The sequence below is a fragment of the Pinus tabuliformis genome, chromosome 5_1 (assembly GCF_031772625.1).
Source record: "Pinus tabuliformis cultivar Carrire ecotype Pingquan chromosome 5_1, CPIR1, whole genome shotgun sequence".
Lineage (NCBI taxonomy): Eukaryota > Viridiplantae > Streptophyta > Pinopsida > Pinales > Pinaceae > Pinus > Pinus tabuliformis.
The window spans coordinates 112622744-112694832 of record NC_142305.1 but is presented as its reverse complement, the minus strand read 5'-3'; positions in this window follow the sequence as shown (position 1 = coordinate 112694832).

Sequence of the window (72089 nt, the reverse complement as noted above, 5' to 3'; positions counted from 1 at the left end):
GATGGGGAATTCGGTTCACTAGAGCTCAGTGAATCTTCCGTGGAGGAAGTCCTAGCAATTGTCTATATTGACAATGAGGGCCGGATGTAGCCACGGTGACCGTTAATTTTTATCAATAAATTTTATCATGATATTTGTTAAAGTCTCAAATGATAACACGTGGGTGCCTTGAAAATGTAAAAAATACACTAAGTTGATCAATTAGCAAACATAGGGAAATGACCTTGTCTGATAAGCACCGATCACTGGAGATGAAACCCAGTATCACAATGAATAATAGAGAGGACTGGCCAAATGTATAGTTACGGTCACTCTAGAGCTTCGCCCAAACCTCAAATTGAGGGGCCAAGTACTCTCGTGAAGACAAGAACCCTCCCAAAAACTGAAGATAGAGTAGGTCCATCTGTGTTAGGTACCAAGGCAGCCTGCCCCAGTCACCTTGTGTAAGTCCCTAAAAGCTTGGCCACTAAGGATACCTCAGATCACATACACCACCGGGGGGATATAGTCGCAAACAACATGCTGTGTGGGCAGGATACCTGAGTCCCGACTCAGCTCCGAAATCCCCGAAGGGATCCCCAATACACAGAATACCTAAAGGAGTTGTAAGAGAAGGTGGGCTACCTTCTCTTACAGTCTGATGTTGTCTCTTATTTAGCTCCGCTCTTATTGGAGCAGTCTCGGTAGTATGAGTGCAGAAGGAATTTTCTCTCTTCTAATGACACTAGTTTGGTTTTCAATCTTGGGCAGTTTACTCACATTGCCCATCCCAAGATCCTAGCCTAAACTAATGTACATTTGCTCAATAAAGAGTTACTGGTTGATTTTAGGTAAATTTTATGTGTACTTTCTTATTGTCTTCGGTAGGGATGTTGATGTATGAAATGTGATGAGACTGTGACTCAAAAATCATGCACAAGACAATGCTTTAAAAAAAAAAAATCAATTCGATGAACAAAAGATGTATTCTACAGGTAAGAGTTTTTCACATATTCATATTCTTTCCATGCATCTTAGTTATTTAACACATGCATAACCAATGGAAATCTTTCCAATGTTTTCTTAACAACTACTTGAAACCAAAAATAGAGCAGCTTTTAACCAGCTAAACAGAAGAGTGAATAAAAAATGTGGATCTTTCTTTCATAAAAAATGCTTTTAGGAAAGAAAAACAAAAGATATTTCCCAAAAGTAAACTTTTAGGACACCTATTTTGCTAACAAAATGTAGTAACAGATCCTCTTTCAGTCCATGAGCAGGTTTCCTACCCCTTTTGGTTTGCAGACACATCTGGAAATCAAGTTATTGGGAGACTAATGCTCTGTAACAGTGGCCACAAAGAGTTAACAGGTCTACTAACGTTGTTTGTATGAAGACACAGTGCTTTACAAAGCACTGTGTAGTCTGCTAACCTACGTTAGTGTGGGAAAACAGTCAAAAATAGGGCTTCCCAAATCAGATTCAGTGATGAATACATGTAGGCAAGTTGCAGTAAGGTTTTTCGTGGGTCAGAAAGGGAATGCAGAAGTATAGGGATCTCTTAGAAGGAGGAGAAAATTGAGATCTGTCTGAGTAAACTAGGAACTAGATGTATAGTCCCCAGTGGAGTCGCCAATTCTACTATAGGATAAAATGCATGGTGTATGGAGAATGAAGATACCCTAAAAGGTCTTCCCAGGACCTTTAGCAGACTGTAATATTATCTGCAACCATCACAAAGTTACATGCATGTTGATAAACAATAACTAACTATCAAAGTAGGAGAAGTAGATTACCTCAAGCCTCCATGTAGATTTGCTGGAGAGCGCAATGCAACTAGGTGGAAGTCCCTCAAGCTGGCTCCAAATCAAGTCCTGTAGATAGAAGAGACAAGCGTAATCACAGCATACAACTCTGATAACTAATACGTGAATACATAAAACAACATCTAGTTACACATAACTAAGCTACTCATGCTAAATGGTATTGGACAAACAACTGAATGAATGATAGTACCAACACCACAGAGTAGACAGTACAATTGCAATTTTATATTAATGTTGGAAGAGTGATTACAACCATCTATTGTATTAGCCTTCCCTTACCCCTCCATCTTCTATCTCTCTCTCCCCCTTCTTGCCAACTTCTTATGATTTGAGACAATGCTCAACAGTCAAGTATTCTATCCTTTCAAATGCTTTGACCTCTATCACCATAGCCCTAGCTTTGCTTATGTAGCAATTGAGTCAGGGTTGCCAAGTTCCTCCTTGAGTTCCCTAGGGTAAAAGCAATGAAGCTTCCATGCTTTTCAGCGCTTTCCCATTTGCCTCCTTCATTAGGATTCAGAAATCCTCCAAATAGGTCGAATCTGGATGTTTCCTTGCTTTTCTTGAGTGATTTTAGGAACAAATATCTAGATATTTATGAGTCAATTCATTCCTTTGACCCTTAAAACTTCACTAGGATCCACTAACGTTGTTCTCGAAACAGTAACTTGAGTTAGTTGGGTCACTAATGCACCCTTAGGCTTGCAGAGAAGCTTTATAAAGCAGGTTGTCAGTGAATAACCAGCGTTAGTGTGGAAACAAGGCATGTGATATTGGTCTTTGCTTCAGCTATCATGTCTTTCCCCTCTGAATTGATGAGGAGGTCAATTTTTTGTATAACATTAGCTGAGGCTTTCCCCAAAGTATTTTCATGTGTATTGTGCCATTGATTCTTCTTCTTCTAGTTATATTGTTTAGCTCGATCTTTAAGCTTCCACAAATTAATAGTAGAACTAGGTTATAATATTCTACTTTGATTTATATTGCATTATCGGGTTAACCTACTAGTCTTTGCTTCAGCTATCATGTCTTTCCCCTCTGAATTGATGAGGAGGTCAATTTTTTGTATAACATTAGCTGAGGCTTTCCCCAAAGTATTTTCATGTGTATTGTGCCATTGATTCTTCTTCTTCTAGTTATATTGTTTAGCTCGATCTTTAAGCTTCCACAAATTAATAGTAGAACTAGGTTATAATATTCTACTTTGATTTATATTGCATTATCGGGTTAACCTACACAGGTTTTCTACACTGGAATGATGATTGCATGAAGAGCCTGGATGTACTAAAAGAGAAATTGGCCTCTGCACCGATCATGCTCTTCCCAAAATGGGATGTGGAGTTTCATGTCCATGTTGACACGTCGTGTATAGCACTAGGAGTGGTACTAACACAGGAGGGTGGAGAGGGTTTGGATCACCCTATCGCATTCACGAGTCATAGGTTGTTTAAAGAAGAAAAGAACTATTCCACAACTAGATTTGAGGGATTGGCTATGGTCTATGCACTCCAAAAATATCTGCACTATTTGCTAGGGGGATACTTCAAGATGTATACAAACCATTCCCCGCTAAAATGCTTGGTCAATAAGCCTATGTTGGGGGGGCACATATGCAAGTGGCTCTTATTGTTCCAAGAATATGATTTTTAGGTCGTTGTGAAGCCTGGATGCCTAAATGCGAAACCGGATAACTTGTCGCAAATTGATACGAGAGAGGAACCTACTAGTTTGGAGGAAGGATTATCTGACACACAGCTCTTTACTGTGCACATAGCGGATGGACACTTCGAAGACATAATCCACTTTCTCACGACTGGAACTGCGCCGAAAGAGTACTTCGTCCAGCAGAAGAAGGAACTGGTGGTGCGCGCGGCAAATTTTTCTGTCATCACACAGCACCTATATAAGATGGGTAATGATGAGATACTGCGAAGGTATGTATCTGAATTTGAACGTAGTCATATCCTCATGGACACGCATGGGGGCATTGCAAGAGGACACTATGCAGGAAGAGAAACCACACAGAAGATCCTCTGCGTAGGGTTGTGGTGGCCAACCCTTCATCAAGATTCAAAAGCACACTTCAAGGCCTGTGACATATGTCAAAGAACGGGTATGGTAGAGGGATGAGTTGCCTTTGAATCCACAAATGATGTTGCAACCCTTTGAAAAGTGGGTGATCGAATTTGTAGGCCTTGTCAAACCTCAAGGAAAGATGGGCGCAAGATACATTATCACCGTGACAAAGTACCTGACTCGGTGGGCAGAAGCGTAGCTGGTGAAAGATTGCACGGCCACCACGGCTGTGAAGTTTCTGTTCGAACATGTATTGAATCAATTTAGATGTCCGAAGATCTTGACAAGCGATCATGGTACACCTTTCCTGAACGAAACAATCAACGTGCTAACAGAAGAATTTCATGTGTATCATCAAAAAAGCACACCCTATCACCCACAAGCCAATAGGATAGTAGAAGCATTCAAAAAAATATTGGAGACTGCACTGACCAAAGTCTCCAATGCGTAGCAGAGTGATTGGGACCTACGCGTTCCTGCAGTATTATGGGCTTATAGGACAACGTGTAAGAAATTGACAGGACAGACACCTTTCCAGTTGGTCTATGGTGTGGAAGTTGTCATGCCAATTTGTGCCTAGTCTGCGCATCGCAACACTCACAGGTATGACAGAAAGTAGAGCCCTGGAAGAGAGGCTCACGCAGTTGGAAGAACTAGAAGAGGAACGATTTCTGGCTGGCTTCCATCAACAGGTACAAAAGCAGTGCGAAAATGCCTGGCATGATCGACATATTAGGTTACACACCTTCAAAGTAAATGATTTAGTGTTACTATATGATAGTAAGTTTGATAAATTCCCAAGGAAATTCCATATGCATTGGCTAGGCCCGTACGTTGTTAAGGAAGTCACATACGAAGGCGTGGTGCAGCTGGTTAAGCTAAATGTACAACCTTTCCCAGGCAAAGTGAATGGCAGTCAATTGAAGCCATACACGGGTGGCCTGGTTATCTAACTAACTGACAGAAGCACAATATTCTCACTCCAAGTAGCCAAAAGAAGGCATGAGACTATAAGAAAATGCAGGGGACACAGGAACAGGTCCACGGAAGCAGTTCCGACATCGCGTTCTCGGAACAATGGGTATAGGATATTCAGCAGGCAACTACTCAGTGCGTTGTCAACCTTGCAGCGGTTCAAGCAAAGTTGGAAAGACTCAGTGCGAAGATCTCTGCACCAATAGAGTGACTCGAGGGCGAGTCACGATGATTGTGTTGGGGGCCTGTTGGGTGTGGAATTCCCCCCAAGGCATGTTTTGGGGATTAAAGCCCAAGTTTTGACCAATTCAATTGTAAAGACTCCACAATTTGTGGGTGTGGAGCGTGAAGTCATAATAGAGTCATAAGGTTGTCCACCCCTATTTTTGTAAAGTAATGTCGGCTTAAAAGATCTACCCATGGTCCGTGGACCATGGCATTGTATAAATAGAGCGAGGCTCTAAGTGTAGAAGAAATTTAATTCGATATAAGCATGATGAGTCTAAGGAATTGATTGAGTCGAAGTGTAAGTTGTGTCTTTGGGTTGTAGAGTAGGAAGAGGCTCTATATCTATGTGCACAAAGGCCTAATAGTCCGCACCTGAGTGCGCGAACCCCTGCAATTGAGTATTCGGGGTAGGTCGAGTCTATAACCGTGGGAAGAATTAATAAAGATAATTTTTAATATATTTCTATGTATCTTTTCATGTTTTATGTATTATTGGGTATGAATTGCTAGTTTACTGTTTACGTACTGTGTAAACTCATATGAATGTGCTGAATAAGTAAATATAATACAAGGCATCCATTTACGCGAAGATAACTAACTGGTGTAAGAAGATAAGTAAGATCTTGGGTGTGACTTAAGGAAAAGATGCAGAGCACTACTCCAATAGCGCGGAAGCCCCACAACCCTTATTAGGTTTGCACAAAGGTGAATATATCAAGGCACTAAGGCCAGGGAAGTGCGCAAAGTAACCTACGCGAAGGGACTAAAAGTTGGACTGAATCAACCCCTCAGACATCTCAAGTGTGCAGAAACTTGGTCTCAGCACCCACCCATACTACTTCAGGTGAGACCTTAGTCCGCACTCCACGGACTATTGCTGAAAGGGCCAGTGGTACTGGGATTTGTTTGGCTAATGAACTCTGAACCTGGGTCAGGCCCCAACAAGCCAATATTGTTATCTTTTAAAGTCCCTATGAACACATCAATCCTTTTCTCCTATGGAATATCTTTTACCCTTATATTCAATTTTTGGAAGTCCTCAACGTGCTCCATCATTGAACCCTTTTGTTTGAGATTTATCAATTGGCTAAACAAAATTTTGCTTTTTGTATCCTCATAATGTGCTACCATTTCATCCATAAAAATAGCCCAAGTGACAATTTGTTTACGAGAGCAAAGCCATCGATACCATAAAAACTGATTTGGTTCCAAATATAAAGTTGCAATGCATACCTTTTGTGTGTTTTTCACATTATGGAGATCGAAAAATTGCTCCATCTGTAGTATCCATGTTTCGGGATCCTTGCCATTAAACTTCCTCATATCGATCTTTGGAACATGGTGGTTCTTTGATCCAACGTTAGAGTCTATGAAATCATGAGTTTCCTTTACTACCCTTTCGCCATTAGTAATCATTTCTTGTAGAAACTTTGTCGCATATGTCTTCAAATCTTCCATGCCTTTCTTTAAATCATCCATCTTAGCTTCCACACCGTCCATCTTAGCTTCCACATCATTCACCTTAGCTTCTATGTCTTTCTTTAAACTATCCATCTTAGCTTCCACACCATACATCTTAGCTTCTACGTCTTTCTTTAAACCATCCATCTTAGCTTCTATTACTTTTTGTGCGAGCGAAATTTGTTGCACTTGGTCTCGTAATTTTGATATATCATGTTGCATTTATTCCTCTTCTTCATGTATCATGCTAGATATTTCAGGTTGCTTACTAGGTGTTTCCATTTTCTTTCTTCGAGGCATCAATTACCTATAATAATGCTTCACTATGCCCTTTGAATTCCTTCAAACTAATTTTTCAAACCAATCTTATGCAAAATTTAAAAAACTACACACCCTTTTTTCACTTTGTAAGAGCTCGATATTGAACCTGTTGTATCTCTATATCTGTGGATCTCGAATGTCTAAAATCATGTCTTGCAGTAGCCCTTTGAGTCCTCTTCCTAACCCCGTAAGTATGATCAAGATTGCATTCTCCAAGGAAGAGTTATGCCAATTCTCCCACGATGACTTGATTATAGTCTAGTTCAGTAGAGCTAACTTGTAAGAAGTGCCACGTGTCACTATTTTGACCTTAGTATCTAAAACTAATATACCGAAAACTACAGGTCGTCCTCTTTCTGAAACTTCTTACGAAATTTCAATCTAATGCTCAGAACAAAAGTTATGATGATTTTCCCCAGGTCACCTGTTTGGAATGTAATTCGGGAGTATACAAAAATCCTAACTTCCTCATATCATATATCTGAAAATATAGCGATACAAGCTCTGACATTGGACCCGAAGTTTAGAATGATTTCAGATCAAATGGGTTTTTGTTTTAGATTCTGACATGTCGCAGAATTTAAAAAATAAATAAATTATAGTGAAAATGCCACGATGACCTGTTTAGAGCAATGAAACCCTAGAATCCAAAGCTCTAATACCAAATGTTATGAAACCAGCTCACAAATAGATAGAAAAGATAGATCAACACCTTAGAAATAAGCCTCTTCGAGGGGGAAACCTCCTTTGCATCACACAAATGAACAATTCTTAGATGATTCAAATGACAAAACCTCCTTTATATATATAGGAGTCTAAGGGGTCACAATATAACCAAAGTCGACCTAACAATAATAATATAAAGGCACAAAAATAACAATATTGGAATTCTATGGGGCACAATAATAACAATATGGGGACATGTTAGACTTTAAGCTTCTGTGGTAGACTTTTGGAAAATTATGATCTGGATTATCCAAAAATCTACCACAGAAACTTAAAGTCTAACATAACTTCCCGGTACGGAGGGGATACATGGAATGAGATCTGTTTTCTCAAAATTTCAAGGATAAAGATTGAGAGAAGAACTGTCGACCTGCAATTTCTGAAACAATGTAGAGATGATAAGATCATTCCTCCATTTTCTCACGTAAAACATAGGCTTTTTAATCGTTATAACAATAATTCATTTTTAAAATTAAGTATGGCTCTCATTCATGGTGAGATCAAGAAAACACGGGCTGCATTAGACAGGCTCAATCACTCTGCCCTTTCCACTCACTTAAAACTAGCTATGATAATTAGTTTCGAGCTATGGAGAACGATTGATGCTAAGGCTGCCGTGAAGGCTCAGAGAGAAGGTAGAGTTGCCCAAGAGAGACATTCCAGAAAACCCTCCAAATTAGGAAAAATATTTTTAGCTTCAGCGGTTGAGGCTTTTTTTGAATCTGATGAATCTGGCAGCTTCGAAGATAACAAACAACTGTAGTGAAGGGTGAAGGCACTTGTTGTCAACCAAGAGTTAAGGTTGATAACGCAGTGATTTTTAATCCAGATGTGTGGAATGAAGTTCTTCTAGTATCAAATGTAGAAACAGTTCCAATTAATGTCGAAAGCAGGGTGGATGTTGTGAGCAAAGTGGACACTGCGAGAAAACGCATTAATTGTCTCTGGGGTTGATTCCAGCACTCTCGATGTTGGGAATTACAGTGGTAGGGGAGTTTTTGATAGCGTGGATGGTGAATGTGGTAAGGTAGCAATTGATAACGTGGAGATTGAGCCAGGTACGATGGGTAATAGAATCGTTGATGACATCGTGGTTGATAAAACAAACACTGAAGCAATAGATAATATAACTCGAACAGAAATGGATAAGCACAACGATAGCCAGGTTCCTAAAATTAATATAGGCTGTAGAATTAATTCAATGAATGAGCACATAGGTTCTGACATTAATACCAACAGAATTAATAAAAACAACGCACATGACAACGTTGTTGATATAGCAAACACTGAAGCGATAAATAATATAACTCGCATTGACAATAAGAACACTATAAAACTGATAACAGAAAGGGATAAGGACATCGACGGTCCTGAAATTAATATAGGTTGTAGAATTAGTTCAATGAATGAGCACATGGATTCTGACATTAATAACAACAGTAATCCCAAAAAAATCGATAAAAACAAAATTGATAAAAGCAACGCCGATGTGACATGCATATTTAAAGGAAAACCAAAGGAATATGTGGGCAGTAAAAATTACGGTAATGATAGGTCTGGTTTCAGTAAAGACTCACGTATCCCTAATGTATGTAGTTCAAAAATGTTACCTAAAAAATTTGTTAATCTCTCATCCTTACTGCTCACTCCTGATGAAATTAATACTCTTAGCAAAGGCTTGGGGTTCGCAGTCTCTCCCAAGAACATCCCATTTGAAAGCATTATCCGCAACATTGAGAATGGAACTCAAGGCCTTTCAATGGATGAAAAGGAAGTATTAAGACAGGAGTGTTCACTTATTATGATGAAATCTAAACAGCCAAAGAGTAATTTAAATAAAGAAGGGCAAGTTGCTCTGAGATCACTTCGTAATAATGATAAAATAGTGGTAATTAGGGATGATAAAGGAGGAGCAATGGTTGTTTTAGGTAAGGAGGATTACATTCATAAAATTAATGAACAATTAAATTGTGGTAGTTATAGAAGAATTAACTCCAACCCCATTCCTAAGGTTATAAAACAGGTCAAGAAGGCTATCATGGGATCAAACCTTGATGATAAAATGAAAAAGAAGCTAGTACCATCCTGTGAGGTCATACCTCGAATTTATGGATTACCAAAAAGCCATAAAGAAGGGGTCCATCTTAGACCAATAGTCAACACCATTGGTTCCCCTACCTATGAATTAGCTAAATATGTGGCTAAGATCCTGAAACCTCTGGTTGGTAGCATAGACTCTTTTATAAAGGACTCCAATGATTTTGTGAAACTTATTAAGAATGAGAGGGTTGAAAAAGATGATATTCTGGTAAGTTTTGACGTGGTTTCTTTGTTCACAAAGATTCCTCTAGATGAAGTTGTTCTTGTTATAAAAGACGTCACTGATCCTGAAATAGCAAAACTTACAGAAATTTGTTTGTGCTCCACTTTTTTCAATTTTCAAGACCATTATTATGAACAAATATCCAAAGTCGCCATGGGATCCCCACTATCACCAATTGTTGCAAACTTATATATGGAGTACTTTGAAAAGAAATCCCTTAACTCATACCCTTTGAAATTGACATGGTGGAAAAGATTTATTGATGACACCAACTTAAAATGGACCCATGGCAAGGCTAAGCTGGAAAGGTTTTTTAATCATCTTAACTCTATATCATCCGAAATCAAGTTTACTATGGATCTTGAAGAAAATGGTAAAATTCCTTTTCTAGATGTCCTTATTAGTAGAAAAGAGGATGGTACTCTAGGACACCAGGTCTTCAGGAAGAAAACACATACGGAAAGCTATCTACATGCTGACTCATACCATCATCCATCACAAAAATTGTGTCTTAAACACTCTTGCTATTAGGGCTCTCAGAATCTTTGACCCTGAGCACCTTAATGAAGAAATTAAACACTTAACCTATGTTTTCAAAGATATAGGATACAAGGAGTTTAATATTAAGAAAGCTATAAAAAGAGCTCAAGAAAAGGTCCTCTCTAGGGGTCCCCGAGATAACATGAGAGAAAATTGTGGGAAAGTGTACCTCCCATTCATTCAAGGGGTTACAGATAAAATCGCTAAAATTTTAAGAAAGAAGAACATAAACACTCAATTTACAACATGTGGAACAATTAGACAGAAAATGAGGTCAGTTAAGGATAACATAGATCACCAATAGCTTAAAGGTGTGTATAAGATTGATTGTTCGTGTAGCAAGAGTTATATTGGGGAAACAGGACGTTCTTTGAAAACAAGACTTAAAGAGCACAGAGCTAATATTAAGAATGAGAGATCCCATACATCAGCCCTTGCGTAACACTCATCCAAAACCAAGCATCATGTGTGTTTGGAGGACGCCAGAATTATTGCAAGAGAAGATCATTATCAAAAGAGGAAAATCAGAGAGGCTATCAAAATTATGAAGTATCCTCATAATCTCAACAGGGACAATGGAAATGAGATTAGTGGAAACTGGCTACCCCTGATTAGACATATCCATCCCTCCAGATCTTGCGAGGTGTAGTTTCTTTGGTATCTTCCATCTTCCTTCCTCCCCGTCCTCTTTCCCTTAATTATCAGCCTCTGTCTTAGTGTTAAAATAATTTATTTTTATTTTAATATTGGCATTATATAATATAAAAATTAATTAATACATATATAAATTTATTTATTTCTCTACTAGTAAGGTACTTAGGGTTAATTATATATCAATAAAAATAATATTATTTATAAATAAAATCTAGTAATCCATATTAGGTTAAAATAACAATTAAAATTAAAATTTGAAATTAAAATAAACTAATTATAATTAAGTAGGTTACAAAAAGTAATAAAAATTATACACTAAATTAAAATAAACTTCCTATTTATTAAATTATTACCTCATTAGAATTAATTAATTAGTTATTAGGTAAAATTAATAATTAAAAATAAAAATAATAACAAATTTAATTAAATTAAAATTAAATTAAATCAAGATTAAATCAATAAAAATAATGGAACATTGAATAGTATATGTAGTTTAGTCTTTAAATTAGTCGGCTTCTTAAATTGGTCGGCCTTTACTTGAATATATCATACTTGAGGTTTATTTATCTGTTCTGGTTGGAAGATTCTTCTCTCAATCGATCTATCATTCATAATCTATCATTTTTTGTCCTGATGATGGACCCCCTTTGGGGTTCGAAACGTCGACATATTGAACATAATACTATGGATAGTCCAGATCATAATTTTCCAAATATGGGGACAATAGAGACACAACAATAACAATAAGGGATAAAACGACAATAGTAATGGGGGAATCACTAGTATTATAGGGACCTAACATATTTTCCAATCAACACCCATTATAAGTGTATGTGGTCGTAAGCCAAGGCCTTCCTAAAATCAAAGGATGTTCCCCGGCATCAAATTGGGTATGCAGCACCAGCATATCAACAAGGTACTACCACGAACCTACAAAGATAGTCACGTCTCCTAACGTCCTTACCAATCATACAATGGATCAGTATGAAAGTTCTAAGATTGTAGGAGTTGGTTTAAGGTCGCGTAAGCCCAGAGTAAGTGTATTTGATGATGTTATAACATTAATTGTGGCCCCTAGGTCTACCAACACATTTGGGATATCAATTCCATTAATCTATACTATATGAATCAAGTTCCCTGGATCTCCATATTTAATAGGTGTAGGCTTTCCCAATAATATGTCTGATAATTTCCCCTTGACATGGATAGTGAGTGGTTCCTTTTGTTTTCTTCCAGACTTATTAGAACAAAATTATTTGATCATTTTAGCATAAATCGATACATCCTTTGTAGCCTGAAGTAACGGGATTTTGACAAATAAGTTTTGCAATACTCCCAAAAAGTCAAATTCAGGATAAGGAATTGGTTTTCTCAAGGATAGTCTCTCAAGATAAGGTGGACCAGTCTCACATCCTCGAGTGACAATTGTTTGAGCAAGGGGTTGTTGTTGCATGGGAACTTGCATTGAACCACCCCTAGTTGCTAGAGAATAATTCCTAGGTTCTAGTTCTGAGGCTTCATCATCAGTATATTCAACAATTATCGGTGAAGTCTTAGTATTTACCACCTGACTGGACCAAAGATTTAGTTCATTACATTCTACGGTGGCAATATTGTATGCAAGAAATTTGAGTGTCTCAACCTATTGAGCCCCCCTATTATTTGGGTTTGGTTTGGATTAAACAGGTAGTTCTGGACAAAGAGGAGGATTATTAGTGAAGGCGTTAGCGGGAAGTTGTAAGTTTTGTTTTGGCATAGGCTGGGAGAATTGTCCTTAAGGAAGAGAAGGTCCATGCCTACTCTGGGACCATGAAGGGGTTAGAATAGGTTGGGGAGACCATGATTGGGAGGGTGTTGGATACTGATAGTATTGCAACCATGAAGGTGAAACAGTTAAAGAATAAGGCCCAAAATTCAAATTATTAAAAAACTGAGAAGGGTCATGAGGCATACCTTGATTCATGCCCTGTGGTCATGGTTTACATGGTCTATTTGATCCCATAAAATAAACTTGATCTACGTCTTCATTTTCTCCCTGAAAAACTACCTTCAACCCAAGAAGAGATGGACACGTGCTAGTAGAATGACTTTGCTCACATATTGCACAGGTTTCAATAGTATTGAGTGGACATTCCTTTAGCAGGTTATTCTTTCTACATTGAGGGAAAAAAATGGCCATTGCCTTCTCGGCTTCCATATGTTTCTGTTTTTCCTATAGAACATCTAGCTATGAGGACAATGTGCTTAGAATATTTTTCCTCAAACTATCCAGCAAGTTTTTAATTTCTTCTTTTGTAACCGCACTATTGGATGTCTTGAGAGTTCGTACTCCTTTCTTATGCCTCATAGCTCCACATGAACATTTGATGCACAACTCACATATGGTGTCGAATTCTTCTTTTGATATATCTCCCTTTCCTACTATGTTCAGGCATTCCAAAGATTCCTCCCTTAGTGCCCGGAGAAATATTATCTTTAATATATCCTTATCCATATCACTATGGCCTGATATTTGTAGACTGTATTTGAAGCATTCCACAAAGTCCTCCATGTTCTCATCCATTTTTTGCACAATCTTAAATATTTCCTCCTTAATTCCTCAGGATTTGCAGTTGTCCTTATATTTTTCAAGGAAAATTGTCTTCATGTCATCCCATGTTGTAATAGATTTCCCCCCTAAACCCATGAACCATCTCAGAGGTTGTCCTTTCAGAGTATCCAAGAATATCTTCAATTTGTTAGAATCAGAAATATAATCATATCCTCGACAGAAAACATCGAATTCGAAGTGCAATGTATCCGAATCTTCAGAAGAAATATCATGGAAATTAGGTAATGTTGTCAAATTAATAGGTTTCATAGGTGCATCACCTCTAATATATCCAATTGGGAACTCGGTCGTGGAAGTTATATGAGCCATGAATATCTTCCAATATTCACTTGGAATCTCAATGGGTTTTGGTTTTTCTATAACACGGGGTTGAGGTTGTCTAATAGAACTTTCTCGATCAAATGGTGGAGTTAATTCCCTCAAGTCTCCCTCTTCTTCTTCTGAACTTGCAATGCTAAATTCCTCAGATCCTCTACTTCCTATTTCCTATTCCTTGAATTTTGCTTCTGCTATTGGGGGAGGTTCTGGTTGTGAAACTGACTGTCCTCCAAATTTTGCATGAGATCTAACCCTAACAGCAACTCGGGATGATGCTCCTGACTCAACTCTTGAAATGATTTCTTGGATATACATAAATCTGCCTAGATCTTTCCTTCCTCTTTTTGGGGGTCTTCATATGCCCCTTTTATTCGTGTCTTTGTTCATGTAATCAAAAAGAAAAATAAAAACATTCAAACAAATATGAAGCTCAAGACCTGGAACAAGGTAGAAAATTCCCTTCTTAGGACAAGAGAGTGACCCCTAAAAGGAAGATAAAAGGAAGAGAAACAAACCAACCACAAAATCTATGCTCAGGACCTGAAACGAGGTAAAAACTTCCCTTCTCAGGATGAGAGAATGGTTCCTAAAAGAAACAATAAATTCAAATAACCAAAGCAATCTATGTTGGGTGTGGAGCCTGATTATCTTCTTTATTTAGAGGTATTGCCACATTGGACCCTAGTTCGTAATGTGTTAGCAACACTGTCCATAAAATGTATGCCACCAGGGGGGGTGACAACGATTATTTGGATCCCCCCCCAAGCAGGGGATCAGGGGCAGCGTCCCCGAAGCTAAAAATAGATGTAAAATTGCCTTGTAAAATGTTGTATAGTCAATCTAGGTCGTTCATTAGGCAGAGATCTAATGATAGAAGTTATGTTTAATTTAGGGTTTCTTGCCCTAGAATGCAACCTTTCACTGTATATGAGGAAATTGTATTTCTTCTATGTAAATATGTATTCTGAGTGAGAAAGAGGGAGGATATTGTGTGAGAGCGAAGAGGGAATTATGACAGATCTACTGTAGGTTGTATCTCTTCAATTTGCTAGATAATATAAAAGGAAGGACTGGTTGTTTCTCCATGGACGTTGCCCAAATTGGGTGAACCACATATATCTATGTCACTCTTGTTTTATGTGTTTTCTGTTTTTATATTTCTGCAATATATTTTATGTGTTCCATTGCTCTATAATATATAATTTTCTAACAATCTAATGCTCAGGACCTAGAGCATGGTGAAAACTTCCCTCCCTAGGATGAGAGAGTGGTCCTAAAAAATAAGAAATGAAAACAACCAAAGTGATCTAATGCTCAAGACCTAGAAAAGGGTGAAAACTTCCCTTCCCACGACAAGAGATTGGTCCTATGGTCAATATTGGTTGTACTTTCACGCCTTCCATAGACTCCCTGGAAACAATGCCAAAATGTTGGTGTTCATATATGAATTAAAGAATTCACCCTTTTCCCACATTAATTGTCAACTCGAGGCTCGTCTGGTTGTTTCAAGGCTATTTTTCAAGGTCTATACAGGCCACAATTTCCCTACCCAACAATGAACATTCAATCAACAATATAACAACGTGTAATAGCAAGCAATAACAGTAACAACAATCAAAGTAACAACAAATTAAGATTCACAGCAACACAACATAACAAACCATTAGAGCGATAAATAACTAAGCATAACAGAAATAAATCACCACTAATCCAACAGCACCTGGTCAAGAGAGTGCGCCCAACTCCTTGATCAACGCTTTGGCGAAGGATCGAAGACTAGTTAATACTCAAAAGATCAGGATTGCATTAATAAAAATAAAAATACAGGAGTCTGCTATTACATTCTCTGAACTCTCGTGTCTCTCTCTAGTGATGGCTACTTTTATAGCCCCGTAACCTTATTTATACATTTCAATATTACAAACATAGTATCAACGATTTCCAGAGATTACGGCAGTTTTCTTCCTACAAATACACAACAACCATTAGGGCATAAAGAAAATATGAAGACAACAAATATATTGGTCCAACAGACTCTCTCTGGTGGAATCATCATTATAGCCAACATCCTAAGATTAGAAATGCTAGCTCATCGATAACCATATGCTAAATTGTAGTCTATTGATCATCACCGTTTTGAATCTGTAAAGAAACCTGGGTTAGCAAGTCGCATAAGCAACGCTCCCCTAATACTATGATTCATCGATTAATAATTCACAAAGACATGACAAATAGATATACCTTTGTGTTTGAGATACAAATTAACCTTGCAAGGACATGAAATAGGTGAAGGAGAGGAGAAAAAAGGTAGGTAAAAAGTAGGAAAATTTAGCTACCAACATTCACCTTCACAAATTTTACAAGGGAATTTGATTTTATGATGAAGTTCACTAGTGCCCCCTCCCTAATTCTGAGGTTTGGTTTGTGCTTCCTAGACAATTTGGTTCTTTTGTTTAGTCTTCTTGTTTTTCTTACCACCATATTGTTGGTTGTTCTTCGGTTTAGTGGACTTCACCGTAAGAACGTCGATAGACTTCTCAGGAGATGGTGCTTTAGCAAAGCCAGATGCATTTGATGGGGCTTGATATGTAACAATCAATTGTCCAATTTGGGAAACACATTAACTCATAGAATCGGAAATAGGCCCAATCACACCATCAGCATGTGGGCCAGGAGCAGGTTTAGGAGGGTCAATAGAAGGCCTAGGGGAATTAAGAAACACTTTGTATAGTGTACTTGATTGTGAATAGATAAGATCCAACTATTGGGCAATTAAAATGGCTTAGTTCTTGGTAACGTATCAAAACATGGACACATACTTTCTAATCTAAGGTCGGAGAGAGAGAATGAACCATTTACGTAAGAATTCATTAGATAACTTGGTTCTCACTAGCCTCTTGTGACAATTCCACTCATGAATGTGATTAGAAAATAATGTGGCATCATCATGTTTGAAGTTCGACAAGAGATCAAATTCGATATCATACCGGGTAGGCAATTGGAAGTGTGTTAATAAGGTTTGATCTAAGGAGGCAAAGTCACTGTAGGATGCAGTATCTAACTCGATATACCACTTCGCAAAATCCTTAGTTAACGTACATTGGAACAAGAAAAGTTTAATAGAATCATCCACCAAATAATTAGAAGAACACCATAAGTGATGTCAGACCAGGAGGTAACTCCTCAAATCAATTCATTTATATTCATTCAGGTTTGGTCTTTATTATATACATGAGGGAGAGACTGTTCATTTCATCTACCAGTGACTATTCATATTTTCTATTATTTATTTACATCAATTTAAGTTATTCACCCAATCTTGATGATTAGGTGTCAACATTCCCCCCCCCTCACTCTGAAGGGATGTTCGTGAGTCCAAGCATCGTTCTGAATCTTTCAAGCTTTTCTCTTCCAAGCGCTTTGGTGAAGATGTCTGCAATTTTCTCATAAGTGGAACAATTGCAGAGATGGATTGTTTTGGCCTCAACATGATGTCGAATCAAATGATATTTAGTATTGATGTGCTTCATTCGATCATGGAACTTTTGGTTCTTGGCCAACTTTATTGTCGAGGTATTATCAATCAAGAGTGGAGTCAATTGTACTTGTTTTACCTGTAAATCTTCAAGAATTTTCCTGAGCCACATAATTTCTTTTGTTGCCTCAGCTACTGCCACATATTCTGCCTTTGTTGTGGAATCTGTTGGAACTGATTGTTTGCTTGATCTCCAAGAGACAGCTCCTGATCCAAGACTAATAGCATAACCTAAAGTAGATACCCCAGTTTCTTTGTCTCCATTGAAGTCTGAATCAAAGTATCTAATCAAGCTGAAGTCGTCCACATATGTATACTTGATTCCAAAGTCTTGAGTTCCCTTCAAGTACCTTAGAACTCTTTTTGTAGCAGACCAATGTCCCTCACAAGGCTTTTTCATAAACCTGGAGAGGATTCCAACAATAAATGAAATGTCTGGTCTGGTAGTAGTTAGGTAGTTGAAACTTCCTACAAGCTGTGTATACTTTGTTGCATCCTCAAATTCTTTTCCTTCAATGGATGTGAGCTTTAAGTTTTGTTCCATTGGAGTAGTTAGAGAATTACATTCTATCATGCCAAACCTATTCAACATATATCCAATGTACTTATTTTGAGAAAGGAATATGGACTTCAGATGTTGAGTTACTTCAATACCAAGATAGTAATGAACATAGCCCAAATCAGTCATTTCAAAACCTTTCCTCAATTCCTTCTTTATGGATGTAATGTAGCTTTCAAGGTTCCCTGTCATCAAAAGATCATCTACATATACCACAAGATATACAACTATTTTGCCAACTTTCTTGACAAACAAAGTTGCATCATCAAGATCATAATGTTTGAAATTGAGTTTCAGAAGATGCTCAGTTAGTTTTTCATACCAGGGTCGCGGTGCTTGTTTGAGGCCATACAAGGATTTCACAAGTTTGCATACATTATGTTCATGTCCTTTCACAGCAAATCCTTCAGGATGGGACATAAAAACATTCTCTTCTAGATCTCCATTCAAGAAAGAAGTTTTTACATCCATTTGATGGACTTTCCAACCGTTCTATGCTGCTAGGGAAAAGAGTGTCTGGATGGTAGCCTATTTTTTTGGGGGGGGAAATGTCTCCTCATAATTGACCCCTTCCTTTTGCACAAAACCTTTTGCCACAAACCTGGCTTTGTGCTTATCAAGTGAGCCGTTAGCTTTATACTTGTTCTTGTAGACCCACTTGCAGCCAATTGGTTTGGTTCCTAATGGAGGATCAACCAGCTTCCAAGTGCCATTCTTTATCAGGGCATCATACTCCTTTTGCATCGCTTCTTTCCATTCATCATGAGAAGTAGCTTCTTTCAAGGAAGTTAGTTTGAAATCTGTAGACAAATTCAATTCACAATCATAAGAAACATCCATATCAACAGGTGAATCAGAGTCATCTACATCACCTCCATTTTTCCGGTTTGAATGTCTAGTTCCTATCTTTCCAACCTCATCAGGATGAACACTTTCAAGTGTCTTTATCAGCCACTTTGGGGGACCTTTCTTAGATGGTCCAGGCTACTCCATTGATTGAGTTGGGACTAAATCAAGATTGAGTCTCCCAACTCTATCAATCACATCACTTAAAGTATCATCCATTGTTGGAGTTTCATGCGAGGGAGAGATTGCTTCAGAAGAAAATTCCACAAGTTGATCTAGTATAGGAATCCCCCTTCAAGATGAGGAATCTGATTATCAAATTATTGAAATGATTTTTCATTTGCAAATCTATCCAAGCGATCAAGTTGCCGCTCAACAACATTGTCAATTTTGGATGTTTCAAGAAAGATTATATCTCTAAATACAACGAAATTTTTATTGACTTCATCATAGAGACTGTATTCTTTGGAGGTGTTTGAATACCCCAGGAAGATACACTTATGACTTCTTGCACCAAGTTTGTTTCTATGTACCTTTGGTATCAAGGCATAACACGTGGAACCAAAGACCTTGAGATGCTTTACCTAAGGAATGTGCCCATACCACACCTTATAGGGAGTCTTGTTTCTGATAGAATTAGATGGACATCTATTCTTTATATATACAGCACATAGAACTGCATCAGCCCAAAACATCAATTTTACATTTTTGAAAAACATCATGGAGCGCACCATATTTAAGATTGTCTTATTCATTATTTCAGCTACACCGTTCGGTTAGGGATTATAAGGCACAGTTGTTTGATGTTTGATCCCATGTTGGCGAAGATAGTTTTCAAATTCATTTGAAGTGTATTATTTTCCATTATCAGTGCGAATAGAGCCAACATGAGATTGTTCATCATTTTCAATCCATTTATGAAAGTTCTTGAATGTTTGAAAAGCATCAGATTTGTTCTTCAATAAATAAACCCAACACATTCTAGTGTAGTCATCAATAAATGTCATCATATATTTGTTTCCATTTGTAGAAGGAACAGGCATTGGACCACATAAATCTGAATGAATGAGTTCAATTTTTCTATGTGCTCTTGAATGTGAATCATGAAAATATTGTTTTCTATGCTTTCCTAGAATGCAAGCATCACATTGCTTGAGCTTCCTAGGAATTGTAGGCAAACCAGTAACACCATTTTTCTTCAACAAGCGGAGGTTGTCATAGTTCAAATGTCCAAATCTAGCATGCCATAATAAACTTGATGGAAGTGTACCTTCTTCATAATGAGAGTTGTATGAGAAATGTTGTGCACGAGCAGAGGTACCCTGTAGCTTGAGAAGCCTTTCTTCTTTTATTCCCCTCATGACAAGTGAGTGGTCAGATGCTTTTCTCACCTCAACCTTTCCATCAAACATATAAATGGAGTGACCTTGCTGGTGAATGTGGACCAAGGACAGCAAGCTTCTCTTCAGCTATGGGAGATATAGAACATGATGTAGAAGAAAGTCTGGAAGACCAGGCAATTTAAGCCTGATTGTGCCAAGCCCTGATGGCTTGAGTTTTGATTGGTCTACAAAGTATATTGTTCCATCAACATTGTCAGTAAATTCTTCAAAAAAATATTTTCTATGAGTCATGTGGCAAGTTGCTCCTGAATCAAGCAACCAATCATTTTTCCAAGAAGCAAGTGAAGCATTAAATAAGTCTTCATTTACTCCAATATTACATTGTGCCACAACATAATGAGCGGATTCAGGTGCTTTACCTTTGTCTATGTCATTAGTTTTACCTTTGGGTTGGTTTCTTTGCTGCTCAATTTTGTCCCAAGGTAACTTGCATGTAGAGGCATCATGTGATCCATTTCTTTTGGAGCGTATGCAATGCAAATCTAACTTTTCTCCTTGACAGTGCCTGCCCCCCCTACCTCTGAAATATGTTCCTCTTCCTATTCGACCATCTCTTCCTCTAGAAGAATCTTGGGCAAGATTCTTTTCTTTCTGAGCAAGGCACACAGCCTCTTCAGAAGAAGATATGAATGAATGCATTATAAAATCTGAGTGCTGTAAAAATACTTCTATTGGCAAAAAATGTGCTTTTGTGGAGAAAAAAAAACTTATGTTGCTAAAAAAATGATTATGATAGAGGTATTAGAGCGGATATCAAAGTGTGTTCAGGCCCCACGGTGGTATTTACAAACAATATATTAAACACAGTCAAACGTAGGAGCGTTAACTATGTTATGAAAACAACATTATGGGAGCCCAACAGCGTGTTATATGAAAACAGCATTGCGGTGGATTCAAAGGGGCATTGGTATGACAATACTATATTGAAATATAGTATTATAATGAAATGCAGTGGGTATTCAAACGCAGAGGACTGGTGGTATGTGTAATATTACACCACAGTTATATTAAAAAACACTCGTAGCATGGTAATATTCTGGACCAGCATATATATGAAAACAACATTCAATTTATTACCAAATGAATCCCTTCAAAAATTCCACTACTTCAAGTCAATGCATGGAGTTTAGAGGTGAGAGTCCCACTGTGATCGCCAAGAGTATGTCAACTCAAAGAAACACATAGCGAAGGTATGCAAGCTCAGACCAATGGTGTGAGCTGCACCATTTCGTACCTCTCATTCCAGATTCAACACTATAGGCCATATGCATTCACCTACACATCTGTTGTGAGACCAACAACGTTACATCATTCAACATAAATGTATCATAGGACTGTGTATGGAGGAGGGCCAGCGCATGTATTAAAAATGATGTACTGAAAACCACAGCAATGTATTAAAACCATTCAAAAACCGGAGCAGGCTTACAACAACAAAAGCCACAAACCACGAAATCTTGGGGAAGGTGTGAGTAGCGGCAGCGGGCACAACATTCAAAACGCTCAAGTAGAATGAGAAGAGAGGAATGGCGGGCTTCTGATATGCCTAACCTTCACGTTTAGGGCAATCTCGGGCAAAATGACCGAAGTCACCGCACTGATACCATTCCGTTGTGCAGCATACACCATATCCAATGACCATTCTGTGGCACCATCACCAGAACGACCTTAAAATGACCATCACCAGAATGACCTTGTTGTTCAACACATATATACCATGGCCTTCGAACTTCGTGCAGTTTAACCCAACATATATACCACAGTCTTCGCACAGTTCAATGCAGCATGGGTTGGTTTGCAATGCCTTCACACACCAATCGTCAGTAGTCATCAATGCAGAGAACAAGAAACAAACTTTCAACATAGTACAATAGATACCACGACCTTCTCAGAGGCTCTTCCAGGTAATGGTAAGACGAGAGAGAAAATCTTCAAAATGAAATGTGTGCAATGCCAGAGAGCAGCATTATTAGACTATGTTAGAGAGCGCAATGCCAGAGAGCGCAGAAAGCACCATGAGAATTTTGTATGCAGGTGGAGCAACATAGCAGAGAATAATGCGTTCAGGTCAATGGAAGCATCAGAGCTGCCAGGCTAGCTAGTCTACATAGGATTTAGAATATCATAGGCAGAATAGGGAGTTACAAAGTAGAGGGAAGCCAAAAATGGCACTAGCTCTGATACCATGTCATACCAGGAGGTAACTCCTCAAATCAATTCATTTATATTCATTCAGGTTGGTCTTTATTATATACATGAGGGAGAGACTATTCATTTCATTGCCCAGTGACTATTCATATTTTCTATTATTTATTTACATCAATTTTAGTTATTCACCCAATCCTGATGATTAGGTGTCAACAAGTGATACGTATTAATGTTTGTGGATGTATTTGCCCCAAGATTCCCTTCAAACTCAGGAATATCAGATGGAAAGTTGGAGGGTATGATGGCCACCAGGGATCATGTTGGATGGGGTCATTAGTCAACTTTTCCAAATCTGGTAAATCAAGAGAGGATAAGAACAGATTGTGGAGTTGAATAAATGTATCATAGGTATGAGTAGTTTGTGACCAACCTTCTTGTCCCTCCATATAAGGATTAGAATGACTCACTTGTTGGTGAAGGAAAAGGTTATCCCTAGCATAAGACTACTACAGGCCAGAATGACTAGTAAATGGATGTCTCCACCCCCAGGGTATCTGCTCCCAAAGAGAAAAGGACCCCCAAGAGCATGAATTCTCATGGAATTGTACCCAAGAGTAAAATAAGGACCACTTTGTGCAGTAGGACCAACATAAAGAGGATAACCCATATGGGTGATGGTATTGGTAGCAGGGTTGCCCCGGGTAAACTAGACCCCCCAGGAAAGGTGTTGGTAGGTGGCATCCCTCCAAAGAGTGAACTATACCAAGATTGTGGCATATTATATGCAACATTTCACCCAACTTGACTAGGAACAACTGGTGATCCCCCCCATGGATTTTATGAAGTAACTATACCTAACTAAGGGTCAGGAATAGTGGATTGAGAGAAGGAAGGAGAAATGAATCCTGGCCCTATTGGCTGACTAAGATTAACACCCATGGTCGGTGTAGAAATTTGTGTAGGCATCAACACATGAGGGAAATTCATATGAGTTATAGAGAAAATAGGTGGAATTCCCTAAGAATAAGTGAGGGGTGTGGACAAAGGAGTGTGTGGGTCCATGCTAAGTGGTGGTAAAGATGATATGGAATTTGACACTGTCAATGCTCAACCTGTCACACTAATATCCTAGATTGTGTAGTTTTCTTCCTAAGTCCAACCTGAAATGCGCATTGTGCAGTCTCAAGGCTTAAGCTTCACTCTTGACTTCTTGAGCTATTTAATTATGCAGTTATTGAGCCTCTTTCCCAGCCTATCACCCATTTCCGGACTAGTGAGTAGATCAATATGTACCATCTTAGACTAGGGTTTTATCGGACTGATTTTGTCTTTTCATGAGTGGATTGCAAATGCGGGTACTCTATCATGCTATGGTAGGATTATGAAGAAGGAGATGGAGAAGGAGGACATGTTATAAGACACATATAGAGATGAAGATATAAGATGATCATCAGCTGAGAAGACGAAGGAACACAAGAATATAACAGAAGATTAAGATCAAGATCACATGGAAGACTCCTCATCTTCAAGTCATAAGGAGGATGAAGAATAATAACATGTACCATGTTTTCAATAATACACAAAGAAAGAAGCAGCAATAAGGACAACTTGGCACTATCACATCATTGTACAATACATGCCATTAGTGTCATGTCATGTCCTGTCAAAAGTCATCATATGCCACATCATTATTGTGGATTATGTAATTACCTATTCAAAATGTTTTGTAAAGTGGAAGTCCAAAGGAGACATTCAGAATATGAAGAGTCATGTAAAGTCAAAAATTCATAGGAAGGCAAACAGTCATGAGGGTAGTCAAAGAATCATAAGGAAGGGGAATCGTCACCCATTGGTTATATATACACCCTCATTGTATGAGAAATGGACTTTTCACCTTGGCTCTTCATGCAAGGAATTAGATAGAAAAATAAGTTCTTTTGAGGAGAAAGGAGTGGCTCCAATTCTCCACTATTCAATCTAGTGATGTTCATTGTATACATGTGTCTTGGAAATTTTAATTAATAACAGAATCCTTCAAGGCTAGCATGTTCTTCATACATGGATTATGAATATTTGTAAGACTATTTCTCGGATGTTTTTGTTTCATGTTTGCTACCATCTGTGTTAAAGTAGTTGAACTATTTCATTTATTTTAGTGCTTATCTTATTGAGAATGTGTTGTAATGGTTGTTATTATTGTCCCATCCTTGTGGACTATTCCGCGGGATACTAGACAAATATTTCTCATTGATTGGTTGTAATGATCGTCCTGTCTTTTGTTGACTATTCTAATGGATGTTATATGGTTCCTTCTTAATTATGTGTGTCTCTTCTTTTGTCGACTATTCTAATGGATGTTATATGGTTCCTTATTTATTATGTGTGTCTCTTCCAGGGTGGTACTATTACCTCTCTCTTAGAGTCTCACTTTACTCTTTCCCTCTGCAGTAGAAAAAATTTGACACACATACAACTGAACACTCACCAGACACACCTTCTTGCTTTTCGAAAGTACCATTGCACTCCTCTCTCTTGCTAATAGTCAAACCCAAGGTAAATCTATAATAATACATGGCAATCGGATCGATACTCTGGATGGGGCTCCTATTCCAAATGGTGTGAGGTCTAATTGGTACTTCACATTAGGGAGAGCCCTCAGTTGACGACTTTCCAGCGCCTTCAACAATGGTGCTAGAAGGAGGGCTAGGAAACAGGTTGTACCCATTGAGTCTACTTTGAATCTATTATTCAAAGTGGCTCTTCCCCAAATCATAATTCTGAGATGTTTTTTTAAAGAGCTTAATCTTACCATCCCTACAAAAGCTATTCATAACATGTCCCAATTTAAGTTTGATGGTGAGGTTAAATTAACTCTTCTTGAACATTTTTTTCAACTTGTCCATTTTTTATTTTCTAATGGAATTCATTGGAAGGATGTCATGATTATATTACTTGCCCTCACATTTGAAGGTCGCATTAATCAATGGTGTCATGCATTACCCACTTCTTCTATCCATTCATTCGACTAACTTGCAAAGGATGTTCATAAAGCATTTGATAGGTATGATTACCAGAATGTTCTTAAAAGAATTAATTAACAAATAATGAATCCTAATGAATTAGTTGAGGATTTTTCCAATTGATTCCTTCACCTTTGTTATTAATTTCTGAGAGAATACACAGATTGGTATTTCTTTAAATGAAAGTTTAAGAAGTTGGTTCACATCTCTTTTCACGGTGAATCTGAACCCCCTGATGTTTCTGCTTCCCTAAATTTTGTAAATCATGAAGAACCTCTCATTTCATAGGAGGAACTTGCTACTCATTTTGTTCCTTGTCCTCATTTTCCAGTTCTAATGTGGGTGCCTCCTTGCAGTGATAATAAATTTTGGAAATCTGCAAATCAAATTCCTAATCCATCTCTTCATCCTCCTTCGGCTTATTATGATTCATATCTAATGAAAGAAACCTCGGAATGGTTCAAAAATCCTAGGGTGACCGCTAATACTCTCATTCCTCAAGATGGTATTATCACTCTAAACAGCAATCTTGAATCTGGTTCCATTGAAAGTGTTACTTCTTCAAGGGAAATTTGTCATCCTCTATCAGCTACATGTTATGACTCTATGTATCATGAACTTCTTGATCACTCTTCTCCACCAACTAGCTCTTCATGCTCTCTTGATTTTCGTGTTGATGGTTCAAATTACGATAAGATATAGGGTAGTCACAGTACACTAGTAGATGAGGAGGAAAGTAAAGAAACACTTGATCTCTCTTCCCTTTCTCAAAGTTCCCCATATCAAGATGACACATTTCCATTCTTGGATGACTTTCAATATACTAATCCTGGTAGTGAATCAGATGCAATAAACTCTTTCAATCAATTTGTAGCCTTGGGAAACAACCATTCTAATGATGATGACTTGTTGATGTATGTGATCAGAAATTCTCAGGTACATCAATTGATCTTTTGGTTTCTCGTGAATATTTTACTTTAGATCCAAAATTTGGTTCAGTCAACGAAGATGTGCTTATCGAAACTTCCTCTTCATCTCACTATCATTTTTTCTCTACCGTTTGTGATGCATATACTCGTGACAGAGATACTCCATGCTCTTCAAGTTCTTCATCCGATGTGTTAAACTCTCAATTGGCATAAGGTGGTGATATTATCCATGATGAAAATGAAAAAATCAAATCATTGAGTACGCTTCTCATCCCTTGTCATATCTTCTCTTGCATGAAGAAAACTCTTCAAATTAGATTGCTCACGAAATTTCCCCAACTCATTTATCTTTGGATTTGGATTCAGAAGAATCTTTCAACTTGAGTAATCTCGTTGTTGAAGTTGAAAAATCTGGTCAAAGAAGTGAAAGAGATGGCTGATATCTGGTGAGCAGTGGTCTTATTGAAACCAGTGTTAGAAGTTATCCTCACACAATGAACAATCTGGTTCAGTCTTCAAGATGTGATTTTACAAGCCTTGAAAGTTCTCAAACTTGTCAAGAAGTCAAGGCACTTCAACTTTCGTTGATATTTATCTCAGGATCTCGTGACTTTGATAAGCCCCATGAACTAAGTCAAATCTGGTTTCTTTCTTGCAATCCTTCTCTTTGCATGGTTTCACTCGATGTAAATATATTTCTAAAAGATATTTGGTATTTCGTATGTAATATTTCAAACTTTTCAGATTTTGTTTGTGATGGGATTCAAGAATCTTTTTCAGGTGATTCATCTTCATGCAAATATCTTGCATCAAACTCGAGTTTGGAATATGTATCTCTCTTAAAGTCATGGAATTCTGAATATGATCATTTCAAAGACTATTTTTGGCTAAAATAATCATTCCTATCACATACATCTCTTAATAGCAGTCTTACAAATTTTAGCAGTCTTTGTAGCAGCAGTCTTACAAATTTTAATTAATAACAGAATCCTTCAAGGCTAGCATGTTCTTCATACATGGATTATGAATATTTGTAAGACTATTTCACGGATGTTTTTGTTTCATGTTTGCTTCCATCTGTGTTAAAGTAGTTGAACTATTTCATTTATTTTAGTGCTTATCTTATTGAGAATGTGTTGTAATGGTTGTTATTATTGTCCCATCCTTGTGGACTATTCCGCGGGATACTAGACAAATATTTCTCATTGATTGGTTGTAATGATCATCCTGTCTCAGCCCACGGGGCTTTGGATTGACGGTGAATGAGTGCGCTGTTAAGGCACTCCTTGCGATAGGTCACCGGTTCAAATCCCCCGTGGGTACTTAGGTTAGTCTTAACTAGGAAAAAAAAAAATGATCATCCTGTCTTTTGTTGACTATTCTAATGGATGTTATATGGTTCCTTATTTATTATGTGTGTCTCTTCCAGGGTGGTACTATTACCTCTCTCTTAGAGCCTCACTTTACTCTTTCCCTCTGCAGTAGAAAAAATTTGACACACATACAACCGAACACTCACTAGACACACCTTCTTGCTTTTCTAAAGTACCATTGCACTCCTTTCTCTTACTAATAGTCAAACCCAAGGTAAATCTATAATAATACATGGAAATCAGATCGATACTCTGGATGGGGCTCCTATTCCAAATGGTGTGAGGTCTAATTGGTACTTCACATCAGGGAGACCCCTTGGTTAACGAATTTCCAGCACCTTCAACAATGGTGCTAGAAGGAGGGCTAGGCAACAGGTTGTACCCATTGAGTCTACTTTGAATCTATTATTCAAAATGGCTCTTCCCCAAATCATAATTCTGAGATGTTTTTTTAAAGAGCTTAATCTTACCATCCCTGCAGAAGCTATTCATAACATGTCCCAATTTAAGTTTGATGGTGAGGTTAAATTAACTCTTCGTGAACATTTTTTTGAATTTGTCCATTTTTTATTTTCTAATGGAATTCATTGGAAGGATGTAATGATCATATTACTCACCCTCACATTTGAAGGTCACATTAATTAACGGCTAAAATTTGTAATCTGAAACCCAAGAAGTTCGATGGCAAGAAGAAGAAGAATGTTGCTGCTATTTAGAAAGATTTGGGGTCAGACATAGGTGATGAAACAACAGTCACAACTACAGGTATAAAAGGTAAAAATTTTGAAGTGTCTACTAGTAATTCTGCACAATCTATTGATAATGAAGAAAATGAGAGGAAAAGACATGAGCTTTTTCATATTAGAGTTATTTCCAAGCACCAAAAGATTGATACTTTATTTGATAGTGGTTCACAAGTAAACTTGATTTCTGAAGCAATTGTAAAGAAGTTGGGACTACCAACAACACCTCACAAGAAGCCATATCCATTATGTTGGGTATGTGATAAAGCAAAGCTACAAGTGACTAGACAATGTAAGCTTAGGTTTGCATTTGGGTCAACAGTTGTAGATGAGGTTGAGTTAGATATAGTTCCCTTGGATATATGTGGTATTGTTTAGGAAGTCCTTACTTGTATGATAGAAAAGCCATTTTCTATAGAACTGAAAATAAGTATCAACTCACAAAAGATGGAACAGAATATATTGTAAGAGCTCATCAACTCAAAAATAACTACACTCTCATAAACTCAGGGCAGATGAAAAGAATTGTAAATTCATGCAAGCAATTTTACTAATGGTTGTAAAGGAAAGACCCCTAATAAAACCAATGTATTTGAAGGCTGCGATGCTAAACAGAAAGCTGATTAGAAAAATTTGTTTCAGAATATGATATCCTATTTCAAGAACCTAAAGGTCTGCCACCCAAAAGGGGAATTGTACATGATATTCATTTTCAGCAAGATGCTCCATTGCCTAACACCAGAATGTACAGGTTATCTACTTTAGAGAATGCAAAGATCAAGAAGCGGGTACAGGAGTTTCTTGACAAAGGATTCATAAGACCAAGCACATCACCATGCGGATCTCCAATCGTGTTGGTGAGAAAGAAAGATGGTTCGTGGAGGATGTGCATTGATTACAGAGCACTGAATAAAATAACGATCAAGAATCGTTATCCTCTTCCTCACATAGATGATCTATTATATCAGCTGAAAGAAGTTGTTTGATTTTCCAAGTTGGACTTGCGTAGTGGCTACCATCACGTTAGAGTTGCAAAGCAATATGCATGGAATACTACTTTCAAAACAATGCAAGGGTTGTATGAATTGCTAGTTATGCCTTTTGGCTTAACTAATGCTCCTGCCACTTTCATGAGAGTTATGAATGATGTACTCCGACCTTTTATTGATGATTTTTTAATTGTATATCTAGATGACATTCTTGTTTTCAGTAAAACATGGGAAGAAATTTTGAAGCATGTAAAGCAAACTCTAGATGTTTTGAAAAAAGAAAATCTCTATGTGAAGTTATCAAAATGTGAATTTGGAAAAACATATTTAAATTATTTGGGTCATATTGTAGAGGGTGGTGAATTGAAGATAGATACCTCTAAGGTTGAAGTCATTGTGAACTGGCCTAAACCCAAATCTGCTACAGAAGTTAGAAGCTTCCTAGGAGCAGCACAATATTGGATAAAGTTTATTGCTAACTTTTCCTTGATTGTAGTTCCCTTACATGCTTTAACAGGATTGAACAAGGTGATTTGGTGGGGAGGAAAACAGAAGAAAGCCTTCGACACCTTGAAAGAAAAAATTAGTACAACACCAGTGCTAGCATTGCCAGATCTTCAAAGACCAATTGAGATTGAAACAGATGCCAGCGACTATGCCATGGGAGCAGTGTTTATGCAACATGGTAAACCCATAGGTTATCATTCTGAGACATTTAATTATGTTATAGTTAATTATCCCACATATGATAAAGAATTGTATGCATTAGTGCAGAGTGTGAAAAATTGGAAACATTACCTATTGGGCAAGGAAACAATTATACATACTGACCATCAACCACTTCAATATTTACACTCACAAGCTAAATTACAGCAGTCAAGACACGATAGGTGGATGGGTTTTCTACAGTAGTTTCATCTAGTCATCAGGTATAAGAAGGGCATACACATTAAAGTTGCAGATATGTTGTCCAGACTAATCATAAATGCATCTACTATACTTAAGCATAACTCAGTAATGCATGAAATCTACATTAAACAATATGCTCAAGATGTAGATTTTAAAGATGTATATGCAACTTTAAGTCATGGAAAACAAGTAGAAGAATTGGATTATCATGTTAAGGACCAACTCTTGTATCATTTGGGAAAGTTATGCATTCGTCAAACTGAAAGAGTTAACATAATCCGAGAAGCACATACTTCTCTAATATTAGGTCATTTTGGTGTAAGTAAAACAATTGCACAGTTGCAAAGATTTTGTTATTGGCCAAGAATGCATGAAACAGTTTCTAGATATTAAAGGGTGTACCATGTGTGCTAAAAGCAAGCCCAAAAATAGAAAACTAGGCTTGTACACTCCACTTCCAGTTCCTTCTCATCCTTGGGAAAGTGTTTCCATGGACTTTGTTGGGGGATTGCCAAAATCTAGAAAAGGTCGTGATTATTTATATGTTATTGTGGACAGGTTCAGCAAAATGTGTATTTTAATACCTTGTAATAAGCAGATTATAGTAGAACAAACAGTGAAGTTGTTCTTTCACCATGTCTGGGTGCATTTTGGTTTACCCACTTCCATAGTATCTGATAGAGATTCCTGATTTTTTTGGAAGTTTTGGTCAAGCCTGTGGGAGTTGATGGACACCAGACTGAAGAAGAGCACGACTTTCATCCACAAACAGATGGCCAAACAGAGGTAGTAAATAGGACAGTGATCCAGTTGCTCAGGGGTTATTGCAGCAAGCATCCCAAGCTTTGGGATGAACATTTATGTTATGTGAAACATGCTTGCAACTGTGCTAAACATTCTTCTACACAGAGATCTCCTTTTGAGACTTGTTTTGGTTTTACACCAAGGTCTTCCTTGGATTTTGTCTTTAGTAAAGACATAGCAGTTGATGGACACAGTGATGTGGAAAAAACAACCAAGTTCATTGAACAGATCCAAGAAATTCACCAGGCAGTGCAACAACAGCTATAAAAGAGCCAAGCCAAGTACAAGGCAAGGCATGATAAGCATCGAATTGAGAATAGCTTCCAAGTTGGTGATCAATTCTGGCTGTACATCAGTAAAGACAGAATGCAAGGTGAAGGTAAGAAGCTAAAGCCAATAAGGTATGGGCCTTTCAAGATACTTGAGAAAATTGGTGAGAACACTTTTCACCTTGATTTTCCGGCTTACATGCACATCTATTCAGTAGTTAATGCAAAGAACTTGAGACTATTTGAACCTTCTTTGATTGAAGATCCCGAAGAGAAAAGTCAGTTGCTTTCTATTGATGATCTGTTGCCTGAATATCTCAATGAGTTGTAGGAAGATACAGTTCTGGATAGGAAGGTCAGAACTACATGCAAAGGGGTTGTTGAGTAACTCAGAATTGGACTAAAAGGTTCAAAACCAAGCAATGCAAGATGGATAGAGATTGGACAAGTGAGGAAGTTATATCCTCACTTGATTGATGTTTAAAAACCAACTTTTCGCGGTCCAGAAGCTTTTTCAGTAGGAAGGCATGATCCAAATGGATCCTAAAACCCTCTAAGTATTCTAAACATTCAAGACTATCGCAAAGGAAAAACCTTTAAAGAAGGCATATAACACTATCAGGAGGCAAAAACATAGAGAAAACATTGAAAAAAAGGCTTATCGATGATTAAAGCAACTTTGAATCAGAGCCGTCGTATCTGACCAATCAATGGTCCAGATCCGATCGGCAAATCACAATCGGCAGTGGCAAAGGAAGGCTATCAGCGGAGCCGAACCTGATGGAGTTATAGACGATATTCTATATATTTTGAAATCTGAAAAACGACAATTTCCTTTGTATTTCACATTTCCGCAAAATGAATGGATTATGAAGGAAATGTGCCTGATGCGATATTACGGACTCGAAAGGGTTTATTAATGCTGTTGAATACTATTTCAAGTCCGATATGAACAGGATTTCATGTTTTAATGTATTTTTTAATATAAAAGGGAAACCACAAAATAGGCAGGATTTCGGGAGGACCAAAGGCGGTAAATGGTTTGGGCCAGGCTCCGCCTGATCCCATATAATGGTTGCCACATGTCTAGGCTAAGGAGAGAGGAAACCACCCTTATCGGGTGGTTAACCTCCGTACGAAAGAGCCGCCCGAAATGAACCACAGCCGTTGGATCTGGATCTCCCAAATCAACAGTGGAGATGTGATAAGTGCTATAAAGGCCCGACAAGAGTTATAAGGTGGAATTTATAATATTTCAAATCCGATGAACAGTGATTTGGTGGATTTTCCCGTGTTTTGTAGCATTTCTCTATGTAAACATAAAACGACCAATTTTGGGATTTCAAAGGCTCAATGACCCATTCCGTTACAGAACAGGTGGCCACCATCCCTGGAAGCATTTAGAAATGATTGCTAACACTCAGAAAGGGATCTGAGCAGATAGAGGTCGGGAAGCCAGAGAGCCTGAGAAGGAGAGTCAAACAGACAGTGCAGATTGGCTTTAAATCCACAGAAGACAGAAGACAGGAGTAGGCAATGCTGAGACATAGCAAAGACAGAGACAAAGAGTGATAAAGAGAGTCTGTGTACTCAGACAGGCTTGAGGGGTTCAAGTAAAACTCATGTTGTTGTAACTGTTGTGTATTGAGACTCAAATTGAGCTCATACTTTTGTAAAACTTTGTTTTTTAAAGACATAGTAGAGAGGTCACCACTGAAGGCTGGACCAGGAGACGTAGCCCAGGAGTGTTGGGTGAACTCCTCATTAAATTATTTTGTCTATGTGTGTTGTCTATTATGTTCTTTAACTACTTCATTTTCTATGTATTTCGCAATCTTATCGATCCATTGCACAAAGTAACATAGGCATATCCATGCACATGAGTCTGTAATACCTTAATAATTGTCTAAGATCTCATTATCAGATCAGTGAGGGAATTTTCCTTGTATGATCACGACACCATCTCTTATGTACATCATCTTTATTAACAACACTTAATGCAGTGGCCTACGCCATCTTGACACAGAGGCCCGGAGACGTAGTCCCTCCTAGACGAACTCCGTTATCAACGCTTGAGTTTCTATGTGTTGATGATTGTTATGTTCCTCTTCTTTTCCACATGTAGATGTATTCATTAATGTTCTTTTAAAAATAAATTTAACACATCACGAAAGTAAAAGGTCTTGGAAGGGTCCTTCTTCACGCCTAGACCTGGATCATTACTGGAGACAATCAATACCTAGAGCCATGTTTACAAATTATTAGAGACAACCAAAACTTGAAGTTGCTTCAAATCTCTCTGACGTGGAATGAAATTTGTGTTGCCTCTTGCCTTAGCCCCTCTAACTGTAAGATGGTAAGAGTTAAAATAGAAATGAAACCAACAAAGGGTGTAAGGAAAACTAGAAAGGTGCTAAGAAAACCACAACTACACTAGGTGATCATCTTACCAAAAAAGAGGTAAGATTCCCAAGCTACACATTAAGAAAATTGAAGGGAGAAAATGACTTCCCAGGGTATAAAACCTACTAACATAACAAAACTAAAATGCACGAAGCACCATCATGAACCAACACACCCCCATGTGAGCCCTTTCCACCTACACCATGGAAATACATGAATCGTTGCCTTAGCATTATGTTCGGGGGATAATGCTGACTCAAAATTAATTGTGTCAATCACCCACTATAATAGAAGTCCAAACCAATTACTAGAGACAATCAATACCTAAAGATACATCAACTAATTATTGGAGACAACCAAAACCTGAAGTCACTTCAAATATCTTCGACATTGAATGAAATTTGTGTCTCCTCTTGGCTCAAGCCCTATAACTAAGATGAGAAGAAGTAAAATAGAAATGAAACCAACAAAGGGTGTAAGGATAAATAGAAAGTTTCTAAGCAAAGCACAACTACACTAGACAAGCATATTATCAACAAAGAGGAAATTTTCCCAAGATACACTTTACAAAATCAAAGGGAGAAAATGAATTCCTATGGCTGAAAATCTACTAACATAACCAAAACAAAATGCGTTGAGCACCATCATGAACTAGTGTGGAAGAATTTAAGGAAACTTCCCAAATTTAAAACTCAATCCACCAAATCCAATGTTTCATGTAGAAATGACCAACATACTTGAGAATTCATTATTTTTTGAATGAGTGGTATGAAAAAATTTCCCCACGTCACAACCATGAGGGAGGGTGGTGGTCATATTTCCCTCAGTTAATACTTGAGTTGACAATGGCTAGACCATATTGACCCCCTTCTACGTCCCTAATTACCCCATACAAGGAAAACCATTCTAGTGATTACTGCCTTTCAATGATGACAATTCAATTTTCATATCATCCAACTCACATCTCCATATTATTTCAACAACCCTTCAACTTTTATAACAAAACCTCATTTTCCCAAGCCCCTTCAAGAATTGATTTATTAAATTAAGCATAGATTTTCAAATTTTACCACCTTATTTTTGTGTTAGATGCAACTACAATTTCCTTCACTCATTCTCAATATGATTTCTATTCAATTTTCCATAATGGAAAACACATCAAATTGTCAAGGTCTCCCCGAAAAAACAAAATAGACATTCATTAGAACACATCTGGTAATACTTGATCATGGTAATCATCAATATGGAAATTTACATTGTTTGCAACCAAGACACTTTATATGCACTCAAATGGAACGTACATTTTGTTGTTGTTGTTGTTGTAAAAATCAAATCCTTTTTATTACCTCTATTAATGACTGATGAACAACACTTACCTTCAATCTTGCATGTTGTTTTGAATCTATTATTTCATTGTTGATTCTCTTTCTCTTCAGGTTGCTTTTTAGGATTTGATGGCACACTTCTAAACATCATATTCTCACCTTGATCTTTCGATTCCTTTCAAACACATTATATGTAACCAGTAATTCTATTGCTTGTCCAATATTCTCTCTTGTATCTATACATTCATACGATTTATGTCCCTATAATTTGCACTTAAGCAAGTCCCATTGGATTTTCCATGAGAAACATTATATCCTCCTCTAAAATAATTTCAGTCTTGGCATCCTTTTCATTCTTCCCACCTAAAATAATCTCTTCTAATCATTATTTCCCTTCATTCCCTTGTTGCTCTTCCTCTCAAAGTATATTGTTTTCTTATCAAATTCTTCGTATCTTCAAATCTTTAAGGCCAATTGATACGATTCCATGACCAAATGAAATCTTAGTATGATGAGTTAAGATTGAATGGAAAATATAAGTCCACCGAAATACCTAATAATTACTCCTTCACTTTTATCATTTTTTCTCAATCTTATGAACACTTAGTAGAACTCCTTTGCATAAATTTTCATTAACCTTTCCTTCTATCTCAAATTGTGTAGCCTTCTTATAAAATTCAATAGGAAAGTATAATTTTCCTTTCAATTTCACCATCACTATGTCCAAAGCCTTTGTTTTTTCCTTACCCAATTTCTTCACGTCCAAATATAAATTATTATATTGTAGCAATGTATGATATTTTATCTTCATTTCAAGAATATTTCACCCTCTTAGGTTCCCCTGTTTGATCAAAATAATTTTTTTTCTCCATCTTTCCATTCCAGTCGATTAATTCATCTAGACTCAAAATTCAAGAATATGTAGGAGTTTCAAGTTTGAGTTTTCCTCCTAGATCTCCTATATCCCTTATGATCATTTCCTTTGGTCCACACACTTCTTCTAGATATTCTTATCGACCCTCATGTTCATCTTCATTGTCACTCACATCATTCAATTTTGTTGTAATTCCCCTTGGTTGGTCCACATTTTGGGTATTTAAATTTCTATAATTTCCATAAACAAGTCTATAATGTCATCAACAACATCAACATATAAGCTTCGTAAGGTTTAATTTTCACTTATATCACTTGGTGTAACTAACATATACAAGTTTTGAAACTTCAAAAAATTCCCAAGAATAAATATTAAACACGTCAAAAAAATATGTTGGCACTTATTCAATTCCTTATTTAATTTAATTATTTATGGCCAAAGTAACATACTTAAAGTAGTGGTAGTTTATCCCTCTCCTTTCAAAATAAAATAGGGCCAAAATCCCCTATCATCTAATCGCTTAAATTTTTACGTCATTTCTTTCCCAAACAAACATGGATTACAAGAGTAACAAATTTATACAATTCACTCTTGTAAATGGTTTGGACCGTTTAGTTATAGTCCCAAATGGGGTCTTCACAATCTATTAAAATTTATGTGCTCACACCTTAAATGATGGGAATTTTGGTACTTCTAGTTTCATTGGTTAGCCAAAATAATGACAATGTTGCAAATTGTGTTATCATTAATGACAACAGGATGTCATTGATGTCAAAGGGGATGTCCAATACAACAATAATATCATTCATAATTCCCAAGGAAGCAATGATGCTCTCTATGAAGCAACAAGACAATTAGGACTCTTACAAGATATCATCAAGTGAAGTAAAAAGTACAGAAATTTATTTCAGTTTTAATATGGTTATGGTGTTCTAGTAATCCTATGAATAATATGGTTGTGTAGGTATCATTACCTTTCTAATGGTATATCCTTCTATAAAAAAACTAATCCCGAATGAGAAGTTATGGCCATTTGAAAATTAACTCTAGTTGGAGGCCCAAACTTAGGGCAAAAGCCAAAAATATCAATATGTTAAAGAGTGTTCACCTTTTGAGCGCATCCATGGTCCATTAAATGAGGCAATGGTCAATGTCAATAGAATATGCATGAATTTAACCCCATTAAATATCATGCATATTTCTAAGATTTGACACATCTAATCGACGAATGAAGAAACTAGAAGACAAATATCATGACAGCTAATCCGCCACCATGGCCCCCTTAGAATGACATGTGGCACACCTAGATTGACAAACACATGGAAAAATATTACAGGTTATTTGTACATGAAGATGACACGTCAATCGATGACATTAACATGCCAACTTGGCGTCACCAGAAGCTACCATGTAGCAGGGACAAATGGCAAGTTTTCTTGGTATACGGGATAGAAATGGGTGATGGGTGGAATCCCTCATGGGATGCTAGATGGCATGATGACATCATGATGATATCATCATGCGAATGTCTAGGTTTCCTTAGGGACCCAGTCATAGGGGTTGGTCACATGGGACCAAGGCGTTGAGTTTAAGAGGTTGAATTAAAAGTGATAAAGAGGGTGTGGTCACATGGTGGGATCAACCACAGTCATATGGAAGAACCAATGATTAAATGGTGTTGTGTTGAGGTCACATGGTTGAACCAATTATCTCAGTTATATAAGATGGTTATATGGTAGAAGGAACATTTCATGGCATCTATTGAATCAAAGTAGGGGCCTCTCCCTTCATTACATAGCTCAGAGTTTAATGTACATTGACCTATTGTATAGGATGAATCTACAGGCCCTTAGGTTGACCATCAATGATATCAATACCAAATACCACTATAAATATGCATCTAAGTTTCTGATTCAAACAATAAGTGATCAATTGACATTTTGGTAAACTCAGTCTAGGTGGAGCGATTCGTTTGAAGTTCTATTTGGTTTCAGAGAATAATGAAGAGGCTTGATGCTTTGAATTGTGATTCAAACTCGTATAATCAGCCTTAGTTATGGCTACCGTATGATACAAACACAGACAAATGGTGTTGACCACGGTGGATTCCACATGATTTTTTGCATAGAGTAATATATGTTGGTGCATGTTGTGACACTGTGTAAAAAGGTTTTCCATGAGGGCCATACCCTCGTTTTGGTCTGAGATCACAGTCATTACAAAGTTGGAGGCTTTTTCTTTCAAGCCTCACACATAGATCAGTTGGTGGCACGTCCGTGTTGTATCGGCCGAGACCCTGGTTCGAGTCCCAACGGTAGTTAGGCTAGCACATTTTTTTTATATCATATTGAATTTATTTTGTAGAATGGTTAACAGACCAGTGGTGGACTTCCTGTCACACCAACACCATAATCTAGATAATTTTTTAAAGTGTGCCTAGAATGGGGCATTTTGTAAAGTGCTTAATTTAATATAAGGTTTCATTTGTTTTTTATGGGTTTTTGGGCTAATATTCGTCCAAATTGGATTTCGGAAGAAGTTTAGTGAGGAGGGCTTAGAGATGGATGTAGCCAAGGGTATGTAATGCCTTATTAACACTTATTTGATGGCCAAAATATATTTTTCATGGTTTTAGGGTCTATGAGCAGGTTGCAGTAATTTTGAAGACATGGTGAAAATAGGTTCTAAGAAGGGTTATGTGTGACCAGATGGATGGATAAGCTGAAGTGGAGTATGGGAAACAACATGAGATCTAGTGACAGTGGTTTACATGAAAATTTATGGCAATGTTTGTGACAATAATTGCAGTGAAAGTGGTTGCAAGTTTATGACAATGATTGCATTGACAGTGGGTGTAGGTTATGAAAATGATTATAGTGATAATAATTATAGGTTATGATAGTTATTGCAATGATAGTGGTTGCAGGTTATGGTTATGTTTTCAAATTATATTTTTATATAGTGATATATGATGACATTGGATCTAGTTTGAAAATAATATGAAATAAAGTTCCATAAGGAGTTAAAGAGGGAGGTGGGTGCCTCCAAGGAGGTTGGCGGCTAAATTAAGTTGGGTCCTAGAGCTGGTTGGATCTCACTCATAATTGAGGTTGGAGCCTTAGTTAGGTCAAAGTCTAGAATAGGTTGTAGCCTACTCATGTTTGAGCTTGGAGCTTACAATGAGCAACTGCGTGCATTCTTTCGAGGTTGGTGCCTCAATTAGGTTGTAGCCTACCATAAGTGGCAACTTGGATATCTTGGGGGTAATTGTATCTAGTAGGTCATGGCCTATGAATCTATGTAATGAATTGAGTATAAATAAGAAGAAGATTTTTTATTTTCTTTCGTATGGGTTTCCACATAAAGGCTTGTGTCTCTCTTGTGATGTGATGACTTCTTCATATTTTATTAACATGATGGTAGCTTGGTGATGCATTTTTCTATTTGATGATATGATGATTATTGTTAAGATTCATTAATATATGGTTGTTTGATTATGAAATGTTGTGAAATGATAAAATTTATCTCACATAGATTCACCCCCCTCTCAGTGCGACCTTTGGGCCAACTAGTGGAATTTGAGTAGGTCACCTTCAGGAATAATTAACTACTGGAAGATGGATCCAAGGAATCATAATAACATGGATTTAGATGAAAAATATGTTATGATCTTGGAATTTTAGTTGGAAGAGTTCAAACAAAAATGAAAATATTTACAAAGCAAATTGAAGAAGTTAAGAAGCAGTTGCATGAATAGAAAAATAGTTAAGAGAAAAGAATGACACAATCGCCCATCTCAATTAGGAAGAAGTATTTGTAGCAAAAAATCAACTAAGATAATTCAGGAAGATGTCCAAGCTAAGTTAAGTAGCAAGAAGAAATACCATGGGTACAATACACTCTTATGTGGTTATTTATTTCTATATAATTCATTTGGTCATAAGGTAATTTCTTGTAAGAATTTTCTATACCATTATTATAAAAACAAGGCAACACATTGTAAAGTCACTAAAGAATAATAAAAGTGTCATAATACAGGGAAATAAAAATAAGAAATTGTGGCCTTATATTATATGCTCAGAAGCAAAAGGATAAGTGGTATGTCAACAATGGCTACTCAAAACACATGTTAGGGGATCAAAGCAAGTTTATTAGCATTAGGGAGACAAAAAATGGTAAAGTAAAGTTTGGAAATAACACATCTTCTAGAATATTTGGAAGATGCATGATTACTATTGATAATGGAATAAATAAAGAATAGGATGTGTTGTACATAAAAGGATTAAATAAAAATATTTTGAGTCTCAGTTAGATATGTGATCAAGGTTTTGATGTCATATTCAACTCAAAAAATGTGATATTCGAAAGTTAGATACAAAATATATGATGGAAAAATGAAAGAGGATAATATTATCTCCCATTTTCTTCAAATAAACAATGCCCCCGCAAAAGAAGAAGCCAAGTTTTTCTGAAATTTGAAGAGATGGACCGACAAGTTCAAAGCTAAGCTTTCGTTCAAATGTGTTGAATGTGGAAGGATAGGTCAATATGCATATAAATGTCCTTATGCCAAGATGAATGGTATTGATGATGAGACAAGATTCAAACCCAAGCATTATAAGAAGAATCAAGCCAATGAGAAAAAAGTATTTTTACTCAAGGAACAAAGCAATAATGGAAGCAATGAAAGTGTGAGAGATGAAGAAAGTTGTGAGATATTATTCATTGCTGAGGCTGAAGAACTTGAAGTAGAGATAAACTACAAGGGATAACTTAGAAGTGCACTAAAAGAAATAAATATACTTAGAAAGAAGGAAGGTCAACTAATGCAACAACTTGAAATTTTTATTTTCAAGTCCTAAATTAGCCTTCTAATTTTCAATTGAAATTATTTAAGGATTTGGTTTTCGGTTTAGTACCATTGAACTTTTACAAAAATAGGAAGCATGGATAGTTTAAAAGAGTAAAATGGAAATAAATTTTCATTACAAATCATTATTATATTTTTCAAAACCTATTTTAGTGTGTAACGAATTAATGAGGATCTCATGATTTTTAAATTGATGCCATAACTATAGAATTAGTTTACAATTTATTTTTAATTTTGTCTAGTTTCTTTTAGATTTCTTTTGTTATTTTTAATAAAATGAGCCTAATTAATTAAACACATCATGTTTTGGTAAGACAAATTTTATCTATAAAAATATTAATTGAAATTTATAAAAGGAAGACTTTATTCAAAAGAATTGAACAACAAAATATTCATAGAGATAAGGGTTTTTTCCTTAGAATCTAGTTCCTTCTAGTTATTTTGGCTTATGACGTTAACATTTTGGTTTGCACATTTTTCCTTGATTTCATTATGATCATTGGGATGTTGGTATTTTTTAGATATAGTTTAATTCAATAGTTTATTTTAGAATTTTTTTTTAATCTTGCTAGATTGTTTACAAATTTATTATAAAGAAATAAATACACACACACACACACATGTATATATGTTTTATTTTGTTAGTTCATAAGGAGTTGTTACCCTTGAAAAACGAGAATGATTACATTTGGGTTATGATTAAATTCCTGTCTATTACTGGAAGCATTGTACTGAAATATCTTTACAGAGCTCTAGGTATTTCAGATAGAATTTCTATGTTTGTGGTGGAAATCCCGTGTTACAATGGATTCATATTTAGAATGCTAGGACACCAAATTTATTTCTCTTACAAAAATTTTCTTTGAGCTTTGCCCACTTCAAATTAAAAGTTGATTTCTGTAATAATTGAGGGAGGCAATTTCTTAGGATAAACTTTGAAAATGAGTAACTTACCAGGCTAATATAAAACACTCCCATATCACCCGCTTCCCTAACAATAAGGGTGCTTCAAATAAAAAGGGAAGTTGAAAGCACTATGTATAGTGTGGGAAGTACAAACAAACATGTCAGGGCTATCAACGTTCATTGGTAGTGGGGCCATGCTTGTATGGTATTAATAACCTTTGTTAAGGCTATGGACACTCGTGGGCAGTGAAGTGATTCCGAGTAAAGAGAAATGAGGAATACACATAGGAAATTATCTTTCTCACTCAAAATAACATCCCTACGTTATGTTTGATTTAAAATTAAACTGAGGGTGGTGAATCAGTGTAATCGAAAATTTTAATTATTTAAACATTTGAACATTATAAAACATCAATATCATAAACTAAACAAGTAACATAAGATATCTATTAAAGCCCTTATGGGAGAAAACCATACAAAATATCTACATGAATGATATTATAGGCACTAACCTACTATTATATGAATTTGTAGGCACAAAACTATAGGTTACACCAATCCCATCTGTTGTTTTATAGGAACCAACATACTATTACATCAAATGATAGACACAAAGCTACAAAAGACACCGACCCCCATTGTTGTTTTTTACTCATCAAAGGTGACATAGATCCCCTCTATTTCTTTGCAGGAACCAACCTACATGAGACACTAATTCCCTATGCTACTTTGTAGGCGCCAACCTATAGAAGACCCTAATCCCCTTTTCTACTCTGTAGACACCAACCTACATGAGACACCAGTCCCCTCTACTACTTTATAGGCACTAACCTATAAGAGACATCAATCCCCAATACTGTGGATATTCGTAGGCACCAACATACAAGAGACATCAATCCCAACTCCTACATATATTCATAGGCACCAACCTATAAGAGATATCAATCCCCAATACTGCAGATATTCTTAGGCACCAACATACAAGAGACATCAATCCCAACTCCTACATATATTCATAGGCACCAACCTACTTTATTGAATATGCTTGCTTCTTCACAATGCTTATTAGCTACTTCTGCTTTCACTAAGTCTGTTGATTGTTATTCCCTTCACCGGGTCTTTTTGTTTCTTCTGCCTTTGCTAGGTCTACTTTCTAGTTCTTTCTTCACTAGGTGTACTTCTCCTAAAAGTTGTTTATTTTGGATTCTTCCTAAGAATAAGCTTGCACAAAATTCTACATATCTAATTCTGCAAATATGGTTATGAAATTTATATCATAGACACCTGAAGTATAGAGAGAAACAAATCAAATTTCTACAATGTGTAGATTTATATAGTTTGTTTGTATACTCTCGATTTCAAAGTCTAAGGCGTCTTAGAAAAAAGATATACCAAAATGTTGTAACATCCCTTTAGGAAAATCCTCTCCTAATAATGTAAACTTTGAAACAGGAACTGATATTGTTACCTGTTTCATAGAGATAACAAAAAATTGACCCAATTTTGAAAAGTGGCAATGCAGAACACACATATTTTTTTAGAGCATAGTTTTTGGCACTTTAAATAACGGATACGATTACTCGTTTCGTAGGGGTAGTAAAAACGTGACCCGATTTTCAAAATTGGTTAAGCATAATACACTTCTTTTTGTTGGGAGCATATTTTTGACATTTTAAATTTTCTTATGTATCAAATATAAATATTTGTTTTTAAATATTAGTGATTTTCATGCTGATTTTGAAACGTGTAGATGCAACGTGTTGATGCAACATACATTTTTTTTAGAGGACTTATTTTTCACACTTTAAAATTTATTATGTCCAATTTTTTTTTAAATTATGATTACTTAACGAATTTTCAAGTTGTTTTATTTTTATTTTTTTAAATGTTGATTAGTTAAAAAAAACAAATATAAAAAAAGACAAACAAACAAAAAAAAAATGTTAAAAAAAAAATATATCTCATAAACCATAAAAGAATTTGGAAAAAAAAAAAAAATTAAAATATATATATATATATATATATATATATAAAGTTAAGTAACTAAAAATAGAAAAATTAAAAAAACATTAAAAAAAACTAGGAAAAAAAAATTAAAAACAAACTAGATTAAACAAAAATAGAATCCTTCAAGGCTAGCATGTTCTTCATACATGGATTATGAATATTTGTAAGACTATTTCTCGGATGTTTTTGTTTCATGTTTGCTTCCATCTGTGTTAAAGTAGTTGAACTATTTCATTTATTTTAGTGCTTATCTTATTGAGAATGTGTTGTAATGGTTGTTATTATTGTCCCATCCTTGTGGACTATTCCGCGGGATACTAGACAAATATTTCTCATTGATTGGTTGTAATGATCGTCCTGTATTTTGTTGACTATTCTAATGGATGTTATATGGTTCCTTCTTTATTATGTGTGTCTCTTCCAGTGTGGTACTATTACCTCTCTCTTAGAGTCTCACTTTACTCTTTCCCTTTGCAGTAGAAAAAATTTGACACACATACAACCGAACACTCACCAGACACACCTTCTTGCTTTTCAAAAGTACCATTGCACTCCTCTCTCTTGCTAATAGTCAAACCCAAGGTAAATCTATAATAATATATGGCAATCGGATCGATACTCTGGATGGGGCTCCTATTCCAAATAGTGTGAGGTCTAATTGGTACTTCACATCAGGGAGACCCCTCGGTTGGTGAATTTCCAGCGCCTTCAACAATGGTGCTAGAAGGAGGGCTAGGCAACAGGTTGTACCCATTGAGTCTACTTTGAATCTATTATTCAAAATGGCTCTTCCCCAAATCATAATTCTGAGATGTTTTTTTAAAGAGCTTAATCTTACCATCCCTACAGAAGCTATTCATAACAAGTCCCAATTTAAGTTTGATGGTGAGGTTAAATTAACTCTTTGTGAACATTTTTTTCAATTTGTCCATTTTTTATTTTCTAATGGAATGCATTGGAATGATGTCATGATTATATTACTCAACCTCACATTTGAAGGTCGCATTAATCAATAGTGTCATGCATTACCCACTTCTTCTATCCATTCATTCGACTAACTTGCAAAGGATGTTCATAAAGCATTTGATAGGTATGATTACCAGAACGTTCTTAAAAGAAATAATTAACAAATAATGAATCCTAATGAATCAGTTGAGGATTTTTCCAATTGATTCCTTCACCTTTGTTATTAATTTCTGAGAGAATACACAGATTGGTATTTCTTTAAACGAAATTTTAAGAAGTTGGTTCACATATCTTTTCACGGTGAATCTGAACCCCCTGATGTTTTTGCTTCCCTAAATTTTGTAAATCATGAAGAACCTCTCATTTCATAGGAGGAACCTGCTACTCATTTTGTTCCTTGTCCTCATTTTCTAGTTCTAATGTGGGTGCCTCCTTGCAATGATAATAAATTTTGCAAATCTACAAATCAAGTTCATAATCCATCTCTTCATCCTCCTTCAACTTCTCATGGTTCATATCTAATGAAAGAAACCTCGGAATGGTTCAAAAATCCTAGGGTGACCGCTAATACTCTCATTCCTCAAGATGGTATTATCACTCTAAACAGCAACCTTGAATTTGGTTCCATTGAAAGTGTTACTTATTCAAGGGAAATTTTTCCATCATCTATCATCTACATGTTATGACTCTATGTATCATTAACTTCTTGATCACTCTTCTCCACCAACTAGCTCTTCATGCTCTCTTGATTTTCGTGTTGATGGTTCAAATTACGATAAGATACAGGGTAGTCACATTACACTAGTAGATGAGGAGGAAAGTAAAGAGACACTTGATCTCTCTTCCCTTTCTCAAAGTTCCCCATATCAAGATGACACATTTCCATTCTTGGATGACTTTTAATCTACTAATCCTGGTAGTGAATCAGATGCAATAAACTCTTTCAATCAATTTGTAGCCTTGGGAAATAATCATTCTAATGATGATGAATTTGTTGATGTATGTGATCAGAAATTCTCAAGTGCATCAATTGATATTTTGGTTTCTCATGAATATTTTACTTTAGATCCAAAATTTGATTCAGTCAACAAAGATGTGCTTATCGAAACTTCCTCTTCATCTTGCTATCATTTTTTCTCTACCGTTTGTGATGCATATACTCGTGATGGAGATACTCCATGCTCTTCAAGTTCTTCATCCGATGTGTTAATCTCTCAATTGGCATAAGGTGGTTATATTATCCATGATGAAAATGAAAAAATCAAATCATTGAGTACTCTTCTCATCCCTCGTCATATCTTCTCTTGCATGAAGAAAACTCTTCAAATTAGCTTGCTCACAAAATTTCCCCAACTCATTTATATTCGGATTTGAATTCAGAAGAATCTTTCAACTTGAGTAATCTCATTGTTGAAGTTGAAAAATCTGGTCAAAGAAGTGAAAGAGATGGCTGCTATCCAGTGAGCAGTGGTCTTATTGAAACCAGTGTTAGAAGTTATCCTCACACAATGAACAATCTGGTTCAGTCTTCAAGATGTGATTTTACAAGCCTTGAAAGTTCCCAAACTTGTCAGGAAGTCAAGGCACTTCAACTTTCGTTGATATTTATCTCAAGATCTTGTGACTTTGATAAGCCCCATGAACTAAGTCAAATCTGGTTTCTTTCTTGCAATCCTTCTCTTTGCATGGTTTCACTCGATGTAAATATATTTATAAAAGATATTTGGTATGTCGGATGTAATCTTTCAAACTTTTTAGATTTGGTTTATGATGGGATTCAAGAATCTTTTTCAGTGATTCATCTTCATGCAAATATCTTGCATCAAATTCGAGTTTGGAATGTGTATCTCTCATAAAGTCATGGAATTCTGAATATGATCACTTCAAAGACTATCTTTGGCTAAAATAATCATTCCTATCAGATACATCTCTTAATAGTTAGCTCCCAGTTTTTCTTACGAATGTTATATTGTGAATCTTCCCCTTCATTGCACCTAAAATCCTCTTGAGTAATAATGAATGCATGAGTTTTTGTGTGAAGAAAATTCTTCCCCATTCAATATGTCTTGATCAGTCTCCTGTGTCTATTGTGTTGGCATCCCTTTTAAATTATTTTGATGATTACAGTGCTTGTACAGTGTTTCACCAGTTACAAGGAAATGGTTTTTCACATTCGACATGTGATGAAGTTGATTCTATTGCATCTGCAGAACTATTCAAATTGATTACAAATTGGGAATCTAATGCCTTAATCATCCCATCTGATCATTATTCTATCTCTAATTACTTCCATTTGTTTTATCATTTTCCCACCAGTATATCCAATGACAGTTGTTTTAAGCCCTTTTATGGTTATGGTTTAACATCTCACTATCTCAGTGCTTGGCAAGCAGTTGAGGTACTTCAGCACTCGCTGATGATTACGTCAAATCCTCACAATCTTGACATGACCTTTGAATAGGATCAGATCTATTTTCCCTCGCAAGACTCTCATCGTAATCATATGCCTCTGATTCAAAATTCATATTTTCAAATATTTTGGGGTTTTCAAGATGGTTGTCATGAATTTTACGATCCAATTGTTGAATGGTTGGAACAATCTTACCTGGCAAGCTCTGTCACAAATAAAAAGTTTCCATATTTCCTCACGCTTACTAAGGAGTTTGGTGCAGATGGAGACACATTCGAGGGAAGCTTCCAAGGTTTGTTGAATGTTGGTTCTCATCGAAAAGGTAAGAATATATACTAGTTAGAAGTGGTGGCTATGGCCTATCTTTTTTCTAACACAAAATACCTTAATTTTTTTGTGCAAGCTATTCAAGTTCTTATCTTTCCTATTGCACTTTGTTGTATATTTGTTTTAATTGACCGCATCTTTATGATTGCAGGTCTTGAACGATTATGGTCGTTACATTGGAAATTCCATTATACGTGATCCCTACCTTCTAGATGGTTAGGTTAGGAGTAGGTCTAATTGAATTTCAGTTTACCTGCACATCCATCCTACATTCGTTTCTTGTAGCTTGTCTTGTGTTTTAGAGTTTTGGTTTCACATCATGTTTCACTTTAGCCATTTTTTGTCTTGTTCTCTAGTTTTGTTTCATTTTTATGTGTTGTATTTCCTTTTTTCTTGTGAGGTTGTGCATGAATATGCTCTATTGGCTCAAAGGAAATGTGGGAAAAAAAATGACTTTGTAACATTGCAAAATTTGGCTAGCTCTTTGTCCTTCTTCCTTGTCTTGGTTACATCTTTTGGTCGATGATGTTCCGACAAAAAATACAATCCTTGTGTTAAGATAGACTTGTGTTGAACCATGACATCCATGACTATTCTTGAAACCTCATGCTTGCACTTGGGTTTTATGTTTCATGTTTTAGGATTATCCAATCAAGTAGATAAGGATAAGGGGAAAATCTAAACAAGAAAACTAATATCATAAGTCTTATATATGCTTCTCTGAAGGGACAACCTCATCTTCTCTCAATAAGTTAGGATCCCTCTTCCACCCATGAAATAAATAAGTGTCGATGCACAATCCTATATAAAATAATAAATAAAGGCGAAATAAGAGTAGGGCTTCTTGCACAGAGAGGTGAAGCAAGCAACTCCGTCAGGGCACTGTCTAGGATCACTAGCAACGTATCAATGTTTTTGTTCCTGAAGTTACTCCATCGGGGTATTGTCCAGGCCTTCTAGCAGTGGAGAAACACCAAAGATTAAAAATTATACTCTAAAAATATAAAGCTTGCAAACTTCATTACCCTATCCTAATTTGAAACAATGTGTGATTGTTGATCTTATGTTTTTGTATAACCGATTAAAGGAATGAAGGGGACTATGTTTATGCACGGGGTAAGTTTGGAATCCATGGTAATCTCAAGAATGAATCAATACTTCCTAAAGGACTAGACCCTGTATGAAAGAACTGACCAACGCATAGAAACTGGGGTTCTACTAGCGTGTTGCCACTGCGAAAAAAACCCTCCAAAATTTTTCATACACTTGAATTTTGGAGCCTACTATAGATATTGCAATCGGTTGTTCCGTAGTCACTTCTTTTCTAGCTGATGCATCTGAGCTCACTTCTTGGATTGGAAGTTTCGAAGTCACTTGCTCACAGATGCTCAATGTGTAGCAAGTGCGTGAGAGCATTATTTTACGAAAGGTTGAAAAAGAATAGCATGACCCATCAAGATTATGCCTGTGATATTTCCAATCCATGTGTACAAACAGTGTGCACTGACAACGACAGTTCCTCACATTCTAGTTGTGTTTGTACTTCCATTTCGATGAGTTTTGAAAATTGTTGCTTCCACACACCTCTATTTTCGCGAGTTTCGTTTTCATGTTTTCGGTCATCACTTGAGATTTATTTCACTTTAATTAGTGTCATTTTCATGTTATGATTTTTATGGCATGTGTTACTTTCATTGTTGTTCACATATCGCAAGAGGCGTTTGCACTTTAGCAATTGTCATCTTTTCACATGTTAGTTGTTACACAATGTATGTATGCTTGTTCTGGTGGTTTCAAGGGGTATCTTTGTGTGATGAGTTGGTATAACCTTATAAACATCAGTCACACTCATTTCCAAAGTTTTAAGCACTATAGCACAAGTGTCATCATGGTCGTCGTAAAGTGTACCTTTAGTGTCGCACTTGTCGTAAAGTCATCGCAAAGTTGTTGCATTGAGGGAAATATGTTGTTAACATGTTTTAGATTATCTTTGTGGTTGTGTCATAAAATATTTTCAAGTGTGTGATCATAATCAAGTTATATCACTATTCACAATAGTCTCTTCGGTCCCACACTTGGCCAATTTTTGGAAATTCCCCAACAACCTAGCCTCATCCCGCCTTCCTCAACTGCGCATTGTGTAGTTCCAACCCTCAAGTTGCATCTTTGTCCCTTGAAATTGTGAAATGCATAGTTCCTTCTTCCCCAGAATATGCATTGTGCAGTTCTAGTGCTCAAGCCCAGCCTTTGGCTCCCAAAATTACGCAATCCATCCCTCCAACCTCAGCCCAACTTGTCACTGTGCAATCTCTGAGATCAAGATCAAACCCTGAGTTCTTAAAATACGTAAATATGTAATCACCAGGCTTTCTTTTCCTCCTGGAATTGTCCAGTTGGCTAAAAAAATGCAAAATCCTTTCAGCCTGGCTCATTGCCTCCCAAAACTGAGCAATTTCTCTCTCCTTTACAGTCAGTACTACGCATTGCGCAGTCTCAAGGCTCAAGCCTCTACCCTGATCTCTTGCACTGCGCAATTCTGCAATCACCTAAGCTCCTATGCCCTCCAAAATTGTGCAATAGGATGATCCAGTGCCCATCCCCTCAACCTGTCACATTGATCTCCCAGATTATGCAGTTTTCTTCCTCAGACCAACCTCAACTACACATTGCGCAGTCTCAAGGCTCAAGCTTCACCCTTGACTACCTGAGCTACAAAATTGTGCAATTATTGAGCCTCTTTCCTAGCCTATCACCTGGTTTAACACAATAAATGGAAGACCCAAACCAATGAATAAGAAATGGATCAAATCTAATAGAGATCAACAACTAACAGCAACAACAACAAAAATATATCCAACAAATCTCCAATATATCAACAAAAAACAAGAATATCAATGCCTAATACAAGATAAAAATCTCATCCCAATGAAGGACAACAAATCTAAGGAAATAAAATAAAATCAAAAAAATTTGGACCAGAACCAGCTAGTAAACAAGGATCTCAGACGGATCATGGATAAAAATAGAAATTTATGAGGACAAAAAATTAATTTTCAGGTCTAGAAGCTTAGTCGCACACACAAGACATGCTAAATTCGAGCAATCACTCTATTTCTAATTGTAAACCAACAACTAGGATTCTCCACTCGCACAAATCACTCCCTGTGGGAAAAATTGGGGAAAAAATAAAAAATCCCGAAAAACTCGTGCACAAGCCAAGAGAAAGGCAAAATATTCAGAAAATAAACCCTAAAAATAGTTGCAAAGAGTCAGAAAAATTGGAGAAAACTCAGCAAACCAAGATAGGAGAGAAATCAATGGAAACTAGAGGCAAAGTGGACAAAAAGAAGGAATCCTCGCGTTGCAAGTGCCACTTTTGTTGCATCTAAATTTGCATGCAAGGAGTTATTGCTTCGTGATCTTGTGTCTAAATCAGATCACTAGACAACAAAAGGAAATACTATTAGAGATACAATAGTGTCCCAACCTAAATGGTCAAACATGCATTAGGTAGTTGGTTCTATATACTACAAGGAAATATATATGCACCTGGCCTCCTCATAGATTGGCGATGGATTTTGGGTCTGATGCAGATTCTCGCACTCCACTCGAGTGATATACCTTGTCCACATTCTATATCGATCCCTACACATAATCACAAACAAACAGAGACAACATGTGACCTTCCTTAGAATATCATTAGATCAAAATATCATAGAAACAACTATAAATCATGTTGAATACAAATAGATACGGGGAAAGAACATATATTTCTATTAATCGTGAAAAATTAGATTACAACCATATATGTTGAACTCAAAGCTTCCTCTCTGCCATCTGGGAGAGTCTCCCCACGATAACAAGGAAATGAGCATGAAGAGGAATACTCAAGAAACAAGAAACTCATAAGTTCTCTCTCCAGCAGCAAAATAGCAACATTGACTCAATATCTCTAGCTCACCAAAAATTTGGCTCTCCAAAACTCTATCCTAGCCCTCTCAAATGGTCTAGTAAAAATAGGCAGAAGAGAGGTCCCAAGAGGATGAATGTAAACGCTCGAGACAATGATAATTCATGGAAACTTCTAAGTGATAATTCTTATCCAGCTTGAATAAGTGATGAGTTGAACATATCTCATATGGAACAAGACACTCTAGAATACATCCTCAGTAGTAGGCATAGAAAAGATTGAAAAAGGCCATAGTCGCTTACACAAGGAAATCATGGGAGTGACTAGGAAGCTCCAGTTACTTTCATAGACCTTCATTCATGCGACTAGGAAGTATCACTGGAAAAAATAAGGTTTAAATCTTGGAAAAAGTCAAACAGCCTTGAGGACTAAGGAACGCTGACCCTGGGGGTAAAATAGGCTAATAACAAAACTATAGTTATTGTAGGCTCCAAATTTGACATAAGAAAAAAATTTGGAGGGTCATTGTCGTAGTGAAAACACCTTGCAGACATCTTGTTGGTCAAGGAAGCTTGTAGGGAGATTAGTGGTAATCTATTGCATGATTTTTAAGGCACCATGGTGTAAATGACCCAACATCCTATGCCAAAGTTCTCCAACATCTTGACTCTACACTTTTTCGGCCTTACTGCTCAATGTAGTGCAGTCTCCCACCTCAAGTTTGTATAGTTTCTTCACTCGAACCTCAATCTGCTTCACTTTCCTAGTGGCTATGTGTCTTAGAAAGGCTTTCCCTTTATTGAAAATAAAGTCATAATCTCTATCCTCTAATACTGCTATAGAGATCAGGTTCTTCTTCATCCCAGGTACAAACATAACAGCTTTGAGGCGAAGAGGAGAGGTTTTCTCCCTCTCAAGGGTGACAGTACCAATTCATGTAGTATTGTACCTCCCATCATCTCCCATATTGATATGCATCTAGAGATCCTTCTCCTCTAAGCTGCTAAAAAACTCCTTACACCCTGTCATATGGAATGAGGCACTAGAATCAAGGTACCACACACTCTCCATAACAATGTTGGCCATGCATGCTTTTGGGGTGAAGTATAATTTGAAATGTGAATCCATTGCTTCACCTCTTGCTCCTCCTGAAGGCTTCTTGGTAAACTTATTTTACGAACATTTTTTTGCATAGTTCTCATATTCATGGTAGTGGAAGCATTTTATCTTGCTCAAATATTTCTTCTTGTCATTATTGTGGCTAGGTTTAGGTTTTCTTTGGGTCTTATTTCATTTTTACTTCTTCCTCTTTCCAACCAAGGAAAAATTCTCTTCATCCTTTACTTTGGATGAAGATCCATCCTGGTTATTTCTCATGAACTCTTCTTGAACCAAATTAGACCACAACATTTCCCAATTTGGTAATTTTTCCCTTCCATACATAGAGTCCTGGACATTGTGCCAATATTTTGGAAGGACTAGAAGAGATAGGCTCACCAGGTCATCTTCTATTACATTCATCCCAACCCCTGCAAGCTTATCTCGAACTTGAGTAAATATAGAGAGATACTAAGGAATATTATCATTCTTCTGCATTCTAATGTTTCAATGTTTGTCTTTCAGGGCCAATTTTCTATGGTCATTGTTATTTTCTAATAGCTTAGTCATTGTCTTACACATAGAAAATGGTATCTCTTTTCCATGGATATTTGATACAACCTGGTCTCTCACACCTTCCAAAATAATTCTTCTCACCTATGCAACATCCTTCTTCTACTGGGCTAATTGTTTTGCATCATACTGATAGGGTTTTGCAATGTTAGATTTAACATATTATAACACACCATTGTCAATGAGAATTGCTTCTATTTGATCCTTTCAAGCTATGAAATTCAAGCTACCCTCTAGGGCATACTCTAATCTCAGTCCGTTAAAAGACATTCTCTTGTTCCTAAGGAAAAATTGTTGCACTTATGCTACTACTTTGAAATTCCTATGAGCCAAGTTTTAAATATTGATTCTAATATGATTTCAAGGCTCTGATATCATGTAGAAATTTGATAGAAATTTCAATTGCTCAAGTTTTAAACTTGAAAACAAGATACATAATTCTACTTTATTGATCTGCGGAATGTAAATCACAATTTAGAATAACATGCATATACATGCAATAAGAGAACTACAAATACATAGTGATTTCTAGGGGAACCCAACTAGGAAAAACCCCTCAAGCCTATTTGCATTAATCATACGAATAGAGAAACTATTACAATTTCTAGCTCCAGCACTGACAACATACAAAAGAATAATTTTTCTGTCTGCTAAATGACGAAGTCTGGCCAACAATTAGCCAGTAATTTTCTCACCAAGCCTCCTATTTCCTTGTGCAGTCCTTGAGGGAATTGGCCCCTAAAATATAGGAATTTCCTCCATATTTATTTCGCAATTCCCAAGGATTGACCACTGACTACATGCAACACATGTACACTCAAAAATAGCAAATAACTCTTGTTACACTACCTCGCCATCTCCACTTCAGCTGAGGAATTTGAATTCCTTATATGCATTAGTTATTTTTAGTTGATTGATCAATTAACTAACATATATCTAAGTTATAATGTTTTCCCACTACACAACTGACCTTCAAATGACTCCAACAATAGTTAGAGGTCAGCTAATTGAATACAACTGAAAATAACTGAACTAAATCACTAAAAATTAGCAATCACACATGCATAACTAAACTCCAAACCCTCTAACTCAAATTTACTAAGCTAACTAGTGACAAGAGCCATGTCACACAAGTTAAATACCTCCAAGTTTTCTTGCTGATGTGGAAATTTGATTTACTCAGTTTGAATAAGGCTAAAGTCAAATTGAGCCTTTCTTGCTACATTTTTACAACAAAAAATTGCTTTCCCTCTCTTCTTCTACATTGCTCCCTCTCTTCCCATTTTTTTCTTCTGCTTGTCCCTTCACAGGTTATGCTTCTCTTTTTCTAGCCACTACCAAACTTCAAAATAATGTTCTCCTTCCATACTAAGTTGTTCGAATGATATTTTCCTTTCTCCCTTGTGCAGTCCTTCAGACAGCTTCTTTTGTCTACCAAAATCTTTCCATCCTCTCCAATGGTGCCACCTACTTGTATGTTCCCCAAGTTTTTTTATGTTGGTTAGTTTGTTGCACTAGGTAACCAGCACACCTTACAAGATGACAGTTCGCCCATCTTCTCCTTTTAAATTTCATCCATGTTTCATTGTACGTTGCTGCAAAAAAGCACATTTTTTTCTTGTGCATCCATCTGATAATATAATACAAATAGTCCTTTTTTTGCACACTTTCCAACTACCATGAACTAGTTCAAATTTCCTACTGTAAGGAAACCTTAAACTATCCCAAGTAAGTAACCCCCTGAGCTCTGGAATCTATGTCCCTTTGAATCAACCCATTTTTTTTTATCAATATGTACAATGTCTAGAGAAAACAATGTAAACTTTGAAATGGGAACTATAAACTCAAAACGGGAACTCTAGCCAAAAAACCCCGTAAAAACATCAAAAACAGTGCTAAAAACGAAAAGTGTTGGTGTTGGAATAACACCTTTTTTTTCTAGGGTAAATTTTCAACATGTTTTAAAAATGGCAGTGAAAACCAATTTTTTGTGCAAAAATTGTCCAAAAAACACCCTCAAAACGAAGTGTTGATGTTCGAATAACATTTTTTTTTCAATGGTAAATTTTGTGCAAAAACACCCTCAAAACGAAAAGTGTTGACGCTAGGATAACAAAAAAAAATTCAAGGGTAAAATTTCAACATTTTGAAATAATGGCGTAAAATATTTTATCATGACCCCGAAAAACATTAAAATTTCAAAAAAATAATGAAAACATAAAATTAAAATTAAAACAATGAAACAACACAAAACAAAACAAAAAAACAAAAACAAAAAAAAAAAGTAAGAAAAAAATAGCAAAACATAAATTAAAATATATACTATAAAAAAAAATAATAATAATAATAATAATCAAACATCAAAAAAAAAATCAATCATAAAAATGTTAAAAAAAAAAAACAAAATTAACCTATAAAAGACAAGAATTAAAAAACTAAAAAAATGACAAATTACAAATTATAAACAAATAAATAGTAAAAAAAACATATCTTTAAACCATAAAAAAATTTGGGAAAAAATAATAATAATAATAAATAAATAAATAAAAATTAAGTAGGTAAAAATAGAAAAATTAACAAAAAACTAAAAAAAAAAAAAATTGAAAGTTAAAAACAAACTAGATTTAAATAAAAAATGGAAAATTAACAAAAAAAAAATTAAAAACTAGTTAAATTAAGATTAAAATGTTGATTACTTAAAAAACAAAAAAAAAAAAACAAAAAAAAAATGTTAAAAAAAATAAATAAATTATCTCATAAACCATAAAAGAATTTGGAAAAAAAAACAAAACAAAATTATAATATATATATATATATATATATATATATATATATATATATATATATAAAGTTAAGTAAGTAGAAATAGAAAAATTTTAAAAACATTAACAAAAACTAGGAAAAAAAATTAAAAACAATCTAGATTAAACAAAAATAGAGAATTAACCAAAAAAAAAACTAATAATATTAATATTAAAAACATCTAAAAAAAACTAAACAAACTCAAATTATTATTATTATTATTATTATATATATATATATATATATATATATATATGTCTTTTCAAAAAAAAAACATTTTAAACTTATTAAAAAAATGTGTTTTGATTAAAAAAATAATAATTTTTTTCATTAAATTTTCATTGTTAAATATAAAAACAAACAAACAAAAACATTTAAAATTTAAATTTTATTTTTTTTAAACAAAATTTGGTGTTTTTTTTTTAATTATTAAAAAAAATTCATTTTTTTTTTATTTTGTTTTTATTAAAAAATAAATAAATAAATAAATAAAATTAACGTCGTCTACCCGCATTAATAGAAATATATTTACATCGAGTGAAACCATGCAAAGAGAAGGACACTTAATGAGGAGGAAAGTAAAGAGACACTTGATCTCTCTTCCCTTTCTCAAAGTTCCCCTTATCAAGATGACACATTTCCATTCTTGGATGACTTTCAATCTACTAATCCTGGTAGTGAATCAGATGCAATAAACTCTTTCAATCAATTTGTAGCCTTGGGAAACAATCATTCTAATGATGATGACTTTGTTGATGTATGTGATCAGAAATTCTCAGGTGCATCAATTGATCTTTTGGTTTCTCATGAATATTTTACTTTAGAGACACTTGATCTCTCTTCCCTTTCTCAAAGTTCCCCATATCAAGATGACACATTTCCATTCTTGGATGACTTTATGAGAGATACACATTCCAAACTCGAGTTTGATGCAAGATATTTGCATGAAGATGAATGACTTGAAAAAGATTCTTGAATCCCATCACAAACCAAATCTGAAAAGTTTGAAAGATTACATCCGAAATACCAAATATATTTTAGAAATATATTTACATCGAGTGAAACCATGCAAAGAGAAGGACACTTGATGAGGAGGAAAGTAAAGAGACACCATTGATTAATGCGACCTTCAAATGTGAGGGTGAGTAATATAATCAAGTGTCTCTTTGCCTCCCTACTGAATCACCTTGTTCAATTTTGTTAAAGCATGTAAGGGAGCTGCAATCAAGGAAAGTAAAGAGACACTTGATCTCTCTTCCCTTTCATAGAGTTCCCCATATCAAGATGACACATTTCCATTCTTGGATGACTTTATGAGAGATACACATTCCAAACTCAAGTTTGATGCAAGATATTTGCATGAAGATGAATCACCTCCAAAAAGATTCTTGAATCCCATCACAAACCAAATCTGAAAAGTTTGAAATATTACATCCGAAATACCAAATATCTTTTAGAAATATATTTACATCAAGTGAAACCATGCAAAGAGAAGGACACTTGATGAGGATAAAAGTAAAGAGACACCATTGATTAATGCGACCTTCAAATGTGAGGGTGAGTAATATAATCAAGTGTCTCTTTGCCTCCCCACTAAATCACCTTGTTCAATCCTGTTAAAGCATGTAAGGGAGATGCAATCAAGGAAAAGTTAGCAATAAACTTTCTCCAATATTGTGCTGCTCCTAGGAAGCTTCTAACTTCTATAGCAGATTTGGGTTTAGGCCAGTTCACAATGACTTCAACCTTAGACGTATCTATCTTCAATTTACCACCCCCTACAATATGACCCAAATAATTTAAATATGTTTTTCCAACTTCACATTTTGATAACTTCACATAGAGATTTTCTTTTTTCAAAACATCTAGAGTCTGCTTTACATGCTTCAAATGTTCTTCCCATGTTTTACTGAAAACAAGAATGTCATCTAGATATACAATTACAATATCATCAATAAAAGGTCAGGGTACATCATTCATAACTCTCATGAAAGTGGCAGGAGCATTAGTTAAGCCAAAAGGCATAACTAGCCATTCATACAACCCTTGCCTTGTTTTGAAAGCAGTCTTCCATGCATATTGCTCTGCAACTATGACATGATGGTACCCACTACACAAGTCCAACTTGGAAAATAAAACAGCTTCTTTCAGCTGATCTAATAGATCATCTATGCGAGGAAAAGGATAACGATTCTTGATCGTTATTTTATTCAGTGCTCTGTAATCAATGCACATCCTCCACGAACCATCTTTCTTTCTCACCAACACGATTGGAGATCCGCATGGTGATGTGCTTGGTCTTATGAATCCTTTGTCGAGCAACTCCTGTACCTTATTCTTGATCTTTGCATTCTCTAAAGCGGATAACATGTACATTCTGATGTTAGGCAATGGAGCATCTTGCTGCAAATGAATATCATGTACAATTCCCCTTTTAGGTGGCAGACCTTAAGGTTCTTGAAATAGGATATCATATTCTGAAACAACTTTTTCTAAATCAGCTTTCTGTTTAGCATCACAACCTTCAAATACATTGGTTTTATCAGGGTTCTTTCCTTTACAAGCATTAGTAAAATTGCTTGCATGAATTTACAATTCTTTTCATCTACCCTGAGTTTATGAGAGTGTAGTTATTTTTGAGCTGATGAGCTCTTACAATATATTCTATTCCATCTTTTTTGAGTTGATACTTATTTTCAGTTCTATAGAAAATGGCTTTTCTGTCATACAAGTAAGGACTTCCTAAAACAATACCACATATATCCAAGGGAACTATATCTAACTCAACCTCATCTATAACTATTGACCCAAATTCAAACCTAAGCTAACATTGTCTAGTCACTTGTAGCTTTGCTTTATCACATACCCAACCTAATGGATATGGCTTCTTGTGAGGTGTTGTTGGTATTCCCAACTTCTTTACAATTGCTTCAGAAATCAAGTTTACTTGTGAACCACTATCAAATAAAGTATCAATCTTTTGGTGTTTGGAAATAACTCTAATATGAAAAAGCTCATGTCTTTTCCTCTCATTTTCTTCATTATCAATAGGTTGTGCAGAATTACTAGTAGATGCTTCAAAATTTTTACCTTTTATACTTGTAGTTTTGACTGTTGTTTCATCACCTGTGTCTGACCCCAAATCTTTCTGAATAGCAGCAGCAATCTTCTTCTTCTTGCCATCGAACTTCTTAGGTTTCAGCTCTGGATGCAAAGACCAACAATGTTCATCACCATGTCCACCCTTCTTGCAGTGAGTGCATGAAGGTTTGTCTTTCTGTACAACGTTTTCCTTCCTCTCTTTCCATTTCTGCTTCCTCTCTTCCTTATTCTTGCTTGCAGTGGGTTTTGATGATCCCCCAATCTCTAGGTTCACATTCTTGCCTCTAGCCTCTAGATGTGTAGCCTGAACGGATACCTCATCTATGCTAGTAGGGTTAAACATGAGAATGGTGTGCCTCAAATAGCTATGTAGACCACCTATATACTTCAACAAAGTTTTAGGTGAGTCCAGAGAAATGCATAGAATTAAAGCTCTTTTTCTAAATTCCTCGGTATAGCTTTGTACACTTTGCCCCTTTAATTGGCGAAGAGTTTGCCAACTCATCATTACTTGCTACATATAAGCTAATGGATAGAACTGTTTTTTAATGGAAGAAACAAATTCACTCTAGGTAAAAAGAATTTTACCATGCTTCTTCAAATCAACTTGTGTCTTGCATGTTGGCTTATCTGGGCCTGACCCAGGTTCAGAAATATTTAGCCAAAAAAATCCTATACTACCAGCCATTTCGGCAACAATCCACAGAGCGCGAATTGAAGTCTCACCCAAGGTAGAATGAGAGGGTGTTAGAACCAAGTTTCCGCACCCTAGGGATGTCTTGATGAGGTCTAGAGGGGTCGCAACCCAATCTATGCACTCGTGCTACTCTGCGTAGCTGTCTGGCCTTCGCAAAGATCCACAACGGATGTTTCTTAGATTCTTATATTATTACAGTTATTATAGATCTGATCTATCCCTTAAGGTTTTTAATCAATCATTCAACAGTTAAAACCCGTGCATGTAACCATAAATCTTAAAGATACGCATAAAAACCATAACATAAGCATAAACACACAAATTTGCGATCAAATGCACAATAATTCAAAAACACTTATCTTTATTATCCTTTTGTTCAGTACAATCCAATCCCACCCTACGCACTCAACGCACACAGCTGCGGACCCTACCAAGCCTCTACACACACAACTGCAGAGCCTACTCTAACTACGACCAACCACGAATCTGACTTACAGACTCAGAGCACTCTTGCTTTTACAAACCCATACACTTTAGATCTCCACCAAAGCTAGTAAATAACTACCTTCTAAGCCAATATCCTTGCTCTATTTATACATTCCCATGGTCCACCGACCATGGGCAGGCCGACTTGCTTTCTATTATCATACATTTTTCTCGGGCAGACAACCCTTTGACTTGACTCATTACACTTCGCGCTCCGCACCCTTCGCAGAGCCTTTACCATAATTTTTACCCAAAATTGCGGGCTTTAAGCCCCAAATCTCTTACGCAGGGGACCCATTGCCCAACAGGCCCTCAACACAATCATCATGACTCATCTTGAGTCACTCGACTGGTGCGGTGATCTTAGCACAGAGTCCATCTAACAACGTCTGCGCTACACTAATATCTTCCACACATTCTTCCGTTGTCCATTGTATCACTTGTGCACAACTTTTTGATGCATTATTGGAGGCACCTTCCTGCCCTAGGGCATATGTATCCTACAGTTGAGTGAGCTTCCCCTCAATCGTAGCGATGATCATGAAGGCTTCCTCCAGCCATGGCTGGATGCATGCTTTAAGCCCAACTTCTTTCTGGCACGTGGCATCCACCTATTCCTTCATGGCTTGGCCTTCTTCATCTTCGCTAAACGTTGAGTGAAGGGCGATCGTGTGCGTAGTCCCCCGGACATTGTCATAAGCTTGTTGTGGAGATGTCTACTTCCTCATCATCTTGTGCCTCTATTTGAGCTATTAGGCCTTACAGATCTTCCTCCTCCTCTTCCGTCTCAATAGTGGTGGCTTTGCCTTTTTTGGCACGCGAAATTTTACTAACTCTTGGGTGCCACGGTGATACCTGAATGGGTCGCATCAGTTGTTTGTTCTTCTGCAGCCGCAATGTGCATGGGGACTTCGAGACTTCTGGTGTGCTAGTTGCCCCGCCGGCCTCCTCCTAGGTTACCCGGGGTTCTCGGCTACCTTCCATACTTCGTACTCTAGTTCTTGACATTGCATTTGTACTAGATTCGGTTAATCACGCAGTCAAGGTAGCTTGGAACTCACTTCTCTATTCTACCTTAATTCTTAACAACCCTAGAGCTGCTAGAAAACTACCCCATGGAATTTTATAGTAACAGTTGGATTTGAATTCAGCCCTTCCCTCCATTTTTGAATCCTTAGTACTTGCTTGGCAGCAGATCTCCCCGAATCTAGCTCATAATTCATGTCTTAAAGGTCCGTCGCCTACTCCTGTCTGCATTAAATTAGCCTTCTTTTCATGAATAGTGTCATCAATGGTCATCCCCGAGCCTCTGCACATAGCAGAGGATCCCCTTAAGCGCGACGGCGAACCATGTGCCAGATTGGTTCTACGTGGACCCCCCTTTCCACGCATATTTCCTACAGCCTTGTTTATAGTCTCGCACCATCTTTCAACTGCCTAGGGCACTGAGACTGTGCCTTTTACAGATAGTCAAGTGGTCGCACCCTTGGCGCGAGGCTTTGCTTTCCTGCTAGCCTAGGCTGCTGGCACCTTCCATACACCTTCACGTTATGTCCCCCTTTGTCTGGTACCTCCCCTTTGTTAGTGAGATGCATTTGCAGCCATAATAGCGGGGTCACAATTTCTTCGAATGCCATAGTAGTGTTGGCTAGCCTTGGTCCCTTCATACTCCTGTTTTCGTGGCCCGCTCACGCAACTTTGTTTTCCAATTTGCAAATTTCTTCATTCAATGTCATAATTCTCTTCCTCAGCCGTGCCCATTCGTCATCGAGTTCCCAAAGTTTCATGCTCCCGTGCCGAAGCTTTTCTTGTAGCTATCGAATTCTGTTAACCAAGTCCACACATCCTACTGCTACTCCGGGAGCCATAGCCCGAGGATGCTCCTCTGCCTTCCTGATTTCTTCCCGTCTTATTGCCATCAGAGTCATTTATGTGCTCCGGTTCGTGCTTATGGTCCTATCCGCCCTTTGGACCATGGGGTTGCACAGGTCCCCATCTGATTGTCTCATCGGGTAAACTATCTTCACAATCTCACACGGCCTTACAATTGTGCATCACTCTTTCCACTACCGCATAGGGTCCTGACTTTTAAACCTTAGCCGGGGTGGTGTTTTCCCAACCTGCGATTGTGCCCATCAACACAGATGGACGCGCAAACTGCTTTGCCCCAATCGCGCAACACGTGGTTGACACAGGGATTTTCGAAACCGCTAGTGCATCCTTCTTCTGCATCCACGCCAGCTCCCAATATTCTGTTGGTGCTTCTGCCACCCTTGTGTAGGTGCCACGCATAATACCCAACATATTATGTCGCGCTGCTACTGTTTTGATCCTGGCCTACCATTCTCATTTAAAATTTCATCCCTTCCTTTGTCCCCATCATATGTTGGTAATTCCATGGTTTCGGTCATTATGTACCGTAGTGATCTAATCATCTTATTGCAATTTAGCATAGATACCTCATGCAACCTGTTCTGCCAATGTTTTATCTCTTCATCAAAATCCGAAGTACAGGAGCTATCGCGCTCCCATGATATTCTTCCATCTTCAGTCAGGTTTACCCGATCCTGATCTTGCATTGTTATCTGGTAAATATAGTCCAGCTCATCATCATTTTCATCTTCGCGCACAGGTTCAGTGTAGCGTACTCCTTTAGCTGGATCAAACAAAACATCGATGCGTAGAGACTTTTTCTCAAAGATCATTTTTCGCTTCTTCAGGTTGATGACTCCATTCATTTCCATAGCCCAATCTATCCCTAATAGTGTGGGGTAAGGGTTACTGTCATCCACAATCTCTATTGCCTCGAAATCTGTCTGTGTGCTTGCACCGTCAATATCCACAATTACCCGTTGTAGTCTTCCCATGGGCACGATATTTTGCTGATTTGCCATCCTTAATTGAATAGGAGACCACTGTAACACTGGTTGACCCATCTACTCCCAAGTCTATTTCGGTAACACGTTCGCGTCCGAACCCAGGTCGAGAACTACCTGATCCATCTCATATTCACTAGTTTGCGTTGTCAGCCACATTTCCCTTCCAGTACGTAAAGTATGCTTTCCCATATTTCGAACTACGCACAGTTCCCCTAGTCCTGCGCATCTACTGATCAACTCTTGGAGTCCTTTAACTACCTTATTATCTCGTAGCACCTTCATGCATGTCTCTAAAAAGGTAGTAAGCATAGACAAATCCATTCCCGGTTCTGGTTGCTCCGTACTACAGGAAGTAGTGACCTCCACGAATCTCTTCGTAGCTTCCATATCCATTTCCTTCGCGTGTCCCGTGTTAAGTTCAGACTCCTTCGTAGGGCCCTTGCGGACCCATGCATCATCCTCAAGTTGCTTTTCCTTATCCTCCCCTGTATTCACACCACTTCTAAGCACCATGTTCACCTGGGGGTCTCCTTCACGTGGTTATGACCTCATCATTTAGATATTTTGGGTTGGAGCAGGTTGTAGTACCCCTTTCTCACGCATCTGTGCGATCAACATCGGACAATCTACCACTTCATGATCAAAATGATAGTGGTACAGGAAACTTATTCTGTTCGTATTCGTATAGTTGCGCGCGTAGTGCCCGGGTCCTCCACAGTTGTAGCAGATTAATTATCTGCGCCCTCATCCTGGTCCCATCCCTCCTTGCCCTCGACCTCGCCCCTAGAAGCCACCTCGTCTTATTACGACAGCTAGATTGAGGCCTCGCATTTTTGTCTGCATTCGATAGGCTGGGGTCCTATCCATCGTTAGTTCATAGCTTCGACATGTTCGCTCATCATGTCCCACTAATCTACAAAAATTATAGTACAGTTGATGCAGAGTCTGGGTATATTTCCCCAACAGGTGACAGTTGTCTGTCGTGTGCCTTCCTCCCACCTGACAAATCGCACAGTAGAGAGAAGAAGACACACTCAGACCTGCTTGCACCTCTGGTCTCAACGGCATTGGTCCCCCTCCTGCCAAATAGTTCATGAATACAGGACAGTGGTCCTTATCGTGACCCTAGCCCTTACATTTTATACACCACACTTCTTCATGTGCCTCTGGCCGGGGTGCCCTATCCTGCTTCAAGCTCTGCATCTCTAAGCATAGGTTTTGTAGTTGCGCGTGGATTCACTAGACTCCCAACCCCGGATCCTGTATCAGTGTTTCGTGCAACCTCATTGCCATTTCCAATGCCTCTGCCTGGGTTGAGAACTTCTATTGTGATAGTGTTGTCCCTAGGTGTGGTGTCAAAGACGCCACAAACCACATGCCATGCTGCGCATCCGTCAGTGTCATATTAGACTCGCGGATCATACTTTTCAGCCTTTGATCTAAATCCCAAGGGGTTTCACCTAGAAGCATCACAATCTCCTTGAATACTATAATCGACTGCGTCTCTGATTTCAGTCAACTAAACTCTCTATTCAACGCACTCTGAATTTTTGCTATTCCAGCATTCGGGTGATCATTTGAGTGTTTTATATACCAAGTCAGCACGCGATCCTGCAACACACTTACCAATGTGGCCTTTTTGATGTTATCTTTCGTAACCCCGTGCACTTCCCACATTGTCCTTACTACAAACAAAAACTGATTGGGATCTTCGTTTCCTACTCCTCTGAACACAAGAAACTTGATCGTGTTCACCATGCTAAACTGCTTTTTTGGTGGAGGCGGAGTGGATGAATTTGAAGGTGAGGAAGGCAGTGGGAGTGGTGGCGTTAGTGGAGATGATAACTGCGGAATGTGCTACCCGATCAAACTGACCGCACTCCTTGGACAAACATAAGCACGCTCTTCCTTACTGGCTCACGGTGGTGAAATTAAAGGATTGTTTTCTAACCCTTCCATCCCTTTGAAGATCCTTTCGCTTCACTTCATTCCACTCATTAATGTATGCACATCATCCGTTTTTCACATAACAGCATCTTAATCCAGGTATTCAAAGACTTGATGTACTTACCTCGCAGTCCTTTGAGAAAACGTCTTTCGACTTCACTGTAGCTAACAGTTGTGTCTATCGCGAATTCAATGATAAACCCTCCTATTATCCAATCCAACCAATGATCTATGGCTCGCGCGATCTTATCTTGAGAAGCTTGCAGCTTGCGCACTAACTCCAAAGTCCACAATATTGGCTGATCAAGCTTGCACCTTCCCGTGCTGTCTGCTAACCTCGCGATCCACTCATACAATTCTAATGAGAAGGACACGAAGAAGATTTCGTGGATTTCCATGTATATGTACCGATCCAGCCACCTCTTCTCAGATATCTGTGGGGTTTTGTTTTCCTGCACCACGAACTCGTGAAGCTTCTGATCCAACCAATCTTCAATCTCTTTCTTCATAGGGTTCCAATGTTCCGACATCAGACATCCCTTTGGCAGATCCCGATCCCGGCAATGGAAACATTTGTTGGCTTATTAGGGCCTGACCCAAGTTCAGAAATATTTAGCCAAACATATCCCATACTACCGACTCTTTCGGCAACAATCCACGAAGCACGAACTGAAGTCTCGCCTGAGGTAGTATGGAAGGGTGTTGGAACCAAGTTTCCACACCCTAGGGATGTCTTGATGAGGCCTGAAGGGGTCGCAACCCGATAGATGCACTCGCGCTACTTAGCATACCTGTCTGGCCTTCGCAAAGATCCGCAACGAGATGTTTCTTTGATTCTTAGTATTATTATAGTTATTATAGATCTGATCTATCCCTTAAGGTCTTTAATCGAGCATTCGATAGTTAAAACCCATGCGCGTAACCATAAATCTTAAGGATACACATAAAAACCATAACATAAGCATAAACACACAGATCTACGATCAGATGCACAATAATTCAAAAACACGTATCTTTATTATCCTTTTGTTCAGTACAATCCAATCCCACCCTGCACACTCAACTGCAGGGGTCCGCGCACATAGCTATGAACTCTACCAAGCCTCTGTGCACACAGCTACAGAGCCTACTCTAACTACGACCAACCACGACTCGGACTTACAGATTTAGAGCACTCTTTCTTTTACAAACCCATACACTTTATATCTCCACCAAAGCTACTAAAGAACTACCTTCTAAGCCTAGATCCTTGCTCTATTTATACATTTCCATGGTACACCGACCATGGGCAAGCCGACTTGCTTTCTATTATCTTACATTTTTCTCGAGCGGACAACCCTTTGACTTGACTCATTACACTTCGTGCTCCGCACACTTCACGGAGCCTTTACCATACCTTTTACCCAAAATTGTGGGCTTTAAGCCCCAAGGCTCTTACGCGAGGACCCGCTGCCCAACACTGCCTTCCCACCACACTAGGGCAGTTCCTCCAAGGCGAAGGCTGGCCAACTGAATCTTTCTCCTTTCTGAATCGATGTTCTGCACCCTGCAATATACATCAATCTGTCTAATCCAGTTATCTAGCTTTTCTGCATTTAATTCTCCATCATATATTGGCAAATCAAATTTTACATCTAATTTAATCAAAGGGATAGAAGGAGGTGTTGATAGAGGAGGCTCTTTCCCTTTTCCTTTGCCTTTTGAATGGTCATCTAGAAGAGTTTCCTCTGTTGCTTTATCTTGTTTGGAGGTTGAAGTATCTTCACCTCAACCTTTCTTAAATTCTTGATACATCTCTTCTACCATGGCTCTCATGGTCATGAAACTATCCATGAACTGAGAGTCTGATTCCAAGGGAATTTCTTCTGCCATTTTCCTCCTAGGATAGACTCTTCCTATTTCTGGGTTAGTCTCAACCAGTTCTCCTTCTCCTAATTTGAGCTTTGACCTAGTTAGCATTCAACAATCCAGCACAAGCTTGTCTAACCTTAGCAAACCTAAAGCTCTGATACCACTTGATCTAATAATGAGATCTTAGACAATTATTAAGGTATTACATACTCATGTGAATAGATATGCCTATGTTACTTTGTGCAATAGATTGATAAGATTGTGAAATACATAGACAATGAAGCAGTTAAAGAACATAATAGACAACACACATAAACACAACAGTTTAATGAGTTCACCCAACACTCCTGGGCTACGTTTCCTGGTCCAGCCTTCAGTGGTGACCTCTCTATTATGTCTTCAAAAAGAAGAGTTTTACAAAAGTATGAGCTCAATTTGAGTCTCAACACACAATAGTTACAATAGCAAGAGTTTTGATTGAACCCCTCAAGCCTCTCTGAGTACAAAGACTCTCTCTATCACTCTTTGTCTTTGCCTTTGCTCTATCTCAGCACTGCCTACCCCTGTCTTCTATCTTCTATGAATTTAAAGCCAATTTGTGTTGTCTGTTCAACTCTCCTTCTCAGGCTCTCTAGCTTCCCGACCTCTGTCCACTTAGATCCCTTTCCGAGCATTAGCAATCATTACTAAACGCTTCCAGGGATGGTAGCCACCTGTTCTGTAACAGAATGGGTCATTAAGCCTTTGAAATCCCAAAATTGGTCGTTTTCTGTTTACACAGAGAAACACTGCAAAACATGGGAAAATCTGCCAAATTATTGTTCATCGGATTTGAAATATTATAAATTCTGCCTTATAACTCCTATCGGGTCCACCTTTATAGCGCTTATCGCATCTCCACCATCGATCTGGGAGATCCATATCCAACGACTATGGTTCATTTTAGGCGGCTCTTTCGTACAGAGGTTAACTGCCCGATAAGGGTGGTTTCCTCTCTCCTTAGCCAAAACATGTGTCAGCCATTGTATGGGATCGGGCGGAGCCCAACGCAAACAATTTACCGCCTTTGGTCCTCCCGAAATCCTGCCTGTTTTTTGATTTCCCTTTTATATTAAAAACGACATTAAAACATGAAATCCCGCTCATATCGGACTTGAAATAGTATTCAACATCATTAATAAACCATTTCAGGTCCGTAATATCGCATCGGGCACATTTCCTTCGTAATCCATTCATTTGGTAGAAATGCGAAATACAAAGGAAATTGCCCCTTTCCGAATTTCAAAATATATAGAATATCATCTATAACTCCATCGGGTCCGGTTGTCACAAGCCATATGTATATCGGCCCCGCTCCATTGTATTTGTCGATAGCGATACTGCAATGCAACTTGGGCCGTCGATCTGCGCGCTTGATCGATGATCCTCGTTGACCCCACTGATCGTTGTCACATATACCATGTGGTCTCCGCCGATAGCCTCCCTTTTCCAAGGCCGATTGCGATTTGTCGATCGGATCTAGACCATTGATCGGCCAGATCCGATGGTTCTGATTCAAAGTTGCTTTGACCGCCGATAAGCCTGTTTTTCAATGTTTTCTCTATGTTTTTGCCTCTCGATAGTGTTATCCTCCTTCTTTAAAGGTTTTTCTTTTGCCATAGTCTTGAATGTTTAGAAGACTTAGAGGATTTTAGGATCCATTTGGATCACTCATGCAGGAATGGCTCTACGAGATGTTCCACAACTAGAACTCTCAATCAAAAGACTCCTATCAGTATGACACAGAAACATGCATGATGAACATCCCGCCAACATGGCATAAAAGGGATTTCAAAAAAAAACATGCATGATGACAACAAGAGTATCCCAACAACATACAACAAGGGATATCAAAGCATAACATGAAGAGTTATGACAGCAAGTACATCACATACAAGATTCCGCATCAAATCAAGCAAGGAATCATGACAACATATAATAAATAAAATCTTGCCTCAATATCAATCAAGGATCCGTGCAGCATAATGTATAAAGAAGAAATACATGAACAATAATCATATACCTCACCATGGGCCATTTGAAGAAGTGGATGTTCATATCTTTAGCAAAAACAATCCATGGTGAATAACATTGTTCACATTGTCGATGCATAGGCAGGGCCCGTTACCATTCTGGACTTTGGTTCCCCTTGCATCGATTTTTTTCTGACTTGTCACAATCAGTAATCAGGGGCATATCAAACAGAGTTGTCAAAGTGCTTAAGCTTGCTGAAACATCGATCTCACAAGATCGATTGCAAGAAGAAGACTGCTCTGGCTATCTGAAATATAGCTCTCTAGCTATCTGGCTTTGTAGCACTCTGGATATGTCGCTACAAGTCTGTTGCTCTGCTTGACCTTCTGGTTCTTTGGCTCACCTCCTCGCACTGCCTTGACCAAGCTCTGTGGCTTTGCGTCTCTCGACACTCTGTCTTTCAAGCACTCGGGCTTTTAAGCTTCTCTTAGTAAAACCCACGGCACTGTCTAGCTATCTCTAGTTATCTGGCCCTCTCGTGCTACGGCTCTCCATCGGGCGCAGCCTCCTCATTGGGATGTTTTTGACACTTAGGCTCTCAGGCACTCTAGCACGCAAGCTCTCTGGCTCTCTCCCTTAGCCTTGGCTCTCTGCATCCATCGTGTTTTATAACACATTTTTATGACAAGGGCCACTTAAAACGGGATCTATTTTGTTTATAATAGAAGTCGTTTGCATAGAAGGATCAACGGGCACAATAAAAAACTCGGAATAACCTTTTTCTATTAAAACATACAATACACGGAAACATTGAAAATTACAACTGAAAAGCTATAAAGTCGGACTTCAAAATATATCAAATCGGGTCCATAAACCCATCGGGTCCGCGCTATATCGCAATCACATATCGCTCTTTCAATGACCCTATTTATCGAGGGATCATCGATATGTCGATTTTCTGATCGCCGATATGCCAATTACATCTGGACTGTCGATTTGTTCCTTGATCGGACGGTCCAGATTGCATCGCATGTCACTATCGCATCACCGGTCTCCGATATGCTGATCACCGATCGCCGATATGCTATTAGGTCCCTATAATACTAGTGATTACCCCATTACTATTGTAGTTGTATCCCTTGTTAATATTGTTGAGCCCCTATTGTCCCCATATTTTTATTATTGTGCCCCATAGAATCCCTCTATTGTTATTTTTGTGGCTTTATATTATTATTGTTAGGTCAGTTGGGTTATATTGTGACTCCATAGACTCCTATATATAGAAAGGAGGTTTTGACATTTGAATAATTGAAGAATTGTTCATTTGTGTAATGTAAAGGAGGTTGCCCCCTCGAAGAGGTTGAATTCTAAGGCGTTGATCTCTCTTTTCTATCTTTTTGTGAGCTGGTTTCATAACATTTGGTATCAAAGCTTTGGATTCTAGGGTTTCGCTGCTCCAAATAGGTCATCGTGGAATTTTCGTTATAACTTTTTATCTGCGACGTTTCAGAAGTGAAAAAAAAAACCATTTGAGATGAAATCGAACTGAACCTCGGGTCCAAATTTCAGAGCTTTTCGCGCTATATTTGCAGAGATATGATCTGAGGAAGTTGGTCTTTTTGCAAACTCCTAAATTACATTCCAAATAGGTGACCTAGGGAAAATCATCATAACTTTCTCTCTGTGCATCGGATTGAAATTTCGTAAGAAGGTACAGAAAGAGGATGGACTGTAGTTTCTTGTATATATTTTTCAGCGCCATAGGTTGAAACAGTGACACGTGGCACTTCATACAAGTTCGCTCTTCTGGAAAGGTCTATAATCAGGTCATCTTGGGAGATTGTGCATAACTCTTTCTTGGAGAATCCAATTTGGATAAGACTGGTGGCATTGGAAAGAGGACGCAGAGGGCTATTGCAGGTCACAATTTTAGAACTAGATGATCCGAAATTACAGAGATACATCAGATTCAATATCAAGCTCCTACAAAGTGAAAAAAGGTGTGTAGTTTTTTTAAAATTTTTGCTTAAGCTTGGTTTGAAAAATTAGTTTGAAGGAATTCAAAGGGCATAGTAAAGCATTATTATCGGTAATTGATGCCTCGAGGAAAGAAAATGCAAACACCTAGTAAGCAACCTGAAAGCTCTAGCATGACTCATGAAGAAGAGGAAGAAATGCAACATGATATATCAAAATTACGAGACCAAGTGCAACAAGTGTCACTTGCACAAAAAGTAACAAAATCTAAGATGAAAGATGTAGAAGCTAAGATGGATGGTTTAAAGAAAGGTGTAGAAGCTAAGATGGATTGTTTAAAGAAAGGTGTAGAAGCTAAGATGGATGGCATGGAAGCTAAGATGAATGGCATGGACGCTAAAATGGATGGCATGGATGATAAGATGGAAGAATTGAAGATAAATATGAATAAGTTGCTACAAGAAATGGTCACTAATGGTGAAAGGGTAGTAAAGGAAACTCATGATGAGAACAAAAAAAATGTTAATCATGATTCCATAGACTCTAATGTTGGATCGAAGACCCACCATATTCCAAAAATCGATATGAGGAAGTTTGATGGCAAGGATCCCGCAACATGGATATTACAGATGGAGCAATTTTTCGATCTCAATAATGTGAAAAACACACAAAAGGTACGTATTGCAACTTTATATTTGGAACCAAATCAGTTTGTATGGTATCAATGGCTTTGCTCTCGTAAACAAATTATCACTTGGGCAATTTTTACAGAAGAATTGACAGCACATTATGAGGATACAAAAGCCAACACTTTTTTTAGCCAATTGATAAGTCTTAAACAAAAGGGTTCAATAATGGAGCATATTGAGGAGTTCCAAAAATTGATCATAAGGATAAAAAATATTCTAGAGGAGCATAGGATTGATATGTTCATAGGGACTTTGAAGGATAATATCCAACATGATGTTCGCCTTTGGGAACCTGATTCATTAGAGAAGGCATTCAGGTTAGCAAGAAAAATGGAAAGCAAAATTATGGCAACCAGGAAAAATACCAGTCACAACTATAAAGATGGAAGTGTTGTTACCCCAGCCTTCCACA